Raw genomic sequence first — 65,720 nt, forward strand, 5'->3', positions numbered from 1 at the left:
TCAAATATCGAGTCGAAGCCGCCTGTTGTGACGAGAAGGTTGGGAAGTCCACCCCAAAAAATGGTTTAATCGACTGCAATCTAGAAACAGTTACGACAACTTTGATTACATTACTTTGTGTATGTGTGTGTATTTCGTGAGCACCACTCGGCAAACTTTGTAAAAATTGTCAAAACTAGGATCATGTGGTTTTTCCACGTGCGTCAAATCCTGAGTCGAAGCCGCTGTTTTTTGTGGTGAAGTTTGGAAGTTTTGAAGTCAACCCGAGAAATGGTTCACTCGACTTACTGTATTCTGGAAACAGTAACGACAACTGCAGCGGAAGGTTCCGCTTAAAGGCACTGGACACTATTGTTAATTACTCCAAATAATTTTTAACATAAAAAATTACTTGGTAACGAGCAAAGGAGAGCTGTCGATAGTATAAAACATTGTGAGAAAGAACTCCCTCTGGAGTAAAGTAGTTTTTGAGAAAGAGGTAATTTCTCACTCAAATATTTTGAATCTGAAAAATACTTCAGGTCTGAGCCCTTTCCAGGCATCTAAAAACAAGTTTGTTTTTTTCTTTCATTCTCGCAACTTAGATGACCTTTTTTGGGAACAAACTTTCACATGCATATGTTGAGGATACACCAAGTGAGAATCTGGCCTTTTTGACCAATTAATTACCGAACTTGTCAAGTGCCAAAAAACAACGAATTACCAGTTCAATGGACCGTCTCCATTGTATGGCATTAACTGATTGACTTTGGGGAACAAATCAAGAAATGGATACTGTGTTCAGCTTCACACAACCGTTCAAGGTTTCGAAATTTATATTGGATGTGGATCCTGGTGTGATGAATTGATTTTCCAATCATTAGATCGATTCCTACAGAGTGCCGGGTGTGAATCAGTGATACATTTTAAACAGATCCGGGAGATGTATTTTATCAACAGATAACTAATCTGTATGGTATACTACTTAATTGCTTTCAACTATTCACAAGATTAACGAACACAACAACTTGAAACCTATATGATGTATTTGGAACTAATCGTTGAAGAGACAATGTACACTGAAGCTATACCCATCAAATTCAATCTAAGTTGATGTGATGGAGCCGTTAAATCCCAACCAATCGATTACTCTGCAATCTCTGTTAATATTAACCCCATAGATGATTATTTAATGCCATTGTGTAAACTATTTGTTGCGTGCTTAACTCAAGTTCAACTTGACAACGATGCGGGTTATTGCAAAGTCTACATCAGGAACAAGCCAACATTAACCCTTCGCTTCCCCTCTTGAGATTTCACCCGTAAACAAACAACCTGTAACCCGTCATGACAACTACTGATAAGAGCCTTTACAGTCAGTGTTATCGGTGCATTCAGATGATTTACGTTTCTTTAGCATCACCTTTGTTGTTATTTATCTGGAGGAGTTTTATTGTAAAGCTGTGATATTGTTGATTTTGATTAGAGGTTCTAGACTATTCCGGATGTGCACAACACGGATCGGTATGGAAAACTGAAGCAGTGGATGTTACCATCTGATATATCCAGTGGCTATATTATGATATGATAACAGTCTATCGCAGTCGTCTGTCTGGTTGTGGAAAGATATTTTGAAGAATATTCTGAGCTCTTTCTATCACAGATTGCCCGAGTCTCGACGAGTGAGCAAGCTGGAATTCGTTCAACCTTTTTACAATCTACATTTTGGTTAAATACAAATGTGTGCCTCAGTCGTCTCGGTGGGAAGGTATTTTGAAGAATATTCTGAGCTTGCATCTCAGATTGCTTTTGTCTCAACGATTGGCCAAGCTTGACTTCAATTACAAACTTCAATTCTCTTGGTATTACATTTCGGTTATAAACACAAAAGCCAGACACAATTTTGAATGTAAAACACAAAAGCCAGACATAGTTAATGGTTCTCCAGGGAGTTCGTCCTCATGCCTGAATGGCTCAAAGTGACACTCCTTGCTTGAACTTCATGGAGATTGATGACTTAACTAATTTGCTATCATTATCATGTCTAAGTCTAATCACAAGCGGCGATCGGCTTTGGTTGGTGGGGAGCTACCGACCTACGCCCGGCCAACAAGGGCTTCGATAACTCGGATGAATTGCGTTGCCGGTGGACCACACCAAAAATGCCGGCACAAGTCTTGCAGTTGCACCGATGCCGTCGTAGCAACTCCCAAACCTCCACTAAAGACTCGACCAGTAGCCGCTGCCATGCTCGGGAATCATCCACATGATCGTGCGAGAAGATGTGCATCACGGGGAAGAGGGAGGGGTTACAGGGCGGGGCAGATAGGGGCTCAAGCTGGCCCATCACAGCTTCTACAACACCGTATCAAACAACTAGCACGCGGTATCAAGGATAAACACACCGGACAGTCTGACGAGACAGAACCACCTGCTAGTATTAACTGCGTCAGTGAACAGGTGCGAATAACTGTGACTGAAAATGACGCTCCTGAGCCTGACAAGTTCCAAGTTGAAACCAATGGGATGGGCCAGAATACGTCCCAAAAGTCGAATCTCGGTTCCTTAAGGATGCAGAAGAGAAACAAAAGTGCAATATCTGATAATTCATCTGTAATTTGGGAGAGCGAAGAATCGGAAGATTCTGAACAGCTACCTGATTCAAGACAAGTTACCTCAAAAGAAAACACTGTGGGCAGTATAATGAGCTCGACAACATCTGTTCCAAGCTCGAGACAACCACCCCCTCAACTGAAAACACGTCGATCAGCTGTGTTTGAGCCTCCTCAAATCGTACTTATAGATGACAATCCACCCCATAAACCTTTTTATGGGAAGTTGAATGATACCAAAGTCAATACAACACCATCACCTCAACTTCCTCTTCGAAAAAGATCCCCGTCACCCGTAAGAATCCGTGATCATTCAGAAAATCATAGTCATCTCTCGGACTTATCACAGACCATTATAGAAGAAGTTGAACCATTAGAAGTGGAATATCCAGCAGACCTACCGGCTCGATATATATCTCAACCGGTTCAGGTTATCCCGGAACCTCCTCGTCGTCGTCCCAACAAGCCCGTCTCTGCAGTCATTGAAGATGAACCGACTACACCTCTGGTCATTGAGTACCCGCCTGATCTGCCCGCACGGTATCGAACACAGCCCACCCCACCACCAGTCATTATTGAGACTGCTGCATCACCTCCTCTTCATCGACCAAAAAAGCCCGTCTCTGCAGTCTATGAAGAAGACCCAGCAACACCTCTGACCATAGAATACCCGCCTGATCTGCCGGCACGGTATCGCTCGCAGCCTACCCCGCCAGTCATCATTGAGCCTGCATCACCATCTTTAGTTGTCGATTCTCATCCTATCTTCCCCGTTAAATACCGCAGCAGGAAGCTTTCAAGGACAAACCTAGAATCACATGCAGAAACACCACCAACTGACACCCAAATTCGGTCTAGGACACCGTCCCTTGTACCCGGCGCTGCACCTGCCATAGGCTGGTCGACACCCGTCACCGGTACGGGCCGTGCACGTTGTAACAGCGTCATAAATATATCCAGCTCCTACCGGGCTCGAAGAAGCTCGGTGTTTGGTCTCGGTTCGATGTCATCGTATGACGGAGATTCAGACAGTGCCGGCAGTCTCACACCTCAGACACAATCTCGTCGATCCAGTGTTGTCGAACTCTTCAGACGAAGCAAGCAATCAAGACACAGGAGGCTCTCTGTTTATTTACAGGTGGGTGTTACAGTCTTTAAAAAAGTACCTTAATTATTATTATCAATCACGAGGATTTTTCCAAATAGACCACTTGCAGTACACGCAGCACACTTTTACAAGCGCCGATCATGTCGGCCATTTTGGAAGTCAAAATTTACACAAAGGAATTGGGCTAAAATGGAGAGGGGGTAGGCTATAGGGGAAGCCAATGTGGCTTGGCGGACATAACATTTATAAACCCTTACATTGGCTGCCATCTTGGATGACAATCAGTGGAAACATGCACACGTGTACACGCTGGGCACGACTCTCATCCAATGGTATGTCTACATTGACACCAGCGAAAGCACTGTTTAAGGCCCGTGACGTAATGCAAGGGGTCTATTTGAAGGTGAGAGTTGCCTTGTAGGCATTTGACACAGACTTGTTCTGGTTCTTTGCATTACATGAGACAAATGGGACTGATTCGGGAAATGATGATTGGGTTATTTTAATGTACCAAGGAAATCCAGCGGACCAATTTAGGAAACCATAAACCCATTGATGTTTGGACAATGTATCGCTAGTGTTTTAACCAAGCCAATAAATAATGACGTAAAATTATATAGTTTTCGCATCAGCCTGTTTCGTTAAAGATTGTTACCCCACCTATTCAAAATTCAAACCCTGCGTCATAGACCCATGGGATTGTGTCCATGACAGTCTATTGAGATCACGTGTCCGCATTGTCATGGATTCGACATCCGGGTTGTCCTGCTGATGAAGACCCGAGTGTCTGTTGAAAATTACAGGGATTTTTGACAAGTTTTCCGAGTGTTCTGATCAAAAGTTTTCAGCTTCAATGTATCAACCCAAACAGGCTAATTTTCATGATACAATTTTAATATTAGTTATTTTTTATTTTACAGACTTTTGACAACAAGAAAGAGAGCGTGAGTACCTTACATTATCTCGTTGGTTTATTCTTATATTATTTATTGTGTTGCATATTACTTTTATGCACCCCATTCTTCATAGTCCGCGGTCGTACTTGTAAGGAGTTTATGTGTTTGTGAAAATATGGAAGATTGCTTTAGATCGTTTAAGATTTTGTATATTTTGGGGTTAGAGGGAAGGTACACGTTTGGTAATAACCTAGAACAATTATTAACTTAAAAGCAGACTTTTGGAGAGCTGTTGATAGTATAAAACTCTGTGAGCAACGACTACCTCTGAAGTAACGTAGTTTTTGAGAAAAAGGTAATTTCTCACTAAAATATTAAAAGACTTCTAGCTAGAAGTCTTTTATTCCTATCCGAAAGCACACAAATTTGTCCAACAAGGGTGTTTTTTCTTTCATTATTTTCTCGCAACTTTGATGAGCAATTGAGCCAACATTTTCACAGGCTTGTTACTTGATGTTTATGATGGGATACGCCAAGTGAGAACACTGGTGTTTGGCAATTACCAAACGTGTACAGCGCCTTTAACTAATGAACAAATAGAAAAATGTTATATTGTAGAACCAAAATCTGTAGTATCAGTTTAAAGGTGGCGGTGAGACTTTTTGTCTCACAATTTCGACTTATAACCGACCATTCGTCTGCTCAAGACACAAGGTCATAGTGATATTTGCAAAAAAAATTAGGGAACCTAATTTTTAAAGTAATAATTCATTTGTTGATTTTGATTTTTTACGCATTTTTTTATTGAACGATCTGTTGATCGTAACGAGATGAAATTGCATTTAATCTGACAGCACTGATCCGACAAAATAATTGTGACTTGGACAGGTCACAGTTGTGACTTATATCTCATAGTTATGACTTTATATTATTATTTCTATGACTTACGCGAATTAAAGATGCCATGTCAGAGATTTTGCCCCAAACATTAAAAAATAGATTTTTGTGAGTGAATGGTATTTCAAAGAGTATCACCCGCTCTAACGAACAAAAGTTTAACTTTTACTTTTGATGGTCAGGAACCATGACAAAAAGTTAAAACGTTTCTTATAAAACACATAAGAATTGGTCACGTGATATATTGTCGGGATCCCGACAAAAACTAATTTTGAGCACTTTATTTCACTGCTACTAATAATTGGCGGACTTTTTCGAACAATGGCTCAAATGAAAGCTTGTAACCTGCTCGACCCCCATCAAAATACCTATTGAATTTTAAATCAAAATTTTTGGGTCAACGGTCAAAAATCTGACATAGCATCTTTAAGTGATAGGTATGAGATATTCTGATAAATATGACTTTGTATGTATTCCTGTAAATATCCCTTAATATAGTGCTCCCCTTATAAAACAATATCTATTGCACCCACTCGTCCATTTAAGAACTGTACAATACTCAATCGGATATTGTGTACTTGTTTATCTAAAGCAAGGAATACCTAACGGAATTCTACAGTTCAGACGAAACCTGTGAAGAGAAACCAATTAAGGCATAAAAGACTTTACCTATTGGGCTTCATTGTCTGAGAGGATTTTACACGATTTAGTTTTATTCATTGAACATTGTACCGTTAGACGCTCTTGAATGAGATTATTTTGACGCACATTGAACAGTTTTACCGATTCATTATCTCACAATAAACCAAACGTGACTTTTAATCCTTGTCTTGACGTCACACAATTCCAGCACGCCCCGTTGCACCAAGCAACACAAAAGGTCTTTAATCGTCACCAATATATCTGCCATTCAGACAGGAATTGTAGCAAGTTAACCGTTAAATCATCACGCCCTGTCAATCAACTATAGAATCTTTCTTGGAAAGAAATACAAACCATAGAGTGCACAAACCATGGCCTCATGTTGAGCGTGTCCAAGGCATGTCAATAGATCATACAAACTAAGGAATGAGGGCAAACACAAGAAGGCATTACATCATCACAAACTCATTAAGAATGTGTTGATTCCTTCTTAGATGGGAGGTCGTCTCATGAAAGAGCTTCGTAATTTAAATTCTCGTGTTTTTATTGGTTGGTTGTAAGCCCAAAGCAGGTGGATTAGTTCTTAATGGCAGCAATCGTTTCCCTCGTTGAGTTTTGTCAATTCTATTGTTGGGCTTGAATAACAGTGTAGACCTGATTGCCTGGTGAACATGTCTCTGTGCTGAAAATGGATGAGTTTTAATTCTATTGGAGGTTTAATGTCAGGCCGTACTTCTTACAATAAAGAGCTGCCTCCCTCCCTGCATGGTTATTCTGTGCTGGCAATGGACGAGTTTTAGAATGGCTATATAGCAGGGGTCATTCCTCTTGTTGATTTTTGTCAAACTTGTTGAAGGGTTATTTTTGGGCTGGACTTCTTACAGAAGAGCACTGATTGCGTGGTGATGTTGACTCCGTGTTACTGTTAGGAGTGGAGGATTTTTTTAATGGTTTCATCGGAGTCGTTCCATGGGAGTTTTGTTTTCAATTTTATTGAAGTTATTGTTTACGCTGGACTTCTTACACCGGAGAACTGCTTGCATGGTGATTCTTTCTTCGCTGGAAATGGATGATTTTTAGTTCATGGTTGCAGTATTGAATGAGTTGGTTTACATTTATAAAAAAATCAAGTTCTTGCAACTGACGAGGACTCCAGCTGAATAAATTCAACATAGAGGGCTAGTGTCTGATCCATGCCGAAATATCAGCCATGTCTAAAGCATCACCTAAACCAACCCTGCCCAGCATTCTCGGCAACCCTACTGCTAGACGGAAAGTTTCCCGCCGTGCTGCTAGGTTATCCATGCTTCAGAAGGAATATTTACTCTGGAAGAAATCATTTCGAATGGAAAAGGTAAAAGTGCGGAAGAGAGATGGATATCAATTCTCTGAGAATTTCTCGACTTGATTTATTTAATTATCAATGGTGTGGTTGAGCTCCTTAAAGGCAGTGGACACTCAACATAATTGTTAGCAAAAAAAAAACATTACTTGGTAAAAAACAATGGAGAGCTGTTGATATTATAACACATTGTGAGGAACGGCTCCCTCTGAAGTAACAGATTTCGAGAAAGAAGTAATTTTCCACTAAAGTGTTTAAATTTGAGTTCGAGACCATTAGAGTTTGAGGTCCCGAAATCAAACATCTCAAAGCACACAACTTCGTGTGACAAGGGTGTTTTTTCTTTCATCATTATCTCACAACTTCGACGACCAATTGAGTTCAAATTTTCACAGGTTTGTTTTTTTGTGCGTATGAGGAGATACACCAATTAAGTGAGAAGACTTGTCTTCTACAATTACCAATTATGTCCAGTGTCTAAAGAGAATGTCAAGTGCGATCTTATAAACTGCACCTTTTCACTCACTTTTACAGAATACTATTTTATTTCAATTTACAGAATACTATTTTATTTCAAAACGAATGAACTTTTCCCTTGGATTGATTCTCAAGATTCAAGTTTCTCTAAAAAAATTGTTCATTATTATTTATCAATAGCAATATTGCCCAAACACTGTATATTTTAATGAAATGTTAACGATATAGGTTCCGGTTCTTGACCGGAGTTCCTGACCGGAGTTCCTGACCAGAGTTCTTGTCTGGACACTTTACTTATTTTGGACTGATTATCAAGATTCACTCAATTGTTCTGAAATATATGTTCATGTTGATCACCCACTGTATTGATTTAATTTAATGTCAACAATAGAGTTAGGTTCAAGTTCTTAACTGGACACTTTACTTATCTTGGACCAATTCTCGAGATTTACCCATGCAATGCAATTCTGAAAGCTATTTCTGTAAAATATTTCTTCATATGAATAACGATGATGGCAACAGACAGCATTGACTTAATGAAATGTTAACTAAAGAGTATAAGGTTCCGTTTCCAGACAGGACTTTTCACTAGAATTTGTGACTAGTTCTCAGGATTGATCAATGCAATGCAAATCAGAAAGTCATTGTATTGGTGTCAAGTATATTTTCCAGTGTGGATAACAATACTGGTCAAAATCTGTAAATGAAATGTTTTAAGTAGAGTAAGGTTTCCGCTCTTGACTGGACACTTGTCTTGGACTAATTCTCAAGTTTAACCCATACAATGCAAATGCAAAATGTCAAGTAAAAAGTCTAGTGTGGATATCATTCTAACACACTGCATTGATTTAAAGACACTGAACACTATTTATAATAATGTCAAAGACCAGTCATCTCACGTACTGTATCTCAACATATGCATAAAATAACAAACCTGTAAAAAATTTGAGCTTAATTGTTTGCCGAAATTGCGAGATAGCAATGAAAGAAAAAAACATCCTTGTCACACGAAGTTGTGTGCTTTCATATGCTTGATTTCGAGACCTCAAACACTAATCTGAGGTCTCGAAATCTAATTCCTGGAAAATTACTTCTTTCTCGAACACTACGTCTACAGAGGGAGCCGTTTCTCACAAAGTGTGTTACTATCAACCTCTCCTCATTACTCGTTACCAAGTAAGTTTTTATGCTAATAATTATTTTGAGTAACCACCAATAGTGTCCACTGCTTTTAATGAAATCAAATGTAACTAAAGACCAAGGTTTCGGTTCTTGACCGGACTAACTCCGTCTTGAACTGATTCTCAAGTGCCTTGAAGTGTTACCCAGAATTACCATCCGATCATAACATAGAGTCGTGAAGAGGTTGATAATGGCTTCTTGTTGACTTCCCCTCGATGTCTGTTTGCTGTTTAGACTCTCTCCTCATCCAATCCTTATTGACTGTTCGTCTTGTCGAAGGGATCACATCGCCTGCAGCGTCTTAGGAAGCGTCTTACTTCTAGCCTAAGATGTATTTGTTTAAACGGACCCACAGAATGAAAATACTTCCTACTCAAATATTACTTATTTATTGTTGCTAAAGTCTCGCATTAGATACAATAAATGTGCACTTAGTCAGCACAACAAGTCCCTCTTTGTTTGAGGTATTCAGATATTATGGCGCCGCTGTATGATTTGATACTTTAGGATAGTCTTAACATCTAAGGATTTTGTTACACTGGAGGATGTCTATACTTTTCGTCGTACAAGAGATATCTTAGCGTGAAATTCTGTTATTATTCAAGGAAAACTATTTTTTTTTTTTTTACATTTTGTTGTTTCATTGACATTGCCAATAATAGCATTGCCATTGCCATTATTTGTTTTCAACTGTGTATATGTTTCAGTAACATTGCCAACATGAGCAACACATAATTAACAACAAATTAATTATTAATGTGCATTGAATCGAATTTAATTGTTCATAAACTTGAGGAGACTAAACCAATCTTCACTTTCTCGTCTGACGGCCATAGTTTTGAAAATCTGACCTTTTTTGTTTGTCTTTCTCCCTCAGGCGATTGAGCGACTAAAGAGGATTTCTAAAACGGTGAAGATTATTGCTGGAATATGTCTTAATCTCAAAAGGTAATTTCAAAAATGTACGCACATCTTAGGTCTTTTTAATTCTACCAAAAAAGCCTCAATTTTGTCTATCTCATATGTGTTTTTAAGTGAAGGCTAACAGAAAATCGTTTTGGTGGCTTTTAAAATGTCGGCCTTCCTAGATGAAACTTTAGAACTGATCAGAGTTTATACCCAAGTTGACGGTTCACCTTTTCTCTGAGTAATCATGTTACAGTTACTGTAACTATCACGTGTGTGCGGCACCATAATGTAGCCCGAGCCCTAAATGTAGCCTGACCTAAATGTAGCCCCAAACATGTACCTAAATGTACATTTAGGTCCGGGCTACATTTAGGGCATGTTTTGGGCTACATTTATATCCGGGCTACATTTAGGGCTCGGGCTACATTATGGTGCCGCACACATGTGTACTTGTTCACATAATGCATGGTCTCACAAAATTAACAATGTTTTACTAAAACACGCACAACTCTTAACTCATAATGCTCGTTTGCTTGTTGGTTGCTTGTTTTCAAAACCCAGTCCGCGTTCTAAAAAAAAATATACCTTCGTTCTCGACACATTGATTAATTTTTGACTTTATTTCCAGGTATGTGAAGAAGGGTGAAACCCAGCAGTGGTCCCTGATTGAGATGCATCTCAATCTCAAAGCAGAAATGGAGAAAAATGTAGCATTTGATCCCGTCATGTTCTCCAAACTACGAGTAGTAAGTACACTCGTGTATTCTTTATAAGTGTTGTTGTTTTCCTTATATACACCGATGTGTGTTAGCGCTGTATACTCAGTACTTTTCCGAGTTCTGTGAACAAAAAATCACGGGCATATTACTCGGGTGGGATACGAACCCACGACCTTTGACATTCCATAGCAGTGTTTTACCAACTTTGTTGTAGATGTCTCGTGCTTGCTTCGATATTTTCTTCAATTAGAGATTTCTGCACTGCTCTGCACGTGTTTTTATTGTGTATTTTGATTAAGTGCCCACGGTCCCATATTTCATCTTTTCTCTTTCCCACTGTTACTCTTAATTTATTCTCGAGGGGCATAAAGCCATGTTGACGTAAGGTTGTTCGTGCTCCTCCAAGAATTGTTTTGATTGTACTTGCTCCAAGACGTGATTTTAAACACTTGGTTCAAATGAATGAAATGTGCTATGTGCTTGCTGCATGCAGCATTGCCCTAAGGCAGTATTTGGTGTGGGCAGAAAATTGTTTACCCTTCACATTTTAATATTTTGAAGTGTTATTAATGTTGTCTAAATCAGTATAGGCCTACTGTGACTTTAAACCATTACCTGTAATTGTTTGATTGATTATTGCTTTATAATTTGTTAACTAAGTTGCTAAAGACACTGGGCACTATTGGTAGTTGTCAAAGACTAGTCTTCTCACTTGGTGTATTTCAAAGTATGCATAAATAAATAAAAATGAAAATTGAGCTCAATCGGTCGTCGAAGTTGCGAGAGAATAATGGAAGAAAAAAACGCCCTTGTTGCACAAGTTGTGTGCTTTCATGGTTGATTTCGAGACCTTAAAATCTAATTCAGAGGTCTCGAAATAAAATTCAAATATCTTACTGAGAAATTAATTATTTCTCGAAAACTACGTCACTTCAGGGGGAGCTGTTTCTCACAATGTTTTATAATATTCGTTACTCGTTACCAAGTAAGGTTTTATACTCATAATTAGTAATTACCAATAGTGCCCAGTGCCTTTAAGTTTCATCATTGTGCATCATTGTCGCATTATGTGATTTTCAGTCTAACTACTTCCTATTAATGCAATATTTATCTTTCCAAAATATAGCTCCCTATATAGCTGCATCCTGTTCCATTAATCATAATTGTATTTATCAAACACAGACACGTGGTTCAGAGAAGCTACGAAGCATTTTGTCTGAGAAGGCAACCGAAAGAACCAGCGGAGATGTTGATGTGGTGAGGCTTTGGCTTGTAAATTAAAGGCAGGGCATAGTTTTGGTAATTGTCAAAGAACAGATCCTTATACTTGGTGTGTCCCCGACATAATATGCATGAATCATAAACATGTGATAATTTTTGCTCAATTAGGCATTTATGTTGCAAAAAATTGCCTTAGGTTACATCCATGGATCCCTTTTTTCAGATTCAAACATTCGGGCGAAATATTATCTCTTTCTTAAAAAATTGTTTTTAAGTAATTGCCAATTGAATGTATACCCTCGATTTAGAGTTATTTGCTTAAACATTAAAATGAGTTTAGACTTAATCTTTGTTTCTCGATAGGAAGTAGACTTTTAAAACCAACTTTTATTTTCTAAACTTGTGGTTTGAAATGAAACCAATCTATTTTGTTCTCATACTCCAAACGTGCTACACCTTCGACTTAACACATCATGAAAGCTAAATGTCGTTGTTTAAGTTAGACTGAAGTAAATCGATCATATTGACATTCTGATCAATTAATTAATACATTACAGGTGTTAGCTTTGCTCCGCAAGAACAAGACGTTTACCGATTACAACAGAGACACTCAGAAAGCACTCGCGAAGGTGATGGAATATCTCAGGTGAGTTTAGCCATTCTCTCTAAAAGCCACCAGGAAATACGTGGAATTGTGTTTGTGTCTAGTTCAGTATCTACCTGATACCTTTAATATTACAATCTCTGGATTAAACTAATTGTTTAGTTATAGTGGATATAGAAGAAATTTTGAAAAAGGAATCAAAGAAAGAGGGATTTATTTTGTCTATTCATTTCTCATTGCATTTCTTCCGTTAACGATCTCGCCCAACCCCTTCGAACAACCTTGAATGACCCCCTTGAATGGGATTTTGACATTGGGGTCATCTCGAAATTATCCACACAATGTATTTGGACATCTTGATATCCATTCATGGTCTTTGGTACTTTAGCTTGAGGCGTCCCGAATAGAACCTAGCTCCTTACCCCCCCCCCCCCCCCCCCCATGGGATAAAACAACAAAATCAACACGAACGGTTATACCCATATAGCCCAAAACTATGAATTTATATATTATGTCACTGACTATAGATTCTAGTATAAGTAGGGGGAGGGGTTTGAAAAAGGAGGGGGTAGGTAGAGATGTGCTGTCAGACTAACTTTTCATGATCTTGACAGGTACGAGCCTCGTCGCATCATCTTGAAGGAAGGTCATCTTGCTTCAGGATTCTATATCATCCTCTCAGGGACGTGTCTTATTAATCAGAAGGAGATTGATCCAAGAAACAATGAGACTTTCGTCAGAACTATTGATGAGATTCACAGTGGAGATTCATTCGGGGTAAGTACAAAGATGGAACTAAACACAACTCCTTTATCATTATAACATTTAAAGGAACGTTACAGAATTGGTGAGAAAACAAATCTTTTAAGAACACAGATTTACATATAACTTACACAGTCTAATGACATGTCATATTTCCCGTTTGGAGTTCATCGCCTCTAGAGCGTGTTATTTTTTTTTTTTTTTTTATTCAGTTCCATGCAAAATGTGTAATATTATGTTTTCACTATTTTCTCGTGACCCAGATGGCCGATCGAACTCAAACTTCTACAGGTTTGTCTGTTTGGTATTAAGGGGGATTACATTAAGTGATTAACTGCCAGCAGGTCTATAATGTTCCTTTAGTGATGTTATTAACTCCTTCTCGTCATTGGATAATTTTAAATCCAAGCTCTGATGTTCTGATCAGCAGAGTGTGGGTTCGATTCCCGGTCGTGACACGTTTGTCTTTAAAAGTACTGATACGGGATTAAACAAAAATTAATTTATTGACCGGGAGATCTTTTAATTTGCGCGTTTAATTGGCCGCTTATTTACCAAAAATCTGGGAAAAATAGCAATAACAACTTTTCTCGATTGCATTTTTTTTTATGTAGAGCATTGAGCTGCTGAACAACTGCATGAGAACAGTAAGCGTGGTTTGTAAAGACGAGTGCGAAGTTCTACTTGTTAACAAGGAGGTAGGTTGGAAATTCAAGACTTCTTCAAAGTAAGTTTTCCCCTTAAAAACAGGGTCCATTTTGATTTGTGAATATTTGTTTGCTTTTGGAGTTTTTTTTATTCATTTGTATTTTGGCATTGATGCAATGCAAAATTTGTAGTCGGTTTTTCACTATTCTCTCGTGACCCAGATGGCCGATCGATCACAAACTTCTACAGGTTTGTCAGTTCATGTATATGGTGGATTTCATAAAATGCTTACACTGCCAGCAACTGTTTTGTTAGCAAAAACCAATTATGTAATGTTCCTTTAACAGGATTTTGACACGATTATCCGAGAGCCACTGGAGATGGAACGACAAAATCTGATTGAGTTTTGTAACAATCAAAACGTCTTTGAGAAACTCCCAACAAACTTCAACTTCGCTGGAAATCATTATGCGATCTCAGCAAAGAATTACAAGTAAGTTGTTATTCTACAAGTCATACTTACTTCACTTAATTTGTTAGTTATTGTTGGGGAGTTCACTTTCCCTTTTATGGAGTCAAGAATTGGCAGACGGGCAGATAGGGACTTGTATATGTAAATATAATTATGTGTGTTTTATTGCTGACCTAAAGGCAACTGTTTTTCAATTGCGATTCGCAGGTGACTGTATATGTTCTTTTGTTTTCCCTTTTTAGGCCAGGTGTAGTCATTACGAGAGACATCAACGAAAGTGATTTCATCTATGTAGTTAAATCAGTAAGTAAGCGGACCTGTAACAAGTCTATTATTTGGTAAAGGGGGGGGGGGAGTCGTGAATAACTTTCGGATTTTATGGTGCAAACTTGGACTGCAACATTTATTATTATTTTGGGCGATTGGAGTAAGGCTCTTGTTGTAGTTTGTTAATTTTATAGGCTCTGTAGACAAAACTTCAAAATGAATTTTACTTGAGTCATCTCTCGTGATTCGAATTAGTTTTAATTTTTGATTTTGTTTGATTTTCTCAAAGGGAAAATGTCGAGTGATATCAGAAGTGAAGGAGGTCAAAGGAAGACCAAAGCCAGTTACGAAGACAACGGATAAAACATTCAACGATGAGGAATGGAAGAAAGATGCTCTTCTCAAACGAAGCAGTAAGTTAAATCAAACATGATTTCTTCTCTGGTCTTCGTTTAATTGCTACAGTCTTGATAGGCAACTTTTGATTTGTTAATAAATTCGCCGAAATTGCAACCCATTTTTCCCAGTCCTTCCACAGCAAGTCTATGTTGCGCCATCTATCGCCGACCAATAAAAAAAGTAGCATCACAAATCAAGACAAGTTGCAGGCGCTGAACTTTTTAATATTTATTCTCACAGGAAAGGACGTTTCTATACCAGGACCAAGTTTTGTTGAGCTTTGATAATTTGTATGCTAAAGAAGCTCTATGAAAATTTTCCTGTATGGCATATCCAGGGGAAAATTGTTACACAAAGTACAATTTCAGATAAAAGAACATTACTTCTTTTTTGTTTGGCCAATTATTTTCTACTTGTTCTGTAATAACTGTAGCATGACGTTTTAAGGAACAATTATTCATATCTTACAAAATTTTGGTATGAAGTACCCTTAATCTGACTCATTGACCCTATGCACTGTATATAAAATCAACTTAAGACCTGAATTTAATTCTGATTTCTAACAGTGACCGTTATTGAATCGATGGGCAACAAACGGAAGTGGGCTTCTGACCCTAAGGGCAGACTCTTCCAACGAGGACGGCAGAAAACTTTCTTCAATCTGACAGGAATCAAAGTAAGTCACTTGGGCTATTCAAAAGCTCTTTGTAGTAGTAGCAATGTAAACCTTTTATTATACTTACATTACTTTGACATAGTGTCTCATCTGCACCCACAATCTTACAAAACCATTCGGTGACTTTTAGTGGACCGCTAGGTGGCAGCCGTCGATTTCACAAAGAGTTAGGACTCGTCTTATCTCGAGTTAGGACGAGTAACTCGTCTTAACTTAGGATTAATCTTAAGGTCTGCATGCTACAGTGCATGGTTGGGACTCGTCCTAAGTCCTATGACTAGTCTTAGGTTAGGAAGAGTTTTGTGACATCGACGGCAGCAGACTTACCCGATAAATATATTTTCTCGGTAATGTGGGCATGTTCAGAAATCACTGCTTAAACAATGTAAATTTACCTGGTAAGTCTGCTACCACCTAGCGTTCCAAAGTAGACTATTATCTGCTTAGTCTGTTTTGGTTTCATCGATATTGCTATGGCCTTTTCGAAACCACGGCTTGGGTCTGTAAGTTAGTTTGATAGCAGGCACTTTTAGTAAGGGTCTTCATAAGGAGTGTAAGCCGGAGCCTGAACCAAAATCCGTGATTCCGAGAGGGCCATTGATGGCTGCTTCATATGAAGCGTCAATTTGATTTAACATTGAAAATAAACTTCATTCAATGAAATAAAATACAAATTCAAGTAGTAAAATGAGTACATCTGTAAAACCATTTATAATATTAATGAAACTGACCTTCATTCAACGAAATGAAATTAAAATTTGAATGAGCACATTAATTGTAAACTCATTTATATTATTGTTTGAACAGGAAAGTAAAGCAATACACCATCAAGGTCCTCCATATTTTCATCGTGATTCCATCAATCCAGTCATGTTACCTCAACTGAAGGCAGCAGGTCGACAGCTTAACATGATCGTATGCTACACTCATTTCATTTCATTTCATATCAATCTAATAACAAAACTCTCATTTCCAGCTCTCTATTTTGACATAAAAGTCTTGTCTTAATATATTTTGCTATCTTGTTGAAAGTTGTTTGTGCATGTATTTCCTTTGGAATGTTTCATTACTAATTATGTGTATACAATGCTTTTAACGTTTGCTGTATATAAACCTATTAATTTTGCTCTTATAATAACAAGCTTGCATGGGATATCTCTTTAATGACAAACTCACCTTTTTAAGAGTGAGACATAACAATGCCTCTCAGTGTCAACATTGTCAACCTCTTACTTATTTATGAGAATAAACAAATGTTGACATTTTTTTGTGAAGTCTCGTGCTTTCTTGATAATGTTAAATTATAATGTATGTGTCTTTGGATTGTTACCCTGTGTTTGCAGTGCAGCGTGGTCTCCTCTTTCGTTTTTTTTTTCATTTCAAAAACGCATAACATTCCCACCCCCCCCCCAAAAAAAAAAAAAAAACTGTATGATAACACTTTACTTCTTTATTTTTTGATTCCAGAAACCTTTGGATTTTAGCGAGGAGGATGGAAAGAAAGAGACTTCTCCAGCGATTCCTAAGACCTTGTTTGATGAGCAAGATATCCTTCAGACTAGACCACAAACTCAAGGTATTCTGGAGCAATTGTCTTCCGAACTTTCTTATCTTTGAAATAAATGCTTTTGAGGCAACTCTTACAAGTGTGTTTTACGTGTTATAGATTTGAACCTATTCCAGTGATTTGTTTGGTATCGAGTATTAAATACACTGGACACCTTTTGTCAAAGACAAGTGTTATAACTTGTTGTATCCCAACATGCGTAGCATAACAGACCTTTGAAAATTTAGGCTCAATTAGTCATCGAAGTTCCGAAGTTGAAAGTGGTGTTTCTTTTTTTATGCAGAACGGCCTTGGTCAGGAATGTCTACAACATGGCGCCGAATGAGCATGGCGGCAAGTGCTTCCTCTGAAAAAGAGGTAGGTTCGAATCCGCCACCATTTGTTATTTGCCTAAAAAGGAAGTTCTAAAGACGTTCATCACTGTCTAGCCCAGTCTAACAATTAATAACCAAATGTGAAGATAAGAAGAACTGCTGGTGAATTATAAAATAACTGAGCAGCTGGATGGACATAATTTCATCGATTGTTCACCATTTTTCAGCACTTCAATTTTGTTGGCGGTTAAGACCTTCATACTGATTTCTGATTGAAAAATTGTTGCTACTTGTAAATAAATGGTACTGTCTTCATCCACAAAGCCCATTATTATGACATTTTTTTATAAAGCATGTTAAGACTAATTTTGTTTTAGATTGTTTACTTTGTTTGACTGTTACCTTAATTTGGTTGTAATCATCTTTTTATAGTTTATGTTTATGTACTTGATCTGCTTTTTTCCCCTCTTTGTTTTCTAATGTTTGTTTGTAGCTGCTGTATATACCTCTGAAAAACTGAATTTGACTGAGAGGTCTCCCAAAGGTTAGAGATAAAATGACTTATACTAAAATATATATATGTATTTTTTTTTTTAACAGAGACGACGAAATCCTTTGCTTTATCTAAAACCAAGTCGATTAAAGTCTACGTATGCTGAGGTTGCAATTCTCAAGGAAGGAGATGTCTTTGTGAGTATTTGTTTGAGCTTGTCTTCTTTCTTCGATTTGTTTTCGATTATTTAAAGGCACTGGACACTTTTTTTGTGTTACTCGACACAATTGTCATCGGAACAACTTGACAATGTAGAGCTGTTGGTGGTATAAAACATTGAGAGAAACTGCTCCCTCTGAATCGACGTGGTCTTTGAGAAAGAGGCTTATTTCCCACTCAAATATTAAAACACTTCAGCTGAAACCTTTTATTATGCATTTGAGTCCGAATCAATAAAATATTTGTTTTTATGCATGTCTTTGACAACTATTATCAAAGGTGTCCAGTGCCTTCAGAGCATTTTTCGGGAAGGGTTGAAAGATTTGTGCTTCGACAAAAGTTTAAAGTTTGCACTATTTACTCAGTTTGGACAATATCATGTTAAATGAAACCTGACAAATGTAACAAAAACAAAATTAAAAGTTATCTTATGTTTCATTTGTTCTTCGCTGCCAGGGTATCGAGACGCTAGTAAAAGTCAACCAATCAGAGACTCGCCTGAGTCTGTTGAGTGAGGGCGCTGATTGTATTGTAATATCTAAGAAGTTTTTTGCAACTCAGGCTACAATGAAAACCATTCAGAACTCAACGAAAAGTGTAAGTTAATAAAAATTAATAAACCTAGTATTTAGATAATAACTAAATGAATAGTAAACCAGCGGGTACATCCATTTATAAAATCTCTTTTTTGGGGAGAGTTGGCTCTAAAAAAGAACCGGTTTAGTCTCGACGTTTCGAACAGTGAAATCTGCGGGTCTGTTGAGTCTGTCGAGAGGCCACACTGGCTCTTTTTAGGGCCAACACTCCCTAAGAGATACTGTATACATGGTTGTACCTGAAAGTTTACTATTTCTAGTTAATTCTCATCTTATTTTCCGCAATATGCAAAGCTTTAAACACCACAAACTTTAGTACACGGCCCATTGTGTTTATATTTATCAAAAATTGTTCATTGATGTATGAAGCTTCAATTGAAAGATGCAACTTTTTGATTATAATGTTTGTTTATATACTTGTTGATTTATTTGCATTGCATTATTGTGTTTGTTTTCACATTGTTACGCATGACATGTTTTTTTACAGCCTAATACTGGAAGAGAAAACATCACCTGTCCTCTTTTTCATTTCGTTCTGCTGCTAGATGTTTCTTGATATTGACATGTGCTTCTTTCATTGATGTTGATACTGTTATTGAAAATCAACAATGAATCATGATGTGTTATCAAATGTATTTCTCTCATGTTTTGATCTTTTGTCATCTCATATAATATTAACGAATGCTTTTGCCGAATGTTTAAATTGTTGTGTGTGTACACCAGGGGAGAATCTTTCATGCATTTGAGCTGCATGGAATAAATTCTTTGAATGTGAACTTTGCTTTTTCGACTTTGAGACAGTTAAGTCTAGTTATGAATTAATCTTCATTAGAAAATGTTTCCAAGGAAAGGTTCATATAAGGAGACATTCCTATAAGTAAACAATTGATTCCGTATGAAACAGTCAACAGGCACAGGGAAACATTTCCTATGAAATATTCATTAAAACAGTAATTAACAATGATTTTGCCTCAAGTATGAATTAAGCAGGTTATTAGTTAATTGTGGACATATACATGAATGTTTATTTAAACTTCTGGCTAGATTTTTTTTTATTCAGCCCGTTTTGTTTGTTTGTTTGCTTGGGTTTTCTTTTTTATAAAGATATAAAGTAACTATGTGTAAACTTTCTAGGAGACTGTTTTTGTATTTCATCAAACAATGTGTCTAAGTTTGTTTTCATGATTTGATTTTTATTAGTTTTTCACTATTTACATAATTGTTCCCCACAGGCAATTGAATACCCATCAGCAGAATTCACACTAAACCAAATTCGTCAAGCGAGGGCGTGGTCTTCATACAAAGACTCCCTCGTTAAAGACGTACATAGAAAGAAAGCCAAGGCTGAGCTGTGTAGGTGATGACGTCATAAATATACCAAAGCAAGAAAGTGGCAATGTTTGGTTATTTAGGATTGCTGTCCAGAGAGATTTGAGTTAACCATTATTTATACGTCTGTATCGCAGTGCAATGCTCCAAAATCAAAGAATAATCAAGACCAAACGTGAACATTATGTTAAGAAATAATCATTTTTCTTTAAGAATAAGCCGTGTGCAAACTATTTTTAAGTATGTGGTGTTGTCTATGGGGGAAGCCTTTTTTTTTCTTGTCGTTTCGACTTGTGGTTTCTTAGTTATATTTAATTAAGTTGCAAAGGACATCATTAAGAACACCCAGGTATAAATTTGTCGGGCACGAGCATACACCAAACACTTCTGATAGCAATATTGTTTTACTAAAAATGTATTAATCAAAATATATACATACATTTTTCATTTTGTAAAATTACCGTTCTTTGGTATAGCATTATTTAAACATTAAACTAATTAGAAAAAAAAATAAAAAATACCTTAATAATTTTCGCACAAAATGGGCACATTTCAACGCCCAGAAGTATTTGTACATAATATTTCAATTCTTGAATTTGCCAAATTATAATTTTTACAAATCTTATAATTGTATAATTGATCCCAATAAAAAGACAACGCTAAGGTTAAAATATGGTTGTAATTCAGTGAGTTTAATTTAAGTACCACTGTATTTAGGTATTCTTTGGTTTTTGCTGACAATAAGCAAATCAGAAGCTAACATCAACTAACTCTAACCTGGCAAGCGTTTTTATGAATAAGAAAAAGGCTGATAATGTCTCGAGAAAATGTAAAAAGTCTTGGTCAAAACGCACACTCGCAAGCTGGAAATCTAAAAGATAATTACAACATTGAACTAAATATAAGTGCATGTTTGACATGTACAAGGGTGTTTTGTAAGACTATAAAGCAGTGAATGATTTGAGTAATATCATTTTGTTTGTTCAAACTCAGATAAAAAATGGCATGGTGATATGTAAACTTACTAAGTCTCATTTTCGCCGAGAGAATTATATTTTGCAAATTTTTTTTTCCACTCAATTAATTTTGACAGATGAAATTACTTAAAAAAAAACTTAGAAGCTTTTTTTTTCAAAATGCTACGGACAATGCAAGATTGTTTGTTTGTGCATGGTGAGAGACGTTGGATAATGTCAGGATCCCCACAATAGTTCATTGTTAGTTTTTATCTAGCCACCACGGAATTCGTTAAAGTGATTTCCGTGTAATGCCTTAAAATGGAAGCTCCTAACTTTCTAGTATCTGTAGGAAAAGCTTTTTTTGTCTTTCTGCAAAGTAGCTTATTAAACTTAAAAGCTAAGTTTTTACGGCTTTAAAAATCGGACCTAGCACTTTCAATGAAAGTTAACAAACATACAACCAGCACACAATGAACTTTAGATATCATACTCGTCATATCTATCATAACGATGACTAAAATCAATCGGCTCAGCAGAGCGACTGAAACCCTTGCCCCTTTGAAGTTGCAGTCTGTTTGAGTATTCATCGTAATTCAGCGGGTCATACGACCTAGCACGGTGCTGCAGATTACTCAGGGGCTCCCTGGTTGATGACACATAAGGAGGAGGCAGTGGGGGCGGAACCTCCTGCCTAGACATCGAGGCCATCTCGACCGCCGAACCATAGGGTTCTGGTTCCACGTCCGCGTATTTGTCCGCACCGTCGTAGAGGCCGTTGCCCGCGGTGCGAACCAGTGCGGCGTTGCTGGCACCTCCCGCGTAGGGACGACGGCTATTGCCCGTACCTCGTTTACTGCCGCGCATGAATTCTTGGACGCCGGTCCGCATGTTGTAGGAACCGGCGTTGCCTGTCATGTAGGCTCGCTTGTAGCGGTCCAGGAGTTGGGCGAAGTTGGCGGACATGTTGATTGTGAATTGCACCTGGAGAGGCGAAGTTATGTGATGAGGTTTAAACAAAACAAGCATTTGTGTATAGAATGGTTTACAAAACGTAAGCAGCATCGCGCTGATTTGCAAAAAAACAAATTAAAAGGGTTAACAGTACAGAAGTCAAAACTTTAGTTCAACTGGCAGTTACAATAGCTTAAAGATGTTATTGTTATTTTGTTTGCAGACAAATCTATGGCAAATTTTCTGTCATGAAATTGCTAAATAGGTTCTCTATTTAGATTTATTATTTACCTTTGAAAATGCAAATTGAAATGTTCATTTATCATCATGATACTATGTGGCTGTTTAACTTCCAAATGTCTTTCAATGTTGAACGATATTCTAGGCTGCAATCATTGATGTACTGTGAATGCATCCATGCTGTTCAAACTATAAAATGATAATCACTTATTTAGCCATTGTTTCAAAACATAAAAAGTCAAAAACCATAACAATGTTGTACAGTACTTAACATGTCTGTTCATAGTTATTTTAACTAAACGACCCACAGATGTGAATGTTTTCGAGGGGTTTAGTTAATTCACGGACCAATTACATGTAAAGTTATTTATTTTATTTCTGATTGAGTGTTAAATTGAAAGTACTTACTGAAGCAAGAACCATCAGCAGACAACCCAAAAATGCCATGCTGAAGAAAAACATGAGGTTCTGAAAAAAACAAAATAAAGGTTTGCAAATTAAACGATGTGACATCACACTTAATATTAACGATATCTCACAGGGTTAAAGGTCAAAGTGTTTATAGCACAAATAAAAAATAACCTCTGTAGTTTGTGGATATGCAAAGAATAGGCTTACATATTTTATATGTATATTGAAGTAAATGCAGCTTTTGATTAATGTTATTTGAACTGAGAAATCAACAGAATCATACTACAGAAGAGTTTGGTTTACGGGAACTCATTTCTACATCATGTTCGGTGTACGGTCGATTTCACTAACGCGTTTTGGTCATCGCAAACGCCGAAATCGATCGCTAAATCTAAAATCCATCGCAACTTAGCGATGGATTTTTAGCCGACGATTTCACTAAAACTTAACGATGAATATACTCGTCGCAAAGTTTAATTTAGCGATGACAATCTTGCGATGACATGTTAGTGGTCGCAAAGTAAAAGTTCATCGCAAACTTATGATACATCGCGCCATTATGTGTTTATAGTTATAGCGGTGTACGTTTTGACGTATAAATTGCCCGTGATTTAGAGTAAAATGAGTGGCGCTACATTATTTTAGTCTTGCGGTCTTTTACCTGGTAGACTCAGATTGCCGATGACAACTATCAGCGACGCAACTGCAGCAAAGAGCCCCTTAACATCGGTAAAAAGGAGATACTATATGGGTTCGATTATTTTAACCATCATTTTTAGAAAAAATGTGTAATGTATTGGCAAATTGACAGTGTGAAGCTATATTATGAGACAGATATGTCAGAATTTTCATCAACCCCACCGTAACAACAGATTTTCGAAAACTGTTTATTAAAATCTAAAATTATAATAGAGGCCATAGGCCTATAAATGCTTTAACCCTTTGTAAATGAATGCCTAAACATCGTCCACAATAGTTCGTATGCACCAACATGACAACGACTTACATATAAACTGCACAATGCCATTTCATTTCGAGCGACGACCGACGATTTTGTTGCGGGATGTCAAAGGTCACTACTATTAGCCTCGTACAAAAACTTTTAACGTCATCGCAATTGCGATGACTTTAGTGAAACGCAGAATTAGCGACATCGCAATTGCGATGGATTTGAGGTTTGCGATCTCATCGCTAGTGTGTTAGCGATGATCGCAAACATAGACGTTAGTGAAATCGGCCCTGGTGTCCCGGGCCCAGTTTAATAGAGCTGCTTAAGCACAAATTGTAGCAAAACAAAAGTATGCTTAATAGAATTAGGTTACCATCTTAACTACCATGTCACATGTACAATTTGTTACTGGTAAACTGCTCATTTCTGCTAAGCAGACAATTGTTAAGCAATAATTTCTGCTTAAGCAGCTCTGTGAAATTGGGCCCAATTGTTGATTGTTGTTCCCGTCTCTGTTCTAAATCTCAACCGACACATTCTTCCCGCTATTATATGGATGATTGTAAGAAACAGACACGGTTAATTTCACTTACACTGTTGCAGATCTTTCTCATTTGTTCGTCACAGACGAATTCTTTATTGTTGCCAACTGAGTCTTCATTTGGTACCAAAAAGCCTGAAAAGATAAGACGAAAAGATCATGTTAAGATGTACTCATGTGTTAAACATCGTGTGCACAGAAGGGGGTGGGGTGTCAGACTTCAAAGCAGAAAAGCAAAAGTGAGAGGGCTACCAGTCACGAGCAAGAACAAGTTTACTCACTATTTTGCTTAAAATTTCATTGTTTTCGAAAGTACAACTTTTGATCGAAACGAATCTACGAGCTTAATGTACCGACTACTGAAGATTCGTGAAGCGTTGACATGCCAACAGAGGGCGCTGTACACAATCTAAACAAAGATATTGACAAAAATAGGGAGACCCACCAACTTAGGGCGGGATAGCACAGTTGATAGAGCGCATGTCTATACGTTAATCCGGAGTTCCTTGTATCCGGCTCTAGTCAATTTGTCTTTGATCAACCCCATATCACAGTTGCTTAAAGGCAGTGGACACTATTGGTTATTACTCAAAATAATTATCAGCATAAAACCTCACTTGGTAACGACTAATCGGGAGAGGTTGATGGTATAAATCATTTTGAGAAACGGCTCCCTCTGAAATGACGTAGTTTTCAAGAAAGAAGTAATTTTCCACGAATTTGATTTCGAGACCTCAAGTTTAGAACTTGAGGTCTCGAAATCAACCATCTAGCGCACACAACTTCGTGTGTCAAGGTTGTTTTTTTCTTTCATTATTATCTTGCAACTTCGACGACTAATTGAGCTCGAATTTTCACAGGTTTGTTACCATGCGTATGTTGAGATACACCAAGTGAGAAGACTGGTCTTTGACAATTACCAATAGTGTCCATTGTCTTAAACTTGATCAAAAACACTTACCCCACTGCACAAGACTCAGACACGTTTGCTGTTCGAGATCGACTCCCATGCATACACCATGATTCATGACGAACATGAAGAATACAGGAACCACTGCAAAACACGTAGCAGTTAGCCAGCACAGGAACAGGAAGTAAGATGCGACCATAAACTGTAGCAAAAAAAAAAACAAAAAAAAACATTCAAAATGATTATATAAAAAAATATATACAGTATGTAGACCTCAAATATAAAAGGACTCGTACAGTTTTTGAAACAATTAGATGAATTAGATGTGCATTCAAACTTGGTGACGTGGCTGAGCGGTCTGGGCGGTGAACAATGTAGTAATTTACAGAATGTCAGTTGCAATCTTGGCCTTGGTCGATTTCCACTTCGGACTAGTCCTAGGAGATACTTACAACTTTAGGCTGGCCCTTAGTTAGGACTGGTAACTCGTCCTAACTCGAGATAACACTAGCCTTAACTCTTTTTGTTAAACCCTGCTCAGTTGCGACACTTGTGTCATTGAGCAAGGCACTTTACCATAATTGCTTCTCTCCGTCCAGGAGTGCAAATGGTGAGCGCTGCGATGGACTGGCATCATGTTAGGGGAAATATAACTATTCTTAGTTGTCTTGTAGGGGATATGGCCAGTTAATATTGGCACATTTTTATATCTCCAAAGTACATTGTCATGGGGGGGGGGCTCAAATTCCTTGATATCCTAGAATGAACCGATCCATAAGAGGGGGGTCTGGTCCCTGCATTTAACAATACACACTATGAGAGTAAATCTTACCAGTCCTGTTTGCCATCTGCCGCTACTTCTAGTCTTGAATCTGCAGATATACACAGAGCGAGTTGCCCCGGTACCCAAACAGCTGATGGCCAGTAGAAGGATTGCCAGGAATGCCATTAACACGGACAGGCAGTAAATGACAACCTGTACGTTGGTGAACCTGAGCAGTTGAAACAGATGGGGAGGACAAAATATTACAACTTGAGTCAAGCATGATACTATAAGCAAGAGCTAGAGTGCTTTGTAAATAGTTTTGTGTTATAGTTGAGCGAGTTGCCCCGGTGCCCCAAAAAGCTGATGGCCAGTAGAAGGATTGCCAAGAATGCCATTAACACAGACAGGCAGTAAATGACAACCTGTACGTTGGTAAACCTGAGCAGTTGAAACAGATGTGGAGGACAAAAACCGCTTTGAAGTATTATATTTGATGTGTCTGGTACATTGACGTTCTTGATCACAACTTACCACTTGGATTTGAATTCATCCGAGTAAAACAAGTCACATGATTCAGGGCAAGCTTTTGCGTAATAAGAGGAGTCAGTTGCATTATTGTGATCGAGTTACAGCAACGTGGAAACACACAGATCTCCTGAATAATATTTAATACAATCCTCTGACACATTAAAATCAATGGAAGAGACAGGAGCTGAGTCTCACCAGATATTGAAATCTTTCGAGACTGGAGTCCCTGTGAAAAGGACTTGTGTTTCTTCCGCTCCAAGATGGAAGCCTGCAAGGAGGAGAGCGTCTCCGACTAGCATCGCCAAGCACGCCAAGATGGACGGACATGGGAACTTCAGACAACACTCACCGCATGGTCCCGGTACTGGAATTAATAGTCAAGAAACAGAACTTTGATTCAGGATAAATTGGGTGTTTATGGGTTGTTGTGCCAGCATAATATGAGGTCAACTGAGGATCAATTGGGTGTTTGTGGGTTGAGTTGGTCCAGCTTGGAGGGCTTCTCTCACTATATATGCATCGTCAGGCAGGCCAAGACGGATGGACATGGGAACTTCAGATTATACTCACTACATGGGCCCGGTACAATTAACAGTCAAGAAATTGACATTGATTCAAGATCCTTTCGGTGTTTTGGGGTTGCTGTGCCAACGGAGGAGCGATTGGGTGTTGATGGGTTTAGTTGGGTCAGCAAGATGAGATCAATGGGTGAGGTCAAGGTTGCATTCTGACTCGGCAGGAGTCAGAGTAATTCATTTCTGACTATATTCGGGCTGGCCACGGACAGCATCACATCAGCGAACATGCCATTAGGCTACCGTGTGATTCATCCTTCGAAAGCAAAATCTAACACAATTTCTGTCACAATAATAATGATATTGTACATGAACATTCCGGGGTCTTTCTGGTAGGCGAGACTGGTCATTATGCCTATTATCATTATGCGACATTTCACATTTTGTGTCATAATTTCCTCATAAATGCAAGTGTTATAAAAGTAACAGTTACAGTTGAACACATGTTGAGATGTGTCCCCTTTCTCAAAAGTAAAAGTTCATAGAAATCAGACGATGCAAAACCCGTAAATAATATCAGATTTAATGTTCTCTTCGATTGAAATGTGTGCTAGAAATGTTTCTGGGCTCTTTTGTAAACATGCGATGTCACAGGTCACAGGGTCCATAAACTGAAACAAACATTTAACATTATCTCTGACCTTTTGTTATATACAGCGAAGGAACACATTAGAAGCGAAACACAGTTTGTTTTGTTTTTAAGCAATACATCTGTCAACATGTTGTTTTGTTTTGTTTTTTTTTTTTTTTTTTTTTTGGGGGGGGGGGGAATTCTCCAATGGGAGACTGCTGGTGGATTTATTACGTGCAGTGTGTAGCATGCGTTGGGAGGTACCACAAACAATTCAGGAAAGTCTCGATGAATTTTTACAACTATCAACTTTGACTTTCTGTCTTTTTGGACGATTTGACGCCAATAATAATTGGAGCCTTGTTCACCCATATAAAAGTCATTAAAACAATATTTGTATTTGCTGTAAAGTCATAGGACAGGTGTTATCGTTCATTTAACGTTATTCCTAAACAAGAACTCAGAGTATGTCATGACAAATATAGTGCCATCGCAGATTTGTCTTTTAAAAATTATGACCAGTAATGGCAGCCATTAAAAGCCCAACACCCCCATCCCCCAAATATCCCCCCCCCAAAAAAAAAATAAAAAGTTCCAATCGTTTTCATCTTAACATAGAATAATATAAGCTTCTTGTTTTTATATAATTGTGTACTGACGTAATTATATTCAATATAATATATATTTATATTTGTTAATTGCAATATAGATCTCCCAGTAAAAGTCTCCGAAAGAGAAAATAGGCCAATTTTAATAAGGTACATTCGTCCAATGAAACAAGCAAATAAACTATTTCTTGACGCACTACAAGAACTTATTTTTCTATCTTCTCATCTCTTTGGATCCTCACCAAACGTTTCCCTTCGCTTTTCCTTCCCTTCGGTGAATGATCAGCGATGTTTTTATGTTGTTTCTGTAACTGTGAATGTAGTATAAAGCAATCTCTATTGCCTTGAGCATTCGGTCTATTTTATTTCCTGGAGTTTGATTTACAGTAATTTTGCACGTCAGAGTAACACAAAGCCGTTCATTGACCTACACACAACGTCAATTACAATCACAGTGTGGGGTATGATTCTGTATGCTGACTATCATGACATGGATATAGGCGAGGTGTAAAGTAAGCCGGCCTCACCAACTACTTGCGGGGTCAGCAAATCTGAAAACAGTTGACTTTATTATTAAGCTCACTATATTCAGTGCCAAATTCCTTAAAGCCTAAAATTTCACTACCATTTTGGATTTCGGTGAAGGCCCTATACAACTTATTTTATTTAAAATGAGCAGGGCATATCTTTTTGATGAACGTTATTTGACATTTGCCTTTCCCTTAACGGCCTCGAAACATGAAAAAGTGAAAAAACCTGTGGGCACAGAAAAACCTCGCTAAGCAGAAACGGGTTACCAGACAACATACATACATTTTGCGACTGGTACCCGTACTCTTTTTTTGTCAAGCTTAACGTGTTAAAGAAAAAAGGCCTCCCCGCAGAAAATTACACCTACAATTATTTACTGAGTATGGAAGATTGATTGAGCCACTTAGTGAGGTGTTAAAATGATTGCAAGTTGTGCATCGCCTAACACCTTTGGTTTGACATGTTTGCAATTACGTTCAAGGTTTGACAAGTACCTGTTTGATTTGGTTGTCATCTTGCAACTGAGGTCGACATCAAGTTGACATTTGCATTGAGGTGCCAATATTGCATATCGTGGAGGGAGCTTGTCTACCTCAGTGCAACAGTAATCCGTCAACATACATGTGTTAGAACTCACTTTACAACTTTACGTTCAAACAAGCAAATTTATTCTCCGAAAAAATATCACTACGATAAATAGGATTACAATTGAGAGGTGATGACGGATGACTTCTTACCAAACAGCCTTTTACTTACATCTATTGTAATAATCCTTTATTACATCCTGGTTACCCTCGTTTGATGACTGCATCTTGCTGTCTGGAAGACCAAGTCAAAATGGCCGCCGGAAAAGTCCAAAATGCTTACCCTAAAATTTCTAGATCCCAACCGTCGATGGGGGAAAAAAATAGATAAATGCTATGGATAATGGGAAGATGCCAACAAAATGCTACAGCTAGGACGGATGGCAGCCATATATTCACATGTTAAATTGAACATTCGGTTGTACACAGATCATTGTACATTCTCAGCGAGTTTTTCCTTTACAAATTTGGACAAAATGGCGAGGCCCAAACTGTCATTTTCCCCGCATTAAAGTTAATAATAAACCGAGACTCAACAAAAACATGTTGGCTGTATCAAGTACATCTGGGATCAAAGTACAAACCCACAACGATATCTCTGAATTGTACCGTTGAGTATTGCATTAAACCATCTCGAGTATTACTGTGGGTGAACCCGGCAGCGTGTGTGCATATTAAATGATGTTTACTATGTTTGTAAATTTAATGGGTTCTAGCCAGTGAGCAGACAATGAAAGGTCATTTTGATGACCTGGCGAATTGATTATTTCACGACCCAAATTAGAAAGAAATTTGCAGTATTTTCCTGCAATACATTTCATGGTAGGCTAATCTAAATGTACAATTTGTACATTATGACTTTGTTATCTGAATACAGATATGTCTTGTTCGATCGCATTCTGCTTAAAATCATACAATTTTCAGTATAAATATTTGTGGTCAAAAATCAATCATTAATTATTCCAATCGCTAGTAAACAAAACACTTGTAATTGCATCAGAGGGAGGTTTACAATTGATGGAACAGCTGTACATGTACTTTAAAATCCATATTATGATTAATGACTTTTCTTTTTCTCCGCGGGCTTTCAAAAAAATTAGTTGCTTCTGAGGCGATCTGTAAAATTCAAGGCCTTAGCTAAAATAAGTAATTAATAACGCAAACTTCCATACGATGTTAAGAGCTTGTCTTTTTGCACCCAAACTTTATTTTGTTTTCGGAATTTGATGGGCAAACAACTGTACCTCATTACTCGGGGCGAAATATAGAACAAAAAGTTCCGACTCTTTTTATTGTTTTAGATTATTTGAAAACATTTCCTAATTGGATTTAGAAGGGGCGAAAAAAGGGTTAATGTTTTCTTTTTTAGTGACACAATCAATGATCCCGCTTGCTGTTTTCGAGAAGAAAAAAAAAGTGAAACGTGTACAATGTACTTATACTAAGTCTTGTTGAAAATACTGGCATACTGGAATGTTTACGTTGAAAACACAAGACAAAAGGACCAGTATGAATTTAATAGAAAGGAACTTGGGTAAACAGAAAGCGTTTCCTTTTGTTGTTTTTGTTTTGTCTGGAGAATAAAGAAAGAAAAACATTTTGGAAGTGTCAGGGCATTGTTTATTTTGCCCTCGCGTGTCCCAACAATATGCACAAAATTGAACCTGTAAAATATGACCATAACAACGTGCATTCTGGTTCAGAGACACACATTCAATTTAACCATTGTTTTTCTTTTACTATAGTTGATTACCGTAGTCGTATTATTGTTATCAACAATAAAGAAAAACACACAATGTCATAAGGTGTTAAAAAAAATCTTCAGTGTTTTATTTTAAAATTGTAAATGAACATGTACACGACATACGTAAGCAAAAACCACATGAAACGTTAGTCAGTGATAGGGTTAAAATGCCTTGCATGGATCCATCCTTGTTCTACATTAAGAACCAACCTCTCGGGATTCGAGGTATTCATAAACTCTTACATCAACAGAAATACTCTGGTCTTGACACAATGTGGAAAAGTTCTTACTCTCTAGTGGTGACTGTTTCACTTCTTTCGAGAACATTTTGAAGGATATTATCCACAAATCCCGAGAAATCAAACATCCCTGCCAAACGGGTATTCAGTAAAACAAACATCGCATTTGGAAACAAAGTCAATCAAAACTGAAAATGCATTTCAATCGCGTTTTGTTATCGACACATCCTGTCAGGAAGTTATTTGATATAAGCACCACTGGTTTAGTATGTTGATTATTGTCATCTGTTTAATACTCCAAGACTCAACGAAATATCTACAAGTTTTTCTATCTTGGTCAAATATTTACAAATCTTCAACAATTTAAGTGCATTTATTGCTTCTACTATTTTTTCAGTATTTTAAAAAAGCATTTGTTTGTTGTCTTAAAACATGAACAGTAAGTTATGACTAATGCAAAAGCTGACTTTTAATACTTAAAAAATACTCCAATCAATACAAAAAATTCCCTTCATTAGTTATCACATACACAAATATACAAATCTTGCGTCCTCAAAATCATGGACATCTTTATGTACACAACCTCAGTCTTATAGGAACATCAAATAATGGAATACATGAACATGAATTTTCTCAAGATATGGAATTCTTTATGTGGGATCGTCCTCAGAGAAAAGTAAATCAATCGTGATTTCGACACAATAAAAAAATCCATCAACGAAATTTACAGCCGGTGACCAAATGCTGTTAAAACCACTATAGAAAAGGAACAGTTATTTCCAATTCACAATTACAATTCACCTCTCTGTTATGTTTAAAAAGGCGACTCTGCGGTCAATATGAAGTCATCTTGATCACAGATGCAGTTTGTACAACAACCACCCTCCTGTGAGGCACACCGGTGTCAAACACGCCAGACTTAAGTCACTTCAAGCATTCACCATGGGCTTTATCCATGTAAAATTAACAACAAACAATGAGCATGTAACTAGGTACGCTCATCTGAATACTAGTACTAGGCATACAGTTGTGAAGTTATTTATAAGTGCCTAAAATATTGGCCACAGCACCAAAACGAGTGTGCCAAACAAAAACGAATTTAAACCGTAAACCGTTGGTTCCAAAATGAATTTAGAATGCATTTATAATGCTTGCTGAATGCTGAAATGTTTGCAGGATTGGTATGTTGGTGTAGGAATCCTGAAGTTGTTTGGACTTGGGGTCATCTCACACGAGGCAAAGTACAGGCAAACAGTTCCAGGCAATCTCAAAGAAGAGAAGCCATTCACATGCGAATGTTCTTATAATTTTCTTGGAAATTGTAAGACATTGCTTGAACGAGTTCTCATGTGCTACCGAATAAGTCCTGCAGCATGCACTGCAGTTGGTTGCCTCAAAGTTGCCTCAAAGTTGCCTGCTATAAGTTGCCTCGTCTGACAACTTAAAAAAAAAGGACTCAATCGGCTCTAAGAAATTTACTTCGTGTGAATTTTGATGACGGTGGTCAGTGTAAGTGTCTTCTTTACTGAAGTCTACAAACTATTCAAGGGAGTGGATTTGATTGACAGTCCAGTTGTCAACAGTTTCTTGGTTTTAGAATTGCACCGTTTATATGAAGTGCTCGCTATAGCCTCTTGGTGCAGGGTGGGAACCAGCTGAGGTCATAGACGGCGCTGGTTCCGGCTCACTGAAACTGGTAAGCGGCCGACCATTCCTCTCGTATCCTCCAGAGTAGTTTTTACCCCAGCGTCCGCCACCGAACACCCCGTCGCTGTTTTCACCACTACCTTGTTGGTTACTTCCGTGTACGCTTCCACTGCCATCGCCAGCATCTCGGTCGTAGTATAAACTGTTACTTGGCTTTGAGTTACCAGGATAATGGTCCTCGCCTCCATAGTTCATAGGCCTACTGTTCACTGGGTAGTTACCATTTGCCTGTCCACCACTGATGCTACTTGAATAACTTGGTGCCCAGCCGTTCGGGTGTCCAGCCCCGTAACTTGGTGGGGGTCCAATGTCTGTTCCAGCGACACTCATCGCAGGTTCATCCGTACCGTGCCGGCTTCCCATGCTTGGCGGTACCATAACGTCTGGGGGCGGGTGCAGCGGTCGCTCAGCGTAGTGGGTCTGCAGAGCGCCAACCGGCTCCCTGTCGTAGTTCAGGTTCAAATTGTTCATGGCGTATATCTCGTCACCGCTCAGCGCCTCGTTGTTGTAGGCCGTCATCCGAAGGGTGGACGCTGTGCTGTTAGCACCGACGTGGTTGTTACCACCGCGAACACTGACTGACTTCAAAGATCCTTGTGACCCTCGGAGGACATTGTTTCGGCTACCCCTCAATGAGCTTCGTGCGCGCATGGAGTGACGACCACTTGCCCGTACCGATCCCGTCCGGACGAGGTAGGCACCAGACTTCCTGTTGACGTACCCATCCTTAAAACGATCCCGGAGTTTGGCAAAGTTGGCGGCGTAGTTTATCAGGAAATGCAACTGTAGTGAAAAAGATAATAATTAGCTCATTAAAACCAATTCTGCCTGAACTTTCAGTTTTAAGCCCTTTTCACATAAGAGCAATTAGTAGGGTTCCCTTGCTATATTTTAGCATATCGTTGTAAAATTTTACAAATAAATCTTCATGTGAAAGGACAACAATACTTGGACCGTCAATATTGGAAGGACGTTTTCATATATGTAGTTATCTTTGGTGTCCTTAGACCTGGTGTTGTTATGTAACATGAACTTTATTCATTCAAATTGGTAGAGTTTTCTTTACAATATTCAACCATATCGAATTGATTGTATTTATTGACTTCTTACCATTGATAATGTGACGAGAACCGCTGCAAAGAATGCCAGTGAATACCATAAGAGAACAGGCTGAAAAAGAAATAACAACATTATTTAGTTATTTTTCACTTTAAAACTTCACACAATACATCTTCACCAGGAGTAGTCCAAGGAAGTCCATCACACAAAAAATCCCCCAAAAAGATATATCTTCCACGAGCCTCTGGTCTATATTAAATAAACCCAAATAATTGCCAATATTATGATCAAACGAACTTTATTGTTTTACTTAATACTGTTACACAACTTTCTTCATTAAATATTCAGACAATAAATACATCTTGACCAGGTGTAGTCTAAGGAAGTGCAAATCACAACAAAAACAACAAAATCTTTCACAATCTCTGGTACGTATATAAATAAACCAAACTGAGCTAACTGACAATGATAATTCTCAACTTTCAAACGAATTTATTGTTCTACTTACACTTGTACACCACTTGTCGAGTTCCGTACCGCAGATTTTGTCGCTAAAGTCTGTCTCTAAAGTTCCATCAACCAGAGCTAAAAACACCAATAAGAGATATTCAAATTAGATCATATTGAGGTGTTAATGAAGTCGAGTGTTCTGTTTCCTTATTATACGAAATCGGCTGAAATCATTTTGTTGGTAGCTCGTCTGTTCCAGATGACAACTTGTACTTTCAGTGTATCCGTTATCCAATCCATGGAAAACGCAGACGAGGTCAACCTAGGTCAACATGGAAAAAAATGTAATCCAGAGGGACCTCTCCAGACTGGGGCACTGGGTGGTCTGTGGAGGAGGCAGAAGTGGCAGCTCAAGACCGGTCTATTTGGAAGCTTCTCACCAGTTAGGCAGCCAGTGCAGAAATACATGATGCTAACTGATGATGATGATGATGATGATGATGATGATGATGTCCAATTTCCGGACAAGTGACGTCATACATGCTATATAAAAAGAGTTCAGTTCCATTCATCAAACTTCTGCTTCAACCTCGTTACCATAACCAACATCACCAATGGTCAGGGCCAAAGCTATACCTAAATGGTTTTGAAACCTTTTGTAGATCAACTTTTTGGCCAATACATGAATCTCAACTCACTGTGAATATAACCACCTGTCGAAGTTTCAGGTTATTAGTCGTCAAGCTTTTGACATTAAAAAACGGACAAATCACAGAGCGATGTTTCAGTACTTACAGGTAAATACGTTCTATCTCCGTGGTTTCATATTCTTAAATAATGTTCATGGCATTGTTTTACAAAAATAACAAAAAACGGGAAAACTAAAAAACAAAATGGGAAAATCACAGAGCTACATGTATATTTCAGTACTCGCCGGTAAATACGTTCCATCTCCATGGTTTCATATGCTTATAAATGATTTTCGAGGCACTGTTTTACAAAAAAAATACAGCAACTCAGCAAGTCATATTTTAATGGATTTTTTTACCATCATTATCTTCAAACGGATGCGGATGGTGTAAGTTTAATGTAAATCTGTGGACATTGTGTTTTGTGTCGTGCAAACGGTACCCAACTCTTTAACCCGAATAAATCTGATGGTGGCGTTTTGCATACCACGTTGTTTCAAGAGCCATTAAGAAAGCTTTAGTTTTATACAAGTACTTGGCGTTTTGCTTACCCCATTGTTTGAGCTCAATACATAGCGGATCTTGGTCAACGACTGGTGGGTAGAGCCGTGCTTCGCAGACACCACGTCTCTGGATATAGAAGAACATGACGGGTACCAGCGAAACGAAACTCACTGCTAGCCATATGAGGAACAGTACATACACGATGATCATGAACTGCAAATAAAAAATATAAAAAACACTAACTTAGCTGCTTTAAATAAATTTATCCTTTTCCAGAGAGAACAAAAGTTAGTCCTCGAAGTTGTGATGTTACTGTACTTATGATTGTATTGGTGAAGAAGATAACATTGTGCTAATTTAAACCCATCAATCTTGCCTGATTTTCAGTTGAAACCCTTTTCACCAAAGAGCAATTTAGCAGGAACCCGTTGCTTTATTTGAGCACGGTTGTAAAATGTTCCAAATAGTACTTCGTGTGAAATGACAACAATGTTTGAACTGTCCAAGATCCCTTATGAGTGAAATTTTAAAATAACTTTTTGAAAATACTCTCTTTGGTTTTACTATAGCTCTTGTTGTTATGTAACATAATAATTTTGACGTCTTATATAGCGTGCACGTATCTACCAAACAAGGTACTACTACTCAAAGCGCTGAGTATATACACACTTTCAGAAAGATAGGTTATTGCAGTGATGAATTTTGAGACCCAATTAGTTAGCACCTAATAAGGGTTTACAACGTGCAACATGGACTATATCAGTTAAATTGATAGAGCAATTTTGTAGGTTTTACAGAAACACTTCAGATTTACAATCAAAAATATAGATTTGATTGCAAAATATATTCCGCATAACATTATGGTTGTGTTCCACATGCCTGTTTCGTCCAAGGCACAATCCCATCAGCTCAGCCGAACGTTTGGGTTCAAACACAATTCAAAATGAAGAGTCTTACCAGCCCAGTTTGGCATCTTCCTTTGGCCCTTGTGGTGAATCTTGACATGAACTCTTTCCTCACAGCTCCAGTACCGAGGCACGATATCCCAAATAATGCTATGGCAATCAGAGCCATGATTGGACATTCTACGTAGCAGGCTGTTCTAATAAATCCAATCCTGTAGAAAAGAAACAAGTACCACAAAATAAAACACTTATAGACTACCGGGTAATCTCGGTGCTCCAGAATTGCAAGGGTCGTGGGTTCGAATCACAGGACTCGAGAAAGTACTGAGTATACAGTGCTAACACACATAGGTGTATGGGGGAAATATAAATAATAGTCTTTATCCCCGATGCAAATTTAACATATCTTATATCGTTGCGGTACCCACTGCCAAAACAAAGGATTCGAACTGCCTCTAGAATTGCAAGGGTCGTGGGTTCGAATCCCACCCGAGTAACATGCCTATGATATTTTTTTCACAGGACTCGGGAAAGTACCGACTACGTGTATGCAGTGCTAACACACATCGGTGTATGGGTAACCAAAAAAAATAATAATACTTATAGACTTGGAACACAGTTAAGCAGTAAATATCAATGTTGAAAGTGCCGGAGATTCGAATTTTGGGAGTCTTTCCAAAAGACTTAATAAACAAATTTAGTGAGTTTAATAGTAGCGCAACAAAGTTTCATTTCATTTATTCTGTTTGTGAAGCCATGAGCACTCATGAAAGAAAACCTTAAGCACTGTACAAGACAATCAAATGGACGGAAGACAAGGAGGGAAGATTTTAATGTTGTGAAGTTATTCAAAAAACTATTTAGGGTTTAAAATGTTCACTTGTGAATTCTCCAAGAAGCTGACTCTTGTAACTCTTGTATTACTGTTGCCATTTGGAGTGTTATAGTCAAGAGATCCATCCTTAACCCTTATTGTACAACACATTTTATAGTGAGGAAAACTTAACTGCACATACGAATAGTTTTGCCCTATAACCATAAAACGTGTAATAGATTGGACAGGGGAAATAGCTTTGCAAGAATAATATTGTGCCTTTGATTATCCGAGCAATGGGAGACTTTCTGGGACGATAGAGGGCAGCAGACTTACCGGGTAAATCCATTGTTCTCAGAATTATGCGCATTTTCAGAACTACGTAAACAATGGAAATTTACCCGGTATGTCTGCTGCCACCTAGCGTTGGAAAGTCTCCTATTGACACTCCATATGTGCTATAGTATATGGCTATCGCAAATTTGAATTTAAAAAAACAAATGTAAACATTAAAAAAATGTTTTTAAATGGCTGTCATTTCTTGTCAATACCTTTATGTTTTCAAAGGAAAAATATGGGATGCCCCTTTAGTCCACTATCTTCTTGTTGCTTCATAAACTCTGACGGTGCGCCAGTTCTATGTTTGTCTCTCTAAGGCACAGACCTGTTTGACAATTGTTTCCTAATTTAAAGGTTTTTCGTCTAAGTAAAATCTTACCAATCATTCATTGAACTAGCAATCGGCGTCGGTTGAAAGAGTTCCGATGTGTGTTGCCCAGCGATTACGGCTGCGATGCAGAATAGAACTGCTCCTCCAAGGAAAGCAAACACTGATAAGAGGCTCGGGCACGGGCATCGGATGCAACACGTCCGACAAGGACCGGGAACTGAAAATAAAAATAATTTCTATGAATGCAGGGTGATCAAGGAGTTAAAACTCAATTACGTCTCGAGGAATAGACCTACAAAAAGGGGATCATGAAAACGAACTGGGCTGCAAAATGTATAACATCACGCCGTCAGGTTGGTCAGTTGTTTTGGCCGATTTGACCAAAACATTATAGAGTAAAATTGTAAACAACAACAGCTGTTTTTATACATTCGAGAATAGAAAGATATAGGCCCAAAGCTTTCATTGTGATTGTTAAATGTACATGTACACACACTTTAGCATTTGTAACCAACATCCTCTGTCAAAATTTGTTCGAAGATAAACAATCTATTACATTGGGCATTCTAGTTTTTGGAGCATCTAACCGAAGACAATTAACAGTCCACCACCGTGACAGAGCTGATTATCGACCTAGTAAAGTTAACAAAGTCACAATACACACATGGAAACATTAAATCTGTCTGGTCCCACAGTCTGATCCTACAGTCTGGTCCCTCATAAGAGATGAAAGTGGAGGTTAATATTACCAACGTTTGTACAGGAAACCAGACACAAATTACCACTATGTAAAAACCCAGATGCAGGGCTCATTTTATTTTACTATAATAAAGGCTTTAGACCTATTTGCATATTTTCACAATATGAATGATCTACATGCACATTCTCCAGTTTGCCATCTTGGGAGTCAAAATGTAAACAAGCGTCTCTTATTGTCTGCTCATAAAAAAAACCCATTTATTTATACACAAACACACCAACGCAGTGAGCCAGACTTATGGGAAATTGTAAACATGTGTCAACTGCATTTCTACCAAGTCAAGGGTGATTCCCCCTTGGTTCCACAGGGGAACATTAAGAATGTTCCAGCAGCCCGGAAAGACATTTATACATCCTGGAAGGGTGTAATATCATCCATGTACCAAGCATTCATGTCAGTGGAACTCGTTTTACAGGCGTACACTATACTTGCCCAGTGTCCTCCCATTTATAGGCACTGGACACTGTTGGTAACTACTCAAATAATTGTTAGCATAAAAACTTACTTGGTAACGAGCAATGGAGAGCTGTTGATAGTATAACACATTGAGAGAAACGGCTCCCTCTGAAGTAGCGTGTTTTTTTGAGAAAGCGGTGAATTAGATCTCACTCGCAGGCCTCAAGCCTTTTTATAACATGCATGCATCAAAGCACACAAATATCTTATTATTTTCTTGCAACTTACTTCGATGATCAATTGAGTCAAAATTTGCACAGGTTTGTTATTTTACGCATTTGTTGGGTTGGGATGCACCAAGTTAGAATACTGGTCTTTGACAATTATTACCAAATGTTTATTACACATATAAAGTTTTCGCTCCACAATCAAACCCCTTTGTCAACAAGTTTGTCAATATCAAATGATTTGTTTACAATTTTTGTAACGAAGTGTGTATATTTTTAACCGAAATTATCTGACATACTATTGTGTCAAAAAGACTGAGTATTGCTACCAGCGGGGTTTGACACGCCAGCTGTTCAATTCCTACAACATTTTAACCGCACAGTAAATCAAATTGCGGCTCCCATAGGGATGCCATTATTGCAGGGTGACATCGTGACCCTTTGAAAGAGGTTTGGCTGTGGATTATTAAAAACAAAACTCAGAATCGAACACAGCCTTCCTGTTTGTTGATGATTTGGTTTTCGAAAAACTTCTGAAAATCGGGTATCGTGTGAACTGCTGAATAAATGCCACGAATTATGGACGATTTGGGGAACAATCGTTGGATAGATGAATGACAATGATAGACAGTTTTCTCCCTTGTCCGCTAGTAGCCAAGTGCCAGTGAAAACACAAGAGGACCAGTCACTCTGAGTGTAGTACAGACGAGCTAGTTCTTTGTTTAAACTCATTCCTGAATTGCCACTGAATAAAGTATTGACTTTAGTGAAAATGCTTGAGGAGTCATGAAATGGCGGGCCAAATGTAATCCTGCTGGTTTGTCACTGCAAACCCCAATTGGCACACCGACATGCCTGCGCCTGGAAGATGTAGTTCAATGTGAAGACACTTTTTGACACGATGTAGCCCTATATACAGTGAACGGTTTCCCTTGTACATGTACTAGTATGGCAGAGCAACATGCTGTAAAATGTTTCAATTGCTACTTAAAAAACAAAACAGGGTTTGTCACTCATTCGCATTTAATGTGCACACACTAAGTTCAGTCTAAATGTCTTGCTATGCAAACTTGCAGGACGAAATCTTTCCCTCCGCGGCAATTTTGTCAAGGTCATGACCTGACGAAGGTCATGTCGTGACCTGAAGAGGTCATGGTCTTTTTTGTCCCCGTCTTGGCACAGTGTCTCCTTTATTATGGTACTGTGCAGTCTTAGAATTTACTTCGACCATACTCGAATCATAGTCTTTTTTTCGTTGCTTTAGATGTTCAGCTATTTTTAAAGATTAGTGAATATTTTCTGCCGTTGTAGTAGCAAATTAATTACCACGCAAACTGTCAAATTCCACTGAAAGTCATACCGCAGCCATACAAGGAATTTTACCCCACTCAAGTCATCTCTTTGGTATTTCTTGTTACTTTCAAATGTCTCACTATTTCGAATGATTAGTGAATGTTTTCTGTCACGTACAGTAGTAGAAATTTACGAACATACGGACTGTCGAATTCCAACACGCACTGATTGGAAGTCCCTGAAGGTACAATGGCGCAATAAAAACACTGGCACGTGGTGTTCATGTCGCGAACCACTCTCAGGAAAACACAACACTACTTATGTTGGGATCAACATTGTGATGACAGCCAAGAATTGTACATGTACATGTGTAACTGTTAAACTTGTTTGGACTCAGGGTTAGACCTGCCTTAAAAATGTAACATTTTATACTGTGTGTTGTTGGCAGGATTCGTACAATTTTGTGATTGATGTGCAGTTTGCACTCTTGCTTGAACAATGCAGGAAGGAAATACCAAATTGTAACTTTTACAAAAATCTACATGTAACAGACGGTGGATAGTGTGCAGACAAAAAAAGCTCAATTTGTGTTTTGTTGTTCATAGTACTTTTTTTTATCACGCCTCAAAATAACACGCAGCACCCATCACATCAATTGCCGTGGTGCCCTGTGCGCTTGCTTGTGTCATTTGCAAAGTTCCAAAACAAAATTTAAAATTTTCTCGTATAGAAGTGACCATTATCAGTGTCCCTCAAGAACGAAAGTCAAGGCATGTTAGCCTAATTCACTGTTCATTAAAAATCTTATTTTTAAAGGGAAAAATATGTCATCAAATCATTTTTCACATTGAAAATAATTGATGCAACCAAACAAAGTGACGTCAACATGAATCACCGTTTGGGTTCACCCAAAAAATAACACAGAACATAAAACAAAACTGAGCTGTTCAGGAAAATTTCTACTAGGATGTTTTTCCCAAGGTTAAGTTTACTCTAATCGCCATGGGAGAGTCACACAATTTCACTACGACGTCATGAAAAAGGTCATGGTCGTGAAAAAAAAACCACGAATGACAGTCGACTGGTACCCAGCAGGACGGCAGGCACCATGCAGTTCTATAATCACTGACTGGCTGTTGGGTACCCGTGATGGCCATTGATAGCGTAGAGAGATTTGATTCTAAATGAACCTGACAATTTCATTGAATAAATTCAGAGAAACTTTTCATCCATGTACAACCGTTAAACATGAAGGTAACATGACAGCATGACGTACCAGGATGTAGTATACAAAACAGCAAAACACAGTGTAACATACCATTATTCCTCCATGAACATACATAAACGCACATGTACAATGTATTATGTAGGCCTCCCTACTAATCTATGTAATTGAAAAACAAAATCTAAAAATAATAATAATGTCAATCATGAAAATGACCAACAATGGTCATATAATTTACCCACATTTCAAATAATTGTTTGACATGCTTAACAATAATCTGCAATCAACCATGAAGGTTTTTACCCCTAAAATCAACAAAGATGGCGGGGAGATGACTGTTCTGCCGGCGCATAAACCATTGATGACTGTAGTGTATGACCACATTTGAAATAATAAAGAATATTTTCTGACATTAATGTTAACCGATATAACACCTACCAGAATATGGTTCCTCATAATAGACAGATTCACCAGCGAGACTTCCAGCAATCGACATGACGAAGTAGTTTTGAAAAACAGAAAACTAAACAGGAGAAAAACTAACTGTTTCACTGCATCTGCGAAATGATAAATTCCGTTTATAGAAGATGTGTGCACAACAAAACGCAATGTAGTTTAAGAGGGAGGAGTTCTACTGTTGATACAGATGACTGACATTTTTCAATTCAACCATACTCAATCCCAGAGGATGCTGAACTGGATCTTGGAAAAAATAATGGGTTAATTTGGTGCAGTCAATCACTCCTCTTTCTATATTCCAAGGGTTAATTTGTTGGCAAAGTGCTGGGTGATGATGATGACATGGAATGCACGTTCAGTTGCACGACACGAAACGACTGTACGAACTGTGTATTCTCCCCACGCTGTGAGTACATCACTCACTCGTCGGTATGCTGATGATGATGATGGCGGTTGAGTTGAAGTATCGCAAAATATTTGTGTGAACTCTTCAGGTCGTCGGTTCTGCTACAAAGTACGGGTCGTTATTTGAGCGTGTGAACCACCTGACTCGTCCAGTCAACCCTCAAGGAGATTTCAAGCAATTGTATACGGGACAAAAAGAAACCGTTGGTGCACAGAGTGATATTGGTTTACACTGCCTATAGAATTACAATGCAACGGTTGGAGTCTGTGAATAGGGTTTATGTGACGTCATGTGTTGTTATTGCGAAAGGCAAACAATGCATTGGGTTCTCTACTTGGTCATTGGAGCGGTACGGAATACCTGTTGGGTGAATCAACATGAGGGGAGGGTGAGATGTGAATGTGGAAGTGGAGTTATTTCTGGATGGCTTATTATGGATGAATAATCGGAAAATTATGTTGAGCTGTTGTGTATAATGATGAGTATTTCTGTTTTCAATATTGAGTGTATCTCAATATGGACCTATTGTGTTTGTGTTGGTATAATGGCGGCTGTGATAGCTATGCCAGGTACAACTCGCCAAAAATGTCCACTAAACAACTTTCAATTTTGGATTCCAGAGATATCTTCAATTTGACATTCATGTTTGTTCTTTGTGGTGTTCTAGAAGTCTGGCAACTTTTGTCAGGGGCACAATCATTTGAACTCTCAAATAAATTAAAACTAACATTTTACATAACTGTTGCGAAACAAAATTTCATTTACATAAGTATTTAACTGAATTTTAATTTCAAAGTAACCCAATTCCTGTGAAGAAAGGGTGAAACAGATTTCATTTTACACTATAAGTAGAGTTTGTAACACTAAGAATTTATTCATTAGAATTCGTAAAAACTCAAACTTGTGTGTCAATTAATAAATAAAACAACGTTCTTACAGGCAATTGTTCATCTTCTCTATCACCAATTTCTTGTGAAGAAGATCCTTGCTCTATGAGAAGATCAAAGCATTCGAAAAGTTGAGTCGGTACCATCGGTTCTTCTCAGAACCAGACAATACTCAAAAAGAGATATCACATGGTGTTTACATAAACCTGTCTTATTGGAATATTATCGCCAACTAGCAGTATCAGGTCTTCATAAAAACTCCTGTTCAAGATTTGAAATGCATGAATGGGGGTCGTTTTGAAAGATCATGCTCTGTGTTTGTTTGCAACAACGTTTGAGAAACTCCATTTCACGTGGAAGGTTATCGGTGTGAAAGGAGAAGTGACATCTAACCTGGGTCCTATTTCGCACAAAAATTTGATTAGCATGACATTTCTGCCTAGATAAAAACAGGTTTACCAACCCGATTTCCATTTGTTACACTTTGCTTTGTTACTGGTATTCAGCTTTTGTTTCCTTATATCCCGAAAATCACTTGGAAAGTGGGTTTGTATCCTGTTTTTATCAAGGCAAAAATTCTTTAGCAGCTCTATGGAATGGGGCCCTGGTTTTTGGTCTTAGATATTTTACGAGGATGGCCCCTTTCTTTGTTGGTGTATTTTGTGTGTGTATTTTGAACATCTCGAACAAATAATTAAGTGCTTTCTATGGCCGATCTTTTGCAGTGTTTGGAATTTGTTGAACTTGGTTGCTAATACATTACTGCAATGCATGTTTCACTCCTTCTTGAGACGTCGGTGGTTTGTTTTCCTTGCTACCCTTTTTTCATGTGGGATACAATACACTATGATTCCTTCATTAGCATTTTATATGCTGCTGTTCAACACGAGGGGGCGCTATTCAACACATGTATAGGGTTTTTCCACAGTATAGTCCAATATTTTCACAGTCGTAGTCTTTTTCCATCGGTGCGATCCATAGACTTTGATGATTTTAAGTTTCTAGATTCGCCTCCAGCATCGTGCATGCGTATAGCGTAGGTAAGCAGTAAAGAAACAAGCTTTCAAAAATGTGGTGATACTAGACGAGTATGGTCATTATCAGAACATGGAGGTAGAAATGACAACATCTTCAACCACACCCAATAGACGGGAACAACATTTTCATCTATAGATGGCGTATTTAAGTACCAGAGTATCTCAACAATGCATTTCTAGGTCAGAGGTGGGCAAAGGACAAGAACGGTGAGCGGCCAGTATCCAGGACCCCTCAGCCTGCACAGTGGTTTATTTTCCTTGCTACCCTTTTTCATGTGGGATACAATACACTATGATTCCTTCATTAGCGTTGTATATGCTGCTGTTCAACACGAGGGGGCGCTATTCAACACATGTATAGGGTTTTTCCACAGTATAGTCCAATATATTCACAGTCGCATACCAGAGTATCAATGCATTTCTATATCAAGGTTGATTTGAGCTTGGAGTAAAATATTGACCAGCATTCGAGGCAGCACAAAGTCAGTCGTGTTAGCGCTGACAGGAAAAGGATCATGAGTTAATAATTTGATATAAACAAATTGTTCGTGTTGAGCCACTCCGTACCTTAGGTTTTGATTTGTTTTAATACCTTAATATCAACAACAAAAACATATAAACTAAGTTTCAACAGGAGAAGCCATATTTTCGTATGTATTGTCGACTATCTGTAGCAGTTATGTCTACGCAGGACAAATAATCCGTAAAGTGGAATACCAATCTAAAGAAAAAAAACCGTCTCACGCAGAACGTTTCTCAGATTGGATAGGTCAGAGGTGGGCAAAGGGCAAGAACGGTGAGCGCCCAGTATCCAGGACCCCTCAGCCTGCACAGATTCTTATTCAGGAAGTACGTCATGTATACAGATCATAGAAATATGGCGCAGTTTAAGTGTGATGCATGATGGGACTGCGCATTTTTAAACCAATGAGCGTGCATGGTACGTTTGCCCATCCCAGCGCCGTTGGTTATAGGCGCTGGGGACGAGCGAAGCAGAAGGGCAAGCACGGCAAAGAAGAGTTTAGGGATATATTGTTGCCCACACAAATTATGTGCATGTCCAGCACGCATCATCAGTGTATAGTCAAGGGATTCACACCCCGTAGGAGGACGGATTCCACTGTAGTCTCCAAATCATTGGTGGCATGGCATTGAAAACGTGCATGAGAAAAAGTGGTTTCTAACGCAGAGGGCTAGGGTGGATAAAGACAGGTCCCCGCTGTCATATCCAGTGATTCCATTGGATACAATCATCGTTTTGATAAAAGTGCAGTGACATTAAGCCCAAATAGTCTCTGCAATATAAGTTGACAGCGTATGTGAAATGACCGAGGTCAGAGGTCAAACTACACGCCGGTTTTGCAATTTTTTGAGGCCGGTCTCTGGCGTTATTCACGAGCCTCGAAGTGTGACGTCAGATGTTCAGGCTACGACAAGGGCTACAGCTAGATTTCCGCGTCCTCAAGCATTGATTCTTCTGGGACCACCCTTAGCAGTAGCCGTAGCCGTTTACACCATTTCGGATACGTTCTTATAAGTGACATCCGGTAATTGTTCGTCCCACCTCTTCTCTAACGAGAAGTGCTCCAACGGTCTTTCACCTTGCCGCTCTTCACGGTCAAGGTTTCCAAATGCAATTTGAAATGCTTTGCATCAAGTTTCGTCCCACACACCGCTTAATTTCGGACTTAACTTCCCTGCATCCTATTCTCCTAATGTATGTTCCAGTTCAAGCGTAATGTAAATAGAATTCTTCTAACTTAATTCTCCACACTTTCATGTTCTATTACTTGTGTGGAGCCCAGACTTTTAGTGGCATTTTGCGCCTTGTGCCGGGCACTTCCATTACAAAACTAGAGCAATCGACAATGAATCGACATGCATTGAGCTGAATTGAATTGAACATGTGCTCAACAATTCTACCATTGAATAATGCAGTTGAATAATGCAGTTTCTCAATAATTGAAGTGGAAAGCAAAAGATATTATCAAGCATTGTGAGTTTGAAGTGTAAGTGAAGTGGCGTGATGGAAATTACAAAACGCCCGATGGGGATCTGACCACAAAAGGTGAGGCAGACAACAGAGACTATAGTGGTCAGCAAATTTACAGTCAATTTCTACAAATTGATTTGTTAGTAACGGAGACATGATTTCCGAGAGGGCACAATTTCCGAGAGCTGCTTTTGAAGCATACAAAGCAGCTAAGCACAAAATAATTGTGCTTACAAGAATAAGGTTACCAACTAAAATGCGAAGTCGCATATAACTGGTACCCTGCTCATTTCTGCTAAGCGAGAAATTGCTAAGCAATGTTCCCTGCTTAAGCAACTCTATGAAATTGGGCCCAGGTTTGGGGCAAAATTGCTTGTTGAGTGTATTATTTTGCCCATTGAAACATTCCTGTAGTCACGAGTTAGCTCAATTTTAAAGGTACATTCCATTACAGCTCCCCTTGGATTGACATAAACTGTGAAATCAGCTGCAGTTCCTTAAAGACATTTAAAAGACGAGTTTTGAATAAACCTTTTCATAAAAACGGTTCGCTATGAAAATTGATACACAATTTCTTCTTCTTCTTCTTCTTATTATTATTATTTATTCGGCCATTTCATCAAAAACAACAACAATACATGTACATGTAATGCAAATACGATTATAGTAAAAGGAAAACAAAATTAAAAAATATGTTGAACAGAACTACATAAAGCCATACATGCTAAATAATTTAAAAATTATATGAATGAATGAAATATAATTGTAATTCTATGAATAATAATGAAGTACAAGTCGAAGAGGGATTGCATTCCTTCCTACGTGATGGCATGCGGATCACACAATACATTCAAAGGTTGTATTGTTATTCAAATAAGTCCATGGGGCGATGCCCGTATACAAAGGCCCGGACACAAGTCGTGAGCCATCTTTTCTTCGTGTGTAACAGCACTGCGGACATCGAAATGGAAAATTCAATTGATTTAGAGCTCCCGTCAGACATTGAGTCTGAGTTTCAATGCGGCCAAGCCGCTGGTGATGAAGATATTACACCAAATGTAAGCTTAGAAGCGAAGCTTCAGGCAAACTCAACGGGAATACATAAGCTTTCCCTCTCCATTGGCAGCATGCAAAACATGCTGACGAACATGGTAAAAAAGCAACAGTCGTCTGCAATCCCAGTCGACAATATGTTTCATGATGATTTCGTTGGAAAAAAAAAAAAAAAAAAAAAAAAACAACAGGGTAACTGTTATGACCCAAACCAAATTTTCGAGCTGACCAGTAACGTGGCAGCCAGTTCTCCTTCCAAACAGGAGGAAGATTTTGATTTATTGTCTTGCGAAGACATTTATGAGACTTCTGAAGCCAAAGGCGCAGAAATTTTCTCAAATTTGGCCGATAGAGCAACCAAAGCGGTAACACTATCGATCAAAAAGGAGATATATACAAAGATCGCAGAAAAATATGCGACACCGGCTAATGCGCCGGCTGTATCTGCCCCCAGAGTGGACGCAGACTTGTGGGGCACTATTCCTGCATCGGCCCGCTCCAAAGACGTGGGCACTCAGCAAATTCAGAAACATGTGGTCAAAGGTATGATTCCATACTTCCATATTCTAAATGAACTACGGGACACTGCCAAGGCGGGTACCGTAGCAGACACCGACAAAATCAAACAGTATGCCCTTGATGGCATTACACTATCGGGAAATGCATCATATGAATTAAGTATGAAGCGACGGGATGATTTGAAACCCTGCCTTAACCCTATGTATAAGGGCTTGTGCTCAAGGAGCACACCTGTGTCTGATAAACTATTCGGACAAGATCTAAATTCATCAATGAAACAGGTTGCCGAGGCTTTTAAAGCCGGTAGAAAGCTGACTTATTCAGAAAATAACAGAAGTACTCAAAACCGTCGGTTTGAGCCTTACTCCCAAAGAACCCGTGGATTTCGCCAGGGTTTCACGACAGGGCGTACCTCTGGAAACAGAACTCAACCGCGGTATACGCAATCCTACTACATGTTGTACCCAAGTGGCAACCGCCGAGGCGGGAGAAATGATAGTGGGAAGTTTTCCCACCATAAACCTACAGCAACAGCTACAAGTGGGCAATTTACTGAAACAAAAAACTGGTATGTAAAACATGACTCCACTGCAATTTCGGCATGTGCCGGGCAGTTAAAGTTGGTCTCAGATTACCTCCGACAGGTGGATTCTAAACACCATATCAGGCTGCAAAATTGATTTCATTGCACGCCCTGTACAATCAGTCAAACCAAAAAGAATAATGTTTTCTAATGAGGAAATCCAGACTGTAAATCAGGAGATAAAAGAACTCCTTCAAAAGGGTGCAATTCAGCCCACTAAAAGGTCTAACTGTCGGTTCGTATCGAACATTTTCCTCATTCCATAAAAAATCTGGTGGACTGAGACCGGTTATAAATCTGAAAGATTTGAATACTTTTGTCAGATATGAACATTTTAAAATGGAAAATATAAAACTAGTTAAGGAAATTATTCAATCCAATGACTTCCTTACTTCCATTGACCTGAAAGATGCGTACTTCGCAATCCCAATGTGTGAGATTGATCAATCTTATTTGTGCTTTTCATGGGAGAATCAGTTCTATAGATTCACCTGTTTACCTTTCGGGCTGAGCTCAGCCCCTCGAATTTTTTACAAAGGTGATGAAACCAGTCATTGCAACAGCAAGAAGTAAAGGAATTCGGTTGGTAATTTTTATTGACGATATTCTGATCATGGCTTCATCGGAGAATGAAAGCAATGAACAAACAACCTTTGTGGTACAGTTATTGGAATATTTGGGATTCCAGATAAGCAAGGGAAAATCCTGCTTGAAACCGCAGACCCATTCAACTTACCTGGGCGTTGAGATCGATTCCAAAACAATGACGATCAATGTTCCAAAGTCGAAAATACACAAGTTAAAATCGGAGGGAACACAAATTCTGGAAAAGAAAGTCTTGACTTTACGGAATCTCGCAAAATTCATAGGCATGATTATTGCCACATTTGATGCTTTTCCAAGAGGAAAATTGCATTTTAGAAAACTCGAATCTGCCAAATCGAATACCCTAAAAAATTAGTATGGCAATTATGATGCAAATATTGCAGTAAACCAAACTATAAGAGAAGAGACAACATGGTGGTTGGATATTCCATGCGATGATGTAAAATCGTCAATTAAAAAACCACCCATTACTATTGTTATCTGTACATATGCCAGTAATACCGGCTGGGGTGCAGTCTCCGAAACGGACAACTCTTACACACAGGGTAAGTGGTCCAAACACAACAACAGTTGCATATAAATATGTTGGAGTTATTGGCAGCTCAAAATGCATTGCTAACTCTCTGTGAAACTCTCAATAATGTTCATGTTCTGATCAAATCAGACAATAGCACAGCTGTGTCTTATATTTCGAGAATGGGGGGAACTGTTGGTCCCTTAAATGACCTCGCATCAAAAATGTTCCTTTGGTGTATCGAAAGAAATATTATTCTATCCGCAACCCATATCGCGGGAGTACATAATACCACTGCAGATCATCTTTCTCGTAAGAAATTGAATAAAGAATTGAGTCTCAACTCACGTATATTCTGGGATGTTGTCAACAAAACACAAATATACCCAGATGTTGATTTGTTTGCATCTTATATTAGTAATAAGATAGATTGCTATGTGTCATGGAAATCAGACTCTAACGCATGGGCCATTGACGCTTTCTCAATGCAGTGGTTTGGTATAACACCTTACATTTTTCCACCTTTCTGTTTGGTCTGTAGAATTTTGGACAAAATATCACGAGAGCAAACTCCTGTTTGCCTTCTCATCGCCCCTCTATGGAAGGCCCAACCGTGGTTTCCACAGTTGCTGCAGATGGTAATTGCAAACCCAATCAAACTACCAGAGTTTTGTCTGATGCATCAACCACTACTGCCGGTTCCAAACCTGCACCTGGTCGCTTGGGTCATCTCAGGGAATGTTGGAAAACGACAGGCATTTCGGCAGAAGCTTCCAACCTCATCGCAAACTCATGGCGGTCAAGTGCAAAGCTACAATATGAATCAGCTTGGAAAAGCTGGACTAGTTGGTGTAGTGGACAACAAGTTAATCCATTATCTCCCACTGTAGCAGACTTAGTAAATTTCTTAGCCAAGGCTCATTCAAACGGAAAATCATATTCCACTTTAAACACTTACAGATCAGCTCTGTCTTCAGCCCTACCTAGAATTGAGGGACATGTAGCGGGACAACACCCTCTAATAGTACGTTTAATGAGGGGAGTATTTAATACAACACCCCCGAAACCGAGATACTCAAAAACATGGAAAGTTTCAATTGTTTTAGATTATTTAAAATCATTGCCAGTTAACAATGAACTTTCTTTATTAGTTTTAAGTCAGAAACTTTTAACTCTAATAGCTCTTGTATCAGCTCAAAGAACCCAAACGCTGGCTAGTATAGATACTAGTCACTTGAATATATCAGTTAATTCCTGTGTTATTTCCGTTTTGGATTTATTGAAAACGAACTGCCCAAAAAGAGGATTGGGGCATAACAAAATAGTTATACCAAAATTTGATGAGAACCCAAAGTTATGCGTTCTCCGCACATTGAACGATTACTGGGATCGTACTGAGTCGCTTAGAACAGTTAGTGAGGAAACTAAACTGTTTATATCAACCAAAAAGCCACATAAAAAAGTAACCACTGGAACGTTGGCTCGATATGGATGAAAGCCGTTTTATGTGCAGCGGGAATAGATCCCTCTGTTTACACTGCTCATAGTTTTCGCAGTGCAGCTACATCGGCAGCTTTTGCGCATGGGGTAAAGCTCCAAGAAATTTTGAAAACAGCCGACTGGTCAAATGCAAGTACATTTGCTAAGTTTTATAATAAGCCAACCGAGGAAGTATCCTTCGGTAAAGTAGTGCTTAGTTCTAGTACCTGTATGTAATACTTTGTTATTTATGTTAAATATAATAAATAAGAGTTCCTCATACGGTTTGTTGACCTGGTTTTTCATTTTTGTTGACCATCACAGATTATTTATCTACTTTGAACATGCAATCCCTCTGAAGACTTGTACGAATGTTATGAAATAGAATTTAAAAATTATATGAATGAATGAAATATAATTGTAATTCTATGAATAATAATGAAGTACAAGTCGAAGAGGGTCCCACCCGCTGCTGGGTTTTGAACCCTCCCAATACTGTTTGGTCAAAAAACTATATGACCTCAGAAAAGATGGCTCACGACTTGTGTCCGGGCCTCTATATACGGGCATCGCCCCATGGACTTATTTGAATAACAATACAACCTTTGAATGTATTGTGTGATCCGCATGCCATCACGTAGGAAGGAATGCAATCCCTCTTCGACTTGTACTTCATTATTATTCATAGAATTACAATTATATTTCATTCATTCATATAATTTTTAAATTATTTAGCATGTATGGCTTTATGTAGTTCTGTTCAACATATTTTTTAATTTTGTTTTCCTTTTACTATAATCGTATTTGCATTACATGTACATGTATTGTTGTTGTTTTTGATGAAATGGCCGAATAAATAATAATAAGAAGAAGAAGAAGAAGAAGAAGAAATTGTGTATCAATTTTCATAGCGAACCGTTTTTATGAAAAGGTTTATTCAAAACTCGTCTTTTAAATGTCTTAAAGGAACTGCAGCTGATTTCACAGTTTATTTTATATCTCGAGTTAGGACGAGTATAACGTCCTAACTTAGATTTTGGGTTCAATGCGTTCTATACGTCATGGTTACGGAACCTTAACTCGTCCTTAGTTTTAAATTAAGAGTTTGGTGAAATCGACGGCTGGAAACCTTTGGTAAAAGATGTCAAAGACCTGTATTCTCACTTGGCGTATTACCCCCATCAACATAATGCATAAAATTACAAACCTGTGAAAATTTGGACTCCATTGCATGGTCGTCGAAGTTGGAAGAGAACAGTGAAGGAAAAACACCCTTGTTGCACAAATTTCTGTGCTTTAGATGCCTAAAATCGGCTTCAGGCATGAAGTCTTATAACATATTGAGTGAGAAATTATATCTTCCTCAAAAACTACGTCACTTCAGAGGGAGCCGTTTCTTACAATGTTTTATACGATTGACAGCTTTCCATTGTTCGTTACCAAGTACGTTTTTACAACTATTTCGAGTATTTACCGATAATGTCCAGTGCCTTTAAAATGCCGCAGTAAAACCTTCTTTCCCATTCATGCTCAAAAGCTTTCATCGTTATTGAATTATCCAAATAAAAACCTGTTTACATCATTTTCCTGCAAGTCATAACTTCCCCATTTTCTTCAACATTAAAAAGCCAGCGCAGTAGACGAACAAAGGGACCAAACCCATTACAAGGGGAACTTCTTTCTATCAGTGACAAAAGCTTTAAACGTGAAATATTGGTCCTTTCTCCCCCATCAGTGAAAAAACAAAGATTTAACGTAAAATTGATTGGTAACTCGGACCCATTCGGGATATGAAATCAAATATGTGTTGAATAATTTTTTTACTGTAAAATTAATTTGGTTTTTGGAGCATTCTGTCGTGTCGGAACATAAAATGGAAAATGGATTAACCTTTCTGCAAGAAGGTGTTTTTTGTGTTTTTACATATGAATGCTGTAATTTGCTTTGGGAAGAATGATTCAGTTTCATGGTTATTGGGTTTGATTCTTAATCAATAACGGTAGTTTTCGTCTCGAATAAAGGTAAAGTTTAAATCAGTCTCCGAAGGCTTCGAGTATAGGCGAATTGCTTTTAAGAAATATTTTATGAAAATCTATACCATCATTTTAAGAAATGTTTTGTTTTGTTTCTGGTCTTTCGTTTTTGGTCTTTTGTTTTGTTTAGTTCATTAATGTTGCTTCTTTGTGGTATCTTTTACAAGAAACTTAGGAAACGATTTTACTCAGTCTCAGACCCGGCAAGCTACACGTGATCATATCCTGAATAGTATTTTGTCATTGTTGGTGGCTGTTCAGGGAACCATCGAAAGGCAAGGCTGTGAACATTTAGGGCTGGAGACAAAATGTTGCTTATTTTAAAAACAAATTTGGCGGGTGTGTGGGGGGGGGGGGGGGGGGGGGGGGGTGGGGGATGGGGGGGCTTTTGTTGTTTGGAACCATGTATGTGTGCACCATTCATTTTTGGTTCAGGACTAACCCTTCAAAACAACTTGTTGGTGGTTACGGCACTGTCGAAGGGGCGTGCCCAAACAGCGGCTAATTTTGATAATGACAAGTTCCAGCACAAACTTGGGCAAAATCCAAATTCGGCTTCAGCTAGCAGTGGCTACCCAAAATCTAAAAAACTTTTCCCCAGCGTTTAGTCGCTTAAAGCCATTGGACACTTTCTGCACAGAACAAAAATTTAAAAGTTCACAGATTTACAAATAACTTACAGGATTTTCAGAAGGTAATGGTGAAAAACTTCTCTTGTAATACTATTCCATGAAATGCTTTATTTTTTAGAAAACATTAAAACAGTTATCAATTCTCGATATCGAGAATAACGGATTTGTTTGAAACACATGTCATGACACGGCGAAACGCGCGGAAACAAGGGTGGGTTTTCCCGTTATTTTCTCCCGACTCCCGATGACCGATTGAGCCTAAATTTTCACAAATTTGTTATTTATAAGTTGTGATACACGAAGTGTGGGCCTTTGGACAATACGATTGCTTTAAACCAAAGGCCATTATTTATATCCGTAGCAGGATCCGTCTTACCAAAGTCAATATTATTAAGGGAAGGTCCCATATTGAAATCTAGGTCGCCTTTGATTGAGGAAAGGCAAACACAACATCAGGAAGGTTGTTCTGTTTTGAATAATCAAACAATCGTTCTCAACTACATCCTGATTTGATAAGTCAAAGTATAAGCTGTGGGTTTCAAAGGTTTTGCAATAATATTTTCTGTCTATGCGTTCTGACTGACTTATATACAACATTTTCAATTATTTTAGTTCCATCTGTGGTAAGGTTGCATATGACGTCACAATCTCACACAGCGCCCTCATTGGGGTCAATGGAAGACCCAATGCCCATAACGAATAAACGGAGACGGTTTTAAAAAGGCACCGTATTGGTAATTACTCAAAATAATTATTAGCGTAAAACCTTAAGGTAACAAGTAATGGGGAGAGGTTGATAGTAAAAACATTGTGATAAACGGCCCTCTTACTAGAAGTGATAGTTTTCGAGAAGGAAGTAATTTTACACAAATTTGATTTCCAGACCTTAGATTCTTAGATTTTGAGGTCTCGAAATCAAGCAAGTGAAAGCACACAACTTCGTGTGACAATGATGTTTTTTTCTTTCATAGTTAATCTCGCAACTTCGATAACCAATTGAGCTCATTTGCACAGGTTTGGTATTGTATGCATATGTTGAGAAACATTAAGTGAGAAGACTGGTCTTTGACGATTACCAAAGGTGTCCAGTGTCTTTAAGGCTACGACTGTTGTTATGAATACTGTTCAGTGCCGACTTACCGGAAAGTTATAAATTTGATACCTCAACTTAAAGAAGAGAGCACACCACTAAAGAACTGACTATTTTAACAAACGTGTGCATTCGAAGTTCCTGTGACATTTTATGTACGTCCTTCTTATGAAGAACATTCCAAGGTGGAATGTTCTTGAAATCAGTTTTAAAAATCGCTAGACTGGCATTACACAATTTTGAAATCGAATAATTGTTTCAAAAATCAGACTTCTGACTTGTGATGAAGAATATTTTAACAATAGCATTTTAAACCCATGTCGCATTAACTGTGTAAGTGCTTCTCTAAAGAACATTTCCAGGTTTGAATGTTCATCATGAAATCAGTTGAAGAAATCACAAGATTGGCTTCACAAATTCAATCTTATTGACTTGTAACGAAATTTAGAGACGCGAGCTTCATTTTATTTGTTTGCACCAGTGACACCTCTGGAGAACACTTTTTTTATTACAAATTCTTAAATTCCTGTGCATTTTGCGTATCATGCTTCTCTGAAGAACATTCTAAAGCCTGGTTCATACTTCCTGCGAATGCGAATGCGAAGCGAATCTTGACGTCACAAATTCGCAACGAACAATTCGCAGCAGTTGCCCTCGCTTGCGAATAATCGCTGCGAAAGGAGGGTGTGACGTCAAATTCACGTCAAATTAGCTTTGCAATCGCATTCGCAGGAAGTATGAACCGGGCTTGAGGATTTATGGAAAGGTTTGCGGTTACACCATATAATGACTATCTCTAATGAGTTGGGGTGGTTCTTTGAAACAGTTGGTTTCTACTCGACGTTTCGATCAGTATGCTCTGATCGTCTTCTGGAGAAAGCTTGACTCTGATGCTGCATGCTGCTTAAGTACTGTGGAAGCGGATTAGCTTGGTGTTGCACGAAGGATGGAAGTAGAGGCGGGCCCATATCGTATTTGCACCATGCAAATTTTTGAATGATGTTGACGTCAGTTAAAGAAATCACAAGACTGGCCTCAACAATTTTGTTTCTGAATTCGAATAATTGCTTCAAAAAGACGGATTTCTTATTGACTTGTAACGACATTTCGAAACGCAACATTCTATTAAACATTTGCATCAGAGAGACTATCAAACACAAATTTGGACTTTAAATCTTTTGAAATTGTGTGTATGTCCTTCTCTAAAGATTATTCCAAGGTTTCACTGATGTTGAAATCAGCTGAAGGACATCGCAAGACTAACTTCACAAATTAAATATTTGAAATCGAATAATTGCTTTCAAAAGCCAGACTTCTTATTGACTTGGGATGACATTTAGAGATGAAGGTTGCTTTTCTCTGGAGAAGACACAAACTTGCATTTTTAATTCACTTGAAATTTTTAATTCCCTTGACATTTTATGTACGTCCTTCTCTGAAGACGTGAAATCAGTTTATAAGACTGGCTTTCACAAATCTATTTGCCTAATTGTGAAACAAAATTTAGAGACGCTTTTTTTCCCATGACACCCCTCGTGAGCACTATTATATTAAACATTTGCATTTTAAATTCATGTGACAATTTGTGTACGTGCTTCTCGAGAGATTATTCCAAGGTCTGATTTTTTTTTCAGTTTAAGACTGCCCTCGCAAATTAAGTTTTTGAAAATCGAAGAAGCGCTTTCAAAAAATGGACTTCTTATTGACGTGTAACGAAATTAAAGAGACGCAATCTTCTTATATGTGTTTTAAACCAGGGAGATCACTCCTTTAACACTTATAGTTTGCAGTTGAAATTCCCGTAAAATTTTGTGCTCGTCCCTCTAGATCATTCCAGAAAAAAAAATCTCATTACTGGCTTTACAAGCTCAATTGAGGTCTCCAATTCGAGTCATCTGAAAGCAAACAACTTGTGCGACAAGGGTGTTTTTCTTCCAATATTCTCTCACAACTTCGATGACCAATTGAGTTCAAATGTTCACAGGTTTGTTGTTGTATGCATGTTGAGATACACCAACGGGAGAAGATTGGTCTTTGACACTAAAGGTGGCCAGTTCCTTTAAAACAATCGAACGGCTCCGAAGTTAAAGGACATGCCAGCTCGTTACCAAGTAATCTACTAGTCACCCTCAAACCATGTTATATTTACTATCAACAGCTCTCTCCAATGCTCGTTACCAAGTAAGTTTTAAAGGATGTAGTTATTTCTTAGTATTTAGCAATAGTGCATATAGCGCCTTTAAAAATCATCTCCACCAAAGATTATACCACATCACTGCAAACGCACTAACCTTGTTTATATCCAACAGTGAATATTTTGCGTCGATTATTCAATACCCGATCTGATGGCCTTACGGATTGCCGATTTCAAAGAGTTAATATTCAATTTCACACACCTGACTCTTTCAATTTAGATTGAAATTGAAAATGCCAATAAGATTGTCATTCAACACTAAGAAGAAAAGAAACACTAAATCAATGCCACTATACAACATTTTATCTCACTATAGCGGTAATACCGGTAGTCCCTGGTGTAGATGGGTTCGAAAAAATAATAAGAAATTTCAATTTCGTCTGAGGTCTAGTGTCTCGAATGTTTGATCTTGTATTCATTTTCAATGAAATTGCAAAAACTCTTTCAATTTCAATTATATGTTTCGTCTAGTGCTGCGAGTAAGTATTTGTGAAGAAAAAAAATATTCATACAAACAACTTAAGAAACAATAAACAAAGTAAAATATTAACAACTATACAAACAAAAATATGGCCTGAGATAGATTTATATATAAATGGTTTTCAAAATTGTTCATAATGAAAGTCTTAGCCTATCGCTTTCTATCAACTAGTTCGTGACAGAACTTTAATCAGTTTTGATTTGAAAAAATCACAGGTTCCATGAAAAAAAAAAAGGGAAAACCATATGCTCGATTTGTACAATATAAGAGAAAATCAATGGCGAATATTTTGTGTTTACCAAGAGAGGCTTGCGGTAACACCATGTAGATATTTCTTTTCGAGTAGTGTTGGTTCTGAAAAAAATCCGGTAATTAAAGACTCATTGTTTCGATCAGTATGCTCTGATTGTCTTTATAACAAAAACTCGGGGGAATTTGACCAGGAAAATCTATTTCCATTTTACTGTCGTTGCAATATTTATCTATTTGAGCTACTCCATATAAATATTTGAATTTAAATCGATTTTCATTGATTCAAATTTAATTAAAGTTGTTATACAGGATTGGTAGAGCTTACAAAATAGTTGGTGTGTTCATGTGAGCAGCCATATACATGCATTAACATAATCTGTGAAAATGATGGCCTAATTCGTTGTGTGGGCCTGGTAAAAACAGTGAAAAAACATACATATTGCTAGCGAGTAACAGAGTCATTGTCCTGAATTTATTTTGGGTGTAACAACCGAACAGCTGTTGCGCTTTTGCAACATTTTAGAAACATTTTTCTAAAGGTATATGACTTAATTTCAGATGGAATTACTTAACAGAAACAAACATTATGAACTCTGTAATAAGCAAGCTTTCACACTAAAATTAATCATTTTTTTTGTTTTGTTTTTAAAGGCGCCGTACATAATTACTCAAAATTTATATTTGCATAAAAACTTACTTGGTAACAAGCAACGGAGAGTTGTTTAAAGTATCAAACAGTGTTTGAAAGACCTCATGCCTGAATCCAATTTTAAGGCATCTGAACGCAAACATATGTAACAAGGGTGTTGTTTTTATTTTCAGTATTTCATTACAACTTCGATGACCAATTGAACCACATTTTCCACAGATATGTTGTTGTATGCATAAAATATGTTGGGATACACCAAGTGGAATTTGGCAATTTCAAAACGCGTTCAGTGCCTTACCGCCTCTAAAAACACTTTGAAACACAGCTGTAATGAACCTTGGACTTGTTTTGTTTTCTCTCTTGAAAATCAATAATATCAAACTGAAATGTTACCGTGTCGTGCTCAACACATTTCCATTAGACTTATGGTCAAGTATTGATATATCAACCCAACAAAAGAAGCTACTTGCATTCCCTTTATCTTCAGAAAATCTGTTATCTTTCTCCATTAAATGCCAGCTTACATTGAACGCCTCAAGGTGAGTAGGGATGTCATATGACTAATTTAAGTTTTTTAGTCTGCGCTGGACAAAAGTTTCTTCCTGCGAGCGTTCCAAAACCTTAAAGGCACTGATGTACACTATTGGTAGTTACTCAAAATAATTGTTTGGCATAACAACTTACTTTGTACCAAGCAATAGAGAGCTGTTGATAGTATAAAACATTGTGAGAAACGGCTCCCTCTGAAGTAGCATTATACAAAAAGCTCTCGCTCACCCATTAAAGGACTTCAGACCTTCAATTTTTAGGCATCTGAAAGCAGACAACTTTGGGCAACGAGGGTTGCTAAAGGCATTAGTTTTTGACAATATCATCATGATGAAATACAGTTTCATTTTGTTTTTCTAGTGAGTGTCAAAAAGTCATCCCCGTTGGCGTCAACATGACTACAGTTTAACTGTGAAAGGGAAGTAATGATGGTCTACAAACAGCTAGATGTATTGACCTATGCGTATTCATGTCTATCTAGTTTTATTTCGATGTTACTTTGTTTCTCTACAACCTCAAGCTAGCGAGGTTTTCTGCATTAGTCGGCTGAGTGGTGAAGTGGCTATAGTTGTCCAGTTATCATGACAGCGTCACTTTGTACACCCTAAACTCTCTCAATGCAGAACCAAGATCTTGGTCCTGTGGGGGCTGAGCAATTACTTTCTTAGTCAAAATGATATGGAATCTGAAAATGAAAAAACTTACGCAGAATCCGGAAAAAAGGTGAAATATAAGACCAGTTTCCGGTTCAGCCTCACACGGGGTCAGGCTTCACAGGATTCGTTTGTACAGAACGACAAAAATACAAAATTATTCGTCCGTGGTTTTGTCCTTTCTTTTATTTACTTCTGCTTCATTTTCAACTAGGCCTGTCGATTGGGTGGTGCTAAACAAGTGGAATTAATGTCTTGTTGACGTTTATGTAATTAAGTAGTGAAAATAAGAGTAGTATGTGCCACAAAATGTGCGGGTGCGGGTGACGGTACACACCAAATCTGATAAAAATATTGACAGTGGTTGTAGAGGTTAAACGCACTTTTTACCGCCTGGAAACACGTCTATGTGAACCACTATATCTTATACTTTATACACATATTTCATACTCAAAAACTTTCTGTGCACACCCTTCAATAATTTAAAAACTAAATATTTAGTTCGTGCTCAAGACAGTGTTGCAGATTAAACTCTTGTTAGTACACCCTTTAAAATGTTCTGTGAAGCGGAATCACACCGTAAAAACAGCAAACAGTTTTTAACTTTTAATAACATAACACAAAAATCAACATATTTTTAAGTGTGGACCAGATGTTCTTGACGTCATTTGAGTATAGGGCGCCCTCAGCCAGATATCAAAATAAGGGTCTTTCATTGCCCATCCTGTGCGCAGCGTATGCATTGTTCCATTGCTGCATGACCATTTTACTTCAAAGATGGCGGAATGATGACCTCAATGCATCTAGTCTATTAAAAAAAATACAATTAGTGAATCAACAACATCATTGAAGGCCGTGGACACTATTGATAATTGTCAAAGACTAGCCTCCATAGTTGGTGTAGCTCAACATATGCATAAAATAACGAACCTGTGAAAATTTGAGCTCAATCGGTCATCGAACTTGCGAGATATGAATGAAAGAAAAAAACACCCTTGTCACACAAAGGTGTGTGCGTTTAGGTGGTTGATTTCGAGACCTCAAGTTCTAAATCTGAGGTCTCGAAATCAAATTCGTGGAAAATTACTTCTTTCTCGAAAACTATGGCACTTCAGAGGGTGCCGTTTCTCACAATGTTTTATACCATCAACCTCTCCATATTTCTCGTCACCAAGAAAGGTTTTATGCTAATAATTATTTTGAGTAATTACCAATATTGTCCACTGCCTTTAAACAACTTAAACACTAAAACATAGGCCGTATCCGAATTGATGACGCATAAATCTAGCTGCAGCTTACCCTGCTGCATCCGGCAATTCGGACACGGTCTAAGCAACCATTTCAGCGTGAACTGAATCGGGCCTACTTTTTATTAGACAACAATTCGCAGCCAGTCTCAAGATTACCTTGCCCGAACAATGTAAACAGCTTGACCTTCCTTGTAAATAGTGACATGAAGCCAATATCGATCAACCCTCTCGAAGAACACTTCAAGTTTTGCGCACGTCAATGTTAAAGGAACATTACAGAGTTGGTTTTTGTTTGTTAACAAAACATTGGCTGGCAGTGTAAGCACTTTATGTTATCCACCATACTTTCAAACCTCTAGAAGTGATCGATTGGCCATCTGGGTCACGAGAAAATTGTGAAAATCCGTTTACATAACTTGCATGACATCGATTTAAAATAAAAATATGAAATGAAACAAACTTACTGAGCGATAAACTCCAACGGGAAATCAGATTTTTTTTTTTTTTGACATTTCGGACGGAAATGTTTCAAGGGATGTTTTCTACTATCATCATCATTATACCGTATAAGTTTTATGTAAATCTGTGGTCTTAGACGAGTTTTTTTTTGCAATGTTCCTTTAAAGTCACCTGGAAGTGGTGTTTTGCTCTGGTGTATCTGCTTAGCAGAATGTGGTGGGTTCGAGTCCCGGTCGTGACACTTGATAAAATGTCTCCCGAAGCAAGGTGCATTATTGTTTTGTCCTTTGAATGTGACAGCAGGTCCCGGTGCAATCTTTCTCTTCTTAAGTGCAGAATTGCCATCCTTAAAATGTTGCTGATTTTTGTTTTTAAGGATTCCCTACCTATTTAATATCACTACGACAATGGCAACTTTGATGTAGCCTACAGAAAACAAAATCGCCTCGGGTAAAGAAGGACTATACACAAGAAATAACGCAGGTATCCCATCGTGTTAGAAAACAGGTAAATACTTATGTTTCTGATTCCAATAGCGAGCAACCCTTGCTTACATTAGTCTTCACGGGCTTGTGAGCTACAGACACTCAGTTCAATTATGAGGCATCCTTGGTTTCTTTACCGAAATAATAGCGTTAACTATTATTCAATTTGCCTTCTAAATCACGTATGAGTGGTCTGTGTTTCACTCACACGCGATTAGTCAACTGGTATATATGTCATATAGTTATTAACAAGCAACATGGCGACGGCGTATCGAAGGAAAGCGCTTAATTAATTGGCCAAAAAGGAAAATTACGTGCACAGTATCGTGAAATTTTAAAGGCAGTGGACACGATTGGTAACTACTCAAAATAATTATTATCATTATCCTTTCTTGATTACGAGTAATGGGGAGGGTTGATAGTAAAAAAAAATAATGTGAGAAACGGCTGCCTCTGAAGAGACGGAGTTTTCGAGAAAAAAAGTAATTGTCCACAAATTTGATTTCTAAACCTTAGATTTAGAATTTGAAGTCTCAAAATAAAGCATCTGAAAGCACACAACTTCGTCTGACCATGGTGCGACGATGTGACAAGGGTGTTTTTTTCTTTCATTAGTATCTCGCAACTTCGATGACCGATTGAGCTAAAAAAATTACAGGTTTGTTATTTTATGCATGTTGAGATACACCAACTGTGAAGATTAGTCTTTGACAATTACCAACAATGTCCAGTGTCTTTAACTAATTTCTTAAAAATTATAAAACATTATTGATTGCCGAAAAAAATACCATTTTATATAGTTAAATTTTTGTTAAAGGTTTGCAAATCTTTCTCGATCACGTTACCCAAAACGCCATACTAAAAACGACTGTCTGGACCTAAGTTGACCCAAGTGGACTAGCTAGTTCAAAACCATGCTGCGTTCGAGTGACATAATAGATCGACTTGGTTAAAGGTACTGGACACATTTGAAAACTGTCAATTACCAGTATTCTCACCTAATGTATCCCAACATGTTCATACGATAACAAAACTATGAAGGTTTTAACTCAATTGGTCATCAAATTTCCAAGAGAATAGTGAAAGAAAAACACCATTGTTGCACAAATTCGTGTGCTTTCAGATACATAATAAAGAGGGGAAGAGGGAGCCTTTTCCCACAATGTTTTATACTATCAACCATTCCCAATTACTCGTAATCAAGAATGGTTTTATGATGATAATTAGTTTGAGTAATTACCAATAGTGCCCACTGCCTTTAACATAACAACATGTATGACGTAATTACTGACACCAAGAACATGAGCGATAAAATAATGAGTTCCTTTGAGAATGATCTAAATTAGGATCGTTCATCAGCCTATTCATTAAATTTTAATAAATCAATTGCCACACAAACACAATTAAATGGTAAACGCTTGCGGCACTCGCTTTGTATTTCTTACACGGTATGTTTTGCAATCCAGACAGAGGGAACCAACTGCACTGAATGGGAATATTTTGGATAGCACGGAATTTGTTTTTGTAACGATGTCGCTTTCCATCCTCATGACAATAGTCAAGAGGACAGAAGGGAAATACTATTTGCTTTCTCCTTTTGTTGTTTGGAAATGTTTTTCTGTATGACCACGTTTCTCAAAACGTGCAAATTACTTCAGCTGAGAATTTTTCCCTGTGATATTGTTCTAATAATTATAACAAATGCTTTTTAAAATAATTTGTTCTTGTACACTTGTTTTCAGTTCTTTGAAGTTATGTAAAGTAACTGTTGGTTTTGTAATTGGTTGAAGGCAGTGGACATTTTTGGTAATTACTCAAAGTAATTATTAGCATAAAACCTTACTTGGTAACGAGTAATGGGGAGAGGTTAGTGGTATAAAACATTTTGATAAACGGCTCCCTCTGAAGTAAAGTAGTTTTCAAGATTTTCCACGAATTTGATTTCGAGACCTCAGAATTAGATTTTGATGTCTCGAAATCAAGCATCTTAAAGCACACAGCCTTGTGTGACAAGTGTGTTTTCATTTCATTATAATCTCGCAACTTCGACAACCAATTGAGCTCAAATTTTCACAGGTTTGTTATTTTATGCATATGTTTAGATATACAATAACTAATAGTGGCCAGTTTCGTTAAAGACACAAGACACCTTTGGTAATTGTCAAAAACCAATCTATTTACTTGGTGTATCTCAGCCTATGCACAAAATAACAAACCTGTGAACATCTGAACTCAAATAGTCGTCGAGGTTGCGAGATAATAATGGAAAAACGCCCTTGTCACACGAAGTTGTGTTCTCTCAGATCCTTGATTTAAAGACCCTAAAAATCTAATTCTGAGGTCGCGAAATCAAATTCAAATGTTTTAGTGGAAAATTACTTCTTTCTCAAAAACTACGTCAGTTCAGAGTGAGCCGTTTCTCACAATGTTTAATACTATACTCGTCACCATGGAAGGTTTTATGCTAACAATTTTTTTGAGTAATTACCAATGGTGTCCAGTGCTTTTAAATTTAGATGCTCTACACTCTGAAACCTTTCGGGTCAGAATTGACCCGGATCCAGGTTCCGTGGGGCCTGACCCTTATTTGGGTCAGTATGACTCGGAATTTGTGTCAAGATTGCTCAGAACTGGATCAATCTGACCGTAGCAATTGAGTTAAAACCCTATTTTTTAAATCGTTTTTTTCCCGGTCAGTCTAACCCAGGTATAGAACTTTACACCATGTTGCTTCCATCTTCGTCATGTTCATCGTATCGAATAACAATAATGAATGCTTATAATCATCTTGCAATTAGGAACCAGACTATCTTGTTTTTCCAGCCTCGGTTTGGTAACATTGGTATCAATTGGAGAAGTTCAAGAGGCCTGCACCGTGATATGGTCTGTTGGATCAAGTCTCATACTCAGAATCTGGTTCTCACCAAGGAGTTGTAAAACTGTGTCATGACTACATACGGGCACCGTGAGCGTTTTAAATCGTAAGCTATGCGGTAACATACCCGCCCAGATTAGGCACATACCACAGAGATCTCCAAGAGACTGTGACTCAGCCCAATCGGTTTCAACCATCCTCAAAGACACTGGACACCTTTGAAACTCAATTGGTCGTCCAAGTTGCGAGATAGAAATAGAAGAAACAACACCCTTGTCACACGAAGTTGTGTGCTTTTAGGTGCTCGATTTTGAGACCTCAAGTGTGATATTTGGAAATCAATTCAAATATTTTAGTGAGAAATTACTTCTTTCTCAAAAACTGCGTTACTTCGAAGAGGGAGCCGTTTCTCATAATGTTTTAAACTGCCAACTACTCTCCATTAC

At 38.0% G+C, this 65,720-nt stretch overlaps 3 protein-coding genes across 5 annotated transcripts; 1 reads left to right on the forward strand and 2 right to left on the reverse strand.

The window, feature by feature from the left end:
• The first annotated feature begins 6,742 nt into the window (after window positions 1-6,742).
• LOC117293992 lies at window positions 6,743-20,983 on the forward strand. Of its 3 annotated transcripts, none has more exons than XM_033776508.1 (17): window positions 6,743-7,488; window positions 10,013-10,083; window positions 10,673-10,790; window positions 11,946-12,020; window positions 12,542-12,630; window positions 13,203-13,365; window positions 13,965-14,048; window positions 14,346-14,491; window positions 14,713-14,773; window positions 15,027-15,150; window positions 15,703-15,812; window positions 16,620-16,727; window positions 17,280-17,388; window positions 17,663-17,736; window positions 18,294-18,383; window positions 18,862-19,002; window positions 20,234-20,981. In XM_033776508.1, exons 1-17 carry the CDS (start codon window positions 7,345-7,347, stop codon window positions 20,360-20,362), a joined length of 1,836 nt encoding a protein of 611 aa, XP_033632399.1. In that variant the 5' UTR covers window positions 6,743-7,344; the 3' UTR covers window positions 20,363-20,981. The 3 variants fall into 3 exon arrangements, with proteins under 3 accessions (XP_033632399.1, XP_033632400.1, XP_033632401.1); XM_033776510.1 differs by lacking the exon at window positions 6,743-7,488 and adding an exon at window positions 9,424-9,466 and having other exon boundaries at window positions 20,234-20,979; XM_033776509.1 differs by lacking the exon at window positions 16,620-16,727 and having other exon boundaries at window positions 20,234-20,983.
• Window positions 20,984-21,733: 750 nt separating this feature from the next.
• On the reverse strand, window positions 21,734-29,721 carry LOC117293993. Its single transcript, XM_033776511.1, has 7 exons — window positions 29,627-29,721; window positions 26,781-26,949; window positions 26,124-26,283; window positions 25,343-25,493; window positions 24,434-24,516; window positions 22,889-22,948; window positions 21,734-22,270 (listed from the first exon to the last, which is right to left on the reverse strand). The coding sequence occupies exons 1-7, from the start codon at window positions 29,679-29,681 to the stop codon at window positions 21,767-21,769; spliced, it is 1,182 nt and encodes a 393-aa protein (XP_033632402.1). The 5' UTR covers window positions 29,682-29,721; the 3' UTR covers window positions 21,734-21,766.
• A 1,534-nt stretch (window positions 29,722-31,255) lies between these two features.
• On the reverse strand, window positions 31,256-43,407 carry LOC117293636. Its single transcript, XM_033776018.1, has 7 exons — window positions 42,575-43,407; window positions 38,284-38,452; window positions 36,804-36,963; window positions 35,894-36,059; window positions 34,712-34,788; window positions 34,255-34,314; window positions 31,256-33,927 (listed from the first exon to the last, which is right to left on the reverse strand). Exons 1-7 carry the CDS (start codon window positions 42,630-42,632, stop codon window positions 33,046-33,048), a joined length of 1,572 nt encoding a protein of 523 aa, XP_033631909.1. The 5' UTR covers window positions 42,633-43,407; the 3' UTR covers window positions 31,256-33,045.
• Between the last annotated feature and the right edge of the window lie 22,313 nt (window positions 43,408-65,720).

The sequence above is a fragment of the Asterias rubens genome, chromosome 8 (genome assembly GCF_902459465.1).
Source record: "Asterias rubens chromosome 8, eAstRub1.3, whole genome shotgun sequence".
Lineage (NCBI taxonomy): Eukaryota > Metazoa > Echinodermata > Asteroidea > Forcipulatida > Asteriidae > Asterias > Asterias rubens.

Coding starts and splice junctions, on each gene's coding strand:
- LOC117293992 (XM_033776508.1), top strand. CDS start 7,345: ATGTCTAAAGCATCACCTAAACCAACCCTGCCCAGCATTCTCGGCAAC. Junction 12,021..12,541: donor CCAGCGGAGATGTTGATGTG/GTGAGGCTTTGG, acceptor AATACATTACAG/GTGTTAGCTTTGCTCCGCAA. Junction 17,389..17,662: donor GACTAGACCACAAACTCAAG/GTATTCTGGAGC, acceptor TTTTTTATGCAG/AACGGCCTTGGTCAGGAATG.
- LOC117293993 (XM_033776511.1), bottom strand. CDS start 29,681: ATGCAGTCATCAAACGAGGGTAACCAGGATGTAATAAAGGATTATTAC. Junction 26,950..29,626: donor AAAGGATTATTACAATAGAT/GTAAGTAAAAGG, acceptor TATTAATTCCAG/TACCGGGACCATGCGGTGAG. Junction 24,517..25,342: donor TCTGAGTCTTGTGCAGTGGG/GTAAGTGTTTTT, acceptor TTATCTTTTCAG/GCTTTTTGGTACCAAATGAA.
- LOC117293636 (XM_033776018.1), bottom strand. CDS start 42,632: ATGTCGATTGCTGGAAGTCTCGCTGGTGAATCTGTCTATTATGAGGAA. Junction 34,315..34,711: donor TCGACAAGTGGTGTACAAGT/GTAAGTAGAACA, acceptor TTTCTTTTTCAG/CCTGTTCTCTTATGGTATTC. Junction 33,928..34,254: donor TTCTCGTCACATTATCAATG/GTAAGAAGTCAA, acceptor TTTTCACTACAG/TTGCATTTCCTGATAAACTA.